Source organism: Miniopterus natalensis, chromosome X (assembly GCF_054644295.1).
Source record: "Miniopterus natalensis isolate mMinNat1 chromosome X, mMinNat1.hap1, whole genome shotgun sequence".
Taxonomy (NCBI): Eukaryota; Metazoa; Chordata; class Mammalia; order Chiroptera; family Miniopteridae; genus Miniopterus; species Miniopterus natalensis.
The window spans coordinates 28,104,759-28,176,847 of NC_142103.1; the positions used below are offsets into that span (position 1 = coordinate 28,104,759).

At 38.8% G+C, this 72,089-nt stretch overlaps 4 protein-coding genes and 1 pseudogene across 7 annotated transcripts in view; 1 reads left to right on the plus strand and 4 right to left on the minus strand.

Annotated features, from left to right (window-relative positions):
* TCEAL8 (transcription elongation factor A like 8) overlaps nucleotides 1-1,015 on the minus strand; it is a 2,172-nt gene extending 1,157 nt beyond the window's left edge. Inside the window, exons 1-2 of the mRNA XM_016195729.2 lie at nucleotides 916-1,015; nucleotides 417-485 (exon numbers count right to left, since the gene is read on the minus strand). The gene's annotated coding sequence lies outside the window, so the exon portion shown is untranslated. The remainder of the gene's footprint in view (nucleotides 1-416; nucleotides 486-915) is intronic.
* A 20,261-nt stretch (nucleotides 1,016-21,276) lies between these two features.
* On the minus strand, nucleotides 21,277-24,287 carry LOC107523992 (transcription elongation factor A protein-like 5). Its single transcript, XM_016195725.2, has 3 exons — nucleotides 24,169-24,287; nucleotides 22,794-22,861; nucleotides 21,277-22,144 (listed from the first exon to the last, which is right to left on the minus strand). Exon 3 carries the CDS (start codon nucleotides 22,115-22,117, stop codon nucleotides 21,533-21,535), a length of 585 nt encoding a protein of 194 aa, XP_016051211.2. The 5' UTR covers nucleotides 22,118-22,144; nucleotides 22,794-22,861; nucleotides 24,169-24,287; the 3' UTR covers nucleotides 21,277-21,532.
* Nucleotides 24,288-29,017: 4,730 nt separating this feature from the next.
* LOC107524012 (large ribosomal subunit protein uL1 pseudogene) lies at nucleotides 29,018-29,669 on the minus strand (annotated as a pseudogene).
* A 4,034-nt stretch (nucleotides 29,670-33,703) lies between these two features.
* Nucleotides 33,704-35,428, minus strand: LOC107523999 (protein BEX1-like). Of its 4 annotated transcripts, none has more exons than XM_087813526.1 (3): nucleotides 35,256-35,427; nucleotides 34,790-34,867; nucleotides 33,704-34,432 (listed from the first exon to the last, which is right to left on the minus strand). In XM_087813526.1, exon 3 carries the CDS (start codon nucleotides 34,425-34,427, stop codon nucleotides 34,041-34,043), a length of 387 nt encoding a protein of 128 aa, XP_087669652.1. In that variant the 5' UTR covers nucleotides 34,428-34,432; nucleotides 34,790-34,867; nucleotides 35,256-35,427; the 3' UTR covers nucleotides 33,704-34,040. The 4 variants fall into 4 exon arrangements, with proteins under 4 accessions (XP_087669652.1, XP_087669651.1, XP_087669654.1 ...); XM_087813525.1 differs by having other exon boundaries at nucleotides 34,790-35,109; XM_087813528.1 differs by lacking the exon at nucleotides 35,256-35,427 and adding an exon at nucleotides 34,992-35,239.
* An 11,932-nt stretch (nucleotides 35,429-47,360) lies between these two features.
* Nucleotides 47,361-48,087, plus strand: TCEAL7 (transcription elongation factor A like 7). Its single transcript, XM_016195733.2, has one exon. The coding sequence runs from the start codon at nucleotides 47,368-47,370 to the stop codon at nucleotides 47,668-47,670; it is 303 nt and encodes a 100-aa protein (XP_016051219.2). The 5' UTR covers nucleotides 47,361-47,367; the 3' UTR covers nucleotides 47,671-48,087.
* The last annotated feature ends 24,002 nt before the right edge of the window (nucleotides 48,088-72,089 follow it).

Genomic DNA, 72,089 nt, shown 5'->3' on the forward strand with positions numbered 1-72,089 from the left:
TTCCCTCCCCCTCTCACTCCAGCTCCATCTTCTTTCCTCCGGCTCCAGCCCACCATTTCCCAGCAGGCCCTGCTCCAGGCCCAGAAATGCAGGCTGCGCGGAAGCAATTAACCCTTCCCTCGCCACTGGTCTCCAACACTCGCGCCCTCTCGGGCTTTCCCAAACCATCCCAACCTCCATCCCCTCACCTGAGACCAGCTAGTCCAGTCTCAGGCCTCCCCTCCCCCTTCCATGCCTCTCCAACCTTACCCCCTCCCCCGTCTCATTTCCGCCGCAGGCTCTGCAAAGGCCTCCGGGCTTAATCCGGATGGGGAGAGGCTGCTGCGGCGACCGCGAGATGGGCTTTGGTGTCATCCACACTCCCACTCCCACCCCCCACCCCAAGGGGCATGAGGCAATTGTACCCTTACACTGACCTGCAGGGATCCAGGAGATTTTTCTCCTTCCCTCACTGGATTTGTGTCGCGCCCAAAAGACCAAAAGTCCTGCGGACCAACAGGAGTGCTTGGTGAGCAGGCCGGTACCCGAATCGCGGGTCCCCTTCACGATCCTAGGCCTTGTTCCTCTAAAGTTTCCCCACGTCCTCACCCTCTTTCTCCTTTTCAGGCAACCCCGCCCTCCCTGCCCGGTGCCCACCGGTTCCCTGCAAGCAGAGAATGGGAGATGCAAGTTATTTCCAAATTGTTTCTATGTCTCTCTCGCGCTCGACCCTCAATTGGCTACACTTCTCCCTCTCCACCCCCACTCCCCCCCCCCCACCACACACACACACACCAAACAGCCCAAAAATCCTGCACAAAAATGGGAGTTTGGCGGAACTGTAGTGTTGAGAAAGCAGTGCCGGCCTTGCTTGGCTTCTGTTCCCTGACTCCTAGACCGCAGGGTCCCCAAGGCAGCTTCCACCTTTATACTCACCTGAAAGGATCCGGAGCACTTTTCTTCTCCAGCAATAGGGAGCTGCTACAGGGAAGCAGGCCACCGACTATAAGGACTTCTGCACACGTCGACTCCTGGTCACGTGAGGGTCGCGCGTCATCAATGAGCTGGAGTCCTCAGTTACCCCTCCCTTTTAACACCGCAACCCGCCCCCTGCATTCCCTCCACTTGATGCTGTCAGTCTTTTTTCGTACTTGCCAATCAGAAACAATAAAACTGGTACTTCTCCCTGCAGTTTCTATTCGCCTTCCTTGGATTACCAGGGAGGATCAGCCTCTTGAGTTTAATCGACCATTTCTCCTTCATCTTTAGGGAATCATCTCTTTCACTCTCCTGCATCCAATTCGCCCACCCCCCCCCTTCCCCCAACACCCTACAGTCCACCATTTCCTCTGTGGTCTTATTTAGCATTAAAATGGGCGAAGGTGGTAGACCCTGCACGAGTAGAAAAGAATCTAGGAGTGAGGATGTGTGTTTTTTCTTTCACTAGTTTTCTTGAATAGGTGTGTGTCTTGGTTAATGTTTCAAACAATCAGTACTTTTAAAATATTTTAAAGAGATCCTATATAAGAAATAATTGACACATTATGGAGCACAAATTAGTTATATCAATTTTTAAGACTTTGGAAAATAGCTACAAATGAAACGACAGTTTTCGCATCATATTGATGTGTTAAAAAAAAAAAATTTTTTTAACTCTTACTGAAACAGCACCTTTAAAAACTCCCAAATTAATGTGTGCAAAGAGGCCCAGTTTTCTCTAGTTAGCAAGTTTATATAAGTAATTCAAGACTTTTTCTCTTTCTGGCTGAACTTGAATTATCAAGCGCTATGTCTGACTTTTCGTTGAGGAGTGCTGGATGGTTCCACTTGGTTTTCAAATGGAGGCTTCAGACAGACCTTCAAGTGCACCCAGTGCCTTGTTCATTAAATGAGTCCATAGAAAAGCCTGCTTTCTTCAGAGTAAGCTTCATTTTGGAACACAAAGAAATATGTTGGAAAATAGCTCTCATACATTCATGAAACACTCAGAGAGTATCCCACTATTTGGTGTCAGGCTTATTAGCAGGTAGAATTTTTATTCACTCATTGGCACTCTTGAGATATTAAAAAGAGAACTAGCAACATGTATAATTGTTATGATCAGAACGAGGAGAGAACATCATTGCTGTAAAAAAAAAAAAAAAAAAAAAAAAAAAAACTTGAGGAAACTGATATCCCCACCTCCCAGAATCCACTGGTACTTGGAAGTGTGTTGATGTCTGGAATGGCAATCTGGCCAGTGAGACCATCTCCAGAGTCTTGGGAAGGAGGCAAAGAGGGGTCTCTTGTCTAAGATTGTCACAGTGGGATATGGCAGCCAACAACAGAGTCCACCATGGGGAAGGAAGGGTTGGAAAAAATAAATGTTCTTGCTGGCTTAATGTTTTATAATTTATATTTAAGCATGAAAAAGTTATTCCACAGTTGAAGGATACACTTTCTATTATTTGAGGAAGAGTTTTTAATGTAAATATAGTTAGTGAATTATAAAGATGTAGTCATTAACCGCCCTTACAAAATGTTTCCATTATTTCAGATCTTATATTTAATATAGGACAACTCTGGTATTTTTTTTCATAATATCATATTGCAAAATTGACCCCTTTTTGGGTGTACAGCTCCATGAAGTTTAACAATATATAGTTTTGTGTAATTACCAGCAGTGGATACACAGTTCAATTACACCACCCCCCCCCCCCCAAATTCCCTCATGCTATCCCCTTTGTAGTTATATTTTACCCCTTCCCTGAATTCTGGCAACCACTGATCTATTCCAGATTCCTATAGTTTTACCTTTTACAGAATGACATATAAATAAAATCTACCATATGTCACATTTAGAGACAGGCTTCATTCATTCAGCATAATGCCCTCAAATTCATTTAAGCTGTTTCATGTATCAATAGTTTTCATTCTTTTCTTTTTGCTGAGTAGTATTCTGTCATAAGGATGTTCCAGTTTATATGCCCATTTACCCACAGAAGGATATTTGGGTTGTTCCTAGTTTTGAGTAATTATGAAAAGAACTGCTATAAATATTTGTGTACAGGTTTAGGTCCTTATTGCTTCACCCAGGTAACCCCTTCTCTGACCTATCTGCCTTCAGCGCCTCCTTCTCCCTTTCCAATTTACCTTGCATGTTATCATCAAATTTAACTTCACTCTTCACTATTTTCAACTTGTCATTCTTCTGCCCAAAGGCCCTGGCTGGCAACCCTACCATCCACAAAGTAAACCCTACTTTCCTCATCCTGAAATGCAGCATTGATCAGAACTGAGCCTTAGAACACAAGTCATCCACTTCTCTGCCCCATTCAAAAGGAACTCTCATTCACTCCGCCCCAAGTGTGCCTTCTTCAATCTCTTTGTCCTTGCATGACATTTTCTTCCTCCTGATTGCCCTCCTCTTCTTCTTAGAGCCTGGTCCTGCTCATTCTTGGGGGTTCAGCCTTCATCACCCAGCTTCTGAAGCCACCCCAGCTGGAAGTGATCTCTCTTCGTGGATGCTGCACACAGCGTCTGCCCCTCCCCCCGCCATGCCCTCAGCAAATGTTGCCTTGTGTACCTTTTCCCCATTCCTGTGTGTTTTTGTGTGGGGTGGCGGGAAGTGGAGAGAGGAAGGTTATCTAACTAGGCAGGTAGTCAGATGTGAATTGGGAATGGGGAGTAGAGGTCAGGCTCCAGCTTTCATGATGCTTGAGTGGCTCTTGTGATTTTAAATGATGCATCAGCCAGAAATCTCAGCGCTTCAGAAGGAGCTGTTGGCCAGTTGGCCCACAAAGGAAAATTCTTGACTGCACAAAAATAGGAACAGAAGTTTCATTGTCCATTCCTCTGCTTATTCTGCTTATATACCCCAACACTATTTTTATGGAACTATTATTGACAGAGGATATTGACCCTGTCTTCCTAAATGTTCACAAGAGAGATACAAATCTTCACCTTCAACTTTGTCCCTGAACAATTTCAGTGCATCAATACAACACTCAACTACCTTTGAAATTAAATTAATCACAGTAGCTTTTAAATATAAATAGATTTTTAAAAAATTTATCTTTATTGTTGAAAGAATTACAGATGTCCCCTTGTTTTACCCATTGACCCCTTCTACCCGGCACCCACCCCCACCCCAGGCCTTCACCACACTATTGTGGGTTATGGGTATATGCATATAAGTTCTTCGGTTAATCTCTTCCTCCCCCACCCCCACCTCCGCTTTCCCTCTGAGATTCGTCAGTCACTGGATCCATTTTGCTCATCAACTTATTTTGTTCTAAATAGATTTTTGAAGACAGTAGCACTATATTGAAGTAAAAACTATTTTTAAAAAGGAATGAAAAATATGCACATGTTAATTTTAACACTGAAGACATGCATTCTAGAACATAGACACCCTGAGCCTCTGACCAGGTGGTGTGAAGGGAGGAAAAAGGAGGCAGCATGTTAGCATTCAAAAGCTCTTACATAAAAATTTGATATCCAGAATATTGTTTTCTGTGTTCCCTTTAGAAGTCACTTCCACAGTTTTGTGCTCTGAGGAGCTATATTTAACAACTCCTCCTGCACATTTCTTTATTACTGTTTCAAATTCATCCATAGAAGAGCTTGAGATTGGTATTCCTCTCCCTCGCTTCTCTAGCATGCTCTGCATGGCTTGAAACATCCCTCCCAGCATGGCAATATCTGCTCCAGATCCAAAGATTTGGCCGCATAGTACGCACTCAAGTGGCCTCTATCAGATGATTTTACCCCTTCAGAGTGCAAACAGACTTAGCACATTCCGTTACTTTGCTAAACTGAGAGTAGTCTACCCATATTCTGATGTGAGTGGTGCACACAGAGTCTGGGCTAATTTTCACTTAGAATCCATCTGTTTCAGCCCAACCTAGCGTGGCTCAGCAGTTGAGCATCAACCTAAGATCCAGGAGATCATGATTGGATACCCATCAGGGCACATGCCCAGTTTGTGGGATGCAGGAGGCAGCTGATCAATGATGACTCTCTCCCTCTCCCTTCCTCTCTCTGAAATCAATAAAAATGTATTTTAAAAAAAAGAGTGCATCTGTTTCAAAAAGTAAACTCTTCTACCATCCCTCTTGTCATTCATTCCCTAACATTTGGAAATTTGGCATGGATGAGTTTCTTTTTTATTTATTATTATTATTGTAACTTATCTTTATTGTTGAAAGTATTACAGATATCCCCCCTTTCCCCCCCATTGATACCCTCCACCCTGAGTCCACCCCACTCCCAGTCCTTTCCCATACCATTGTTTGTGTCCATGGGTGGCATGGATAAGTTTCAAAAGTTCCACAAACTATTCAGAATAGCCACTGGCCACATCCAAGCAAATGAACTTAACTTGGAGCACAAATTCTATCATACTTACCTCTTTCAGAGAATTCTGCCCACTTCCTGAACTTATAGCTAAACGCTGCACACATTGTGGATTATTGTGGCAAAGATACCCAGTTATCCAGGGCAGAATGTTAAGAACTGCTGTGAACCTGAAATGCTGTGTCATAACCACTGTCTTTTCAAATGTCCTCATAGTGTCCATGTTGACCACTGTAATAAGAATCCCTGAGTTGGTCTGCTTAGACTTTTAATATGTGACAATATGTTCAAGATCCACATCAGCTAGATTCTCAAGATTGCTTTGTTTAAGCTTTGAGGTCTGCATCTATGTTTAGCATCTGCTGGGTTGGGGCGTGAGAGCACACTTCAACTATACTACAGTTTGGGCCAGGTAACTTTTTCCTGTGGCAGAAGCACAGCTGTTGGGAAAACTGCTGTTGCTGCTGGTTGGGTGGTTTTTTTAAAATTTATCTTTATTGATGAAAGTATTACAGATGTCCCCTCCCCCCCCCATTGACCCTTTCTACCAACCCCCCACCCCCCACCCCAGGCCTTCATTAAACTACTATCTGTGTTCATGGGCTATGCATATATGCATAAGAGTTCTTTGGTTAATCTCTCCCCACCCACCCACGCACCCCTGTCTTCCCTCTGAGATTGGTCAGTCTGTCCCATGCTTCTATCTCTCTGGATCTATTTTGTTCATTGGTTTATTTTGTTCCTTAGATTCCACATTTGAGTGAGATCATGTGATACTTGTCTTTCTCTGACTGACTTATTTTGCTTAGCATAATACTCTCCAAGTCCCTCCATGCTGTCTCAAAGGGTAAGAGATTCTTCTTTTTTACAGCTGCATAGTATTCCATGGTGTAAATTTACCACAGCTTTTTTTTTTTTTTCCAATCCTCACCCAAGGATATTTTTTCCCATTGCTTTTCAGAGAGAATGGAAGGGGGAGAGAGGGGGGGGGGGAACATTGATGTGAAAGAGACACATCAATTGGTTGCCTCCCACATGCACCCCCACCTGGGGCCAGGGATGGAGCCTGGGACCGAGGTACGTGCCCTTGGCTGGAATTAAACCCAGGTCAGCCCACAAACCGACGCTCTAACCACTGAGCCAAACCAGCTAGGGCTACCACAGCTTTTTTATCCACTTATCTACTGATGGGCACTTGGACTGTTTCCAGATGTTAGCTATTGTAAATTTCGCTGTGACCATGAGGATACATATATTTTTTCTGATTGGTGTTTTGGGTTTCTTAGGATATATTCCTAGAAGTGGGATCACTGGGTCAAATGGCAGTTCCATTTTGTAGCCTATGCTACACTGTCCTTTAGACCCTGGATTTACCCATCCTAGCACTTCCACCCTGTTGGCTCTCTACTTTGTATCCCTCACTTATCTGAAAGTGCCTTAAGGAGAAAATCCTAATCTAGTTCACCTTTGTAACCAAACTAATGTTGAAACATCAAGTTGGTGGAAATAATTTAAATTTCCATTAATATGAAAATGATTAAATGAATCATCCATGCTGTGGAAATTGTGCAGATACAAAAAAGAATGAAATAATGCACATCAAATTATATTCACATACATTATATATATATGTGTGTGTGTGTGTGTGTGTGTGTGTATATATATATATAATGTATATATGTATATATATATTTTTTTTTAATTGGACTGAGTTATATTTCCTGATGAGGGTGCCCCTATATTACAATGCAGTTACTAAAAGTTCACAGTTTTTTCATCTATCTTCTCTTATGTGATTTTTTACAAACTATAGTTGTAATAAATTAGGCACATTGAATTCTCTTGTTACATTCAGTGAAAATTCAAACAGGTCTTTTAATATTCACTATGTATCTGGCCTATGGAAGATATAGTTAAGTAAACATTTGTTAAGTTACCTGACTGAATGAAAAGGTACCAACGTACATTTGATCCCATGTTGGGTGTTGTTTTTTTTGTTTTTTGGGTTTTTTTTTAAAGGAATACTTATCTATGCATAGAAAAAAGGTTAAAAGGATTTAAAGCAACATGTTAACAGGAGTATTTCTGGGAGATAGAGTGGTGTGACTTTGAATTTTTTATTTTGTTTCTAACTTATTATTATGAAAATGTTTAAATAAACAAAGAATGACAGAATAGTACAATGAACACCTGTATATCCTATGCTTAGATTTGACAGTTGTTAATGTTTTGCTACATTTGCTTTTTCTCTCACCCTCCCCCTACACAGGAGCAGGCAGACACACCCATAGCCCCCCCCCCACACACACACTTTGTTTTGCATCACTATTTGCAAGTAAGTTGCAGACATTATAACACTTCATCCTTAAACATTAAAGCAGCATGTATCTCCTAAGAATAAGACCTTCTCCTATATAACCACAGCATTATTATTACATTGAAGAAAGTTAACAATGTCATGATAACATCAAATGTTCTGCTCCTATTTATGTTCCATCCCTATTTAACTTTCCCACTTGTCCTAAGAATATCTTACAGCTTTTTATTTAGAAAGCAAGAGCCAATCAAGGATTACACATGGTGTTTGACTCTTAAGGATCCTTAATCTCTCTCTCCAGAAAAACATAATATATTTATTAATAAATGCTTCATCATTACATCTTTTATTTTTTACTAAAGAAATATCTATAACAAAATTTTCCATCTAAACTATTTTCGAGTGTACAATTCAGTAGCACAATGTTGTGCAATCATCACCAGTATCAGTTTCCAAAACTTTTTCATCACCCCAAACAGAAACTATATACTCATTAAGAAATAATTCTCCAATCCTCCTTCTCCCCCAAACCCTTGGTAATCTTTAATCTCTTTGTGAAATAGTCTATTTTATATGTTTCATATAAGTGAAATTATATAATATTTGTCCTATTGTGTGTCTGGCTTCTTTCACTTAGCGTAATGTTCCATGTTCATCCGTGTTGTAGCATATCAGAACTTCACTCCTTTTTATGGCCAAATAATATTCCATTGTGTATATATACCACATTTGTTTATCCATTCTTCTGTTGATGGGCATGTGGGTTGTTTCAAGTTATGTTTTTGAGTGAACAAAGTGGCAGAACAGTATTTAGAGAATACCATTCTATCCACATAGACGCAATGCATATATATGCATGAAACTTGTTTATTAAGTAGTTCCAATTTTCTGGTATAAATGTAGAGTGCTTTTATATTTTCCAGTAATTTTTGTCAACTGTATTCTGTAAAATCTTCCCATTCTCACTGAATAATGAATTCTTTTAATGACTACTCAGTTTGTTTCCTCAATTATTCAGTCACTTCCATTCATTAAGAGAGTTTTATTTTGGTGTTCTTGAAGCTCAGTATGGTCTATTTTTAAATTTTTTGTTTTGAAATAATTTTAGTTCTAAAAAAGTGTTTTAAAAATAGTACAAAGAATTTCTTTATACCCTACATTCAGTTTTGTCTAATTATTATGGTGCATTTATAAAAGCAAAGAAGTGAACATTTGTGCAATACTATTAACTAAATTACAGATTTTATTCAGATTTCTCCAGGTTTTCCAATAATGTGTGTGTTTTTTTCTGTTCCGGGATTAAATCCAGGATACTATGTTGCATTTAGTTAACATGTCTCTTTAGTCTACTCTGTGGCAGTTTCTCTGTTTTTTCTCCCCCCTCCCCCGGCCTTGACACTTTTGAAGAGTGAGGTTGTTTTGTAGAAAGTTCCTTAATTTGGGTTTGTCTGATGTTTTCTCATAATTAGATTGGGGTTATTGATTTGGGAGAAGAATACCACAGAGGTGAAGTGCCCTTTTTCATCACAGTGTCAGAGTTACATGATATCAACATGACTGATCACTGGTGATGTCTGCCAGGTTTCTCTACTTGTAGAGTTAACTATTTTTTCCTTTTCATACCTTAGTTGTTAGAAGCCCATATTAAAGAAGAAGGGGATTAAGTTTAACCTCCTGGAAGGAAGAATATAAAAGAATTTGTGGGAATGTTTGAAAACAACTACAGTAGTTAATAAATATTTGGGGTCATATGATTTGAGACTATCCAAATGTCCTGTGGATTTTGCCTGCAGCAATTATTACTGTGATGTTCTGATAGTAATTTTTTAAATTCTTCATTTTCTTCTAAGTTTGATGTTTCAAATTATTTTGTAAGGAAGATTTCCCCTCCCACCATTTATTTATTGATACAATAATTTGTTTCTATCAGTATGACTCATGGATTTTTAAGTCTTTGGGGTTATAATCCAATATGGTCATTATTTTTATTATTTTTATTTTTTTCCCCAAATTGTTCCAGCCTTGGCCATTGGGAGATCTTTCAGGTTGGCATACCCTCATCTTTTTTCTGCTCCCACGCTTTCTGATAGTACAAGATGTCCCAGATTCACCTTCTATTTTTCTTTTGCCAGCCTCCAAATCAGCATTTCTCCAAGGAGCCTTGGTTACTTTTATTGGATAATCATATTTAAGAATTAAGATCTGAGTGCAGGATGTTCTGGTTGCTACTGGGGTGCCATTGTCTGTAGGAATTCTCAGCTGACAGAACAAGGAGATACATGTATGTATACTAAATTGTACACATACCTATCTATATTTATTTACTGTGCTTATCTGTGTATATGTATATGCATATGTATATGTATACATACACAAAAATTCATACTAATACATGTTACTCTAATCCATTACCACAGGTATCCATTTAGCTTTCTCTCTGATTTTTAACTTGTATCTCTGATAGTGAGAAACCTGGTTCTTCTTATGTGCAATCAATTTACTTATTTATTTAACCTTCGTATATAGTTAGTTTCAGAATTTCTATCATGTACCCCTGTGAGAAAGAAATTTCCCAACCAGAACACAGTATTTATGTACAGTCCTTTTTGTCTTGAGCTTTGTAACATCCAGTCAAAACACTGTTTTTCAAAGCAACTTAGTCAATCTAGCTAAAGATTTGTCCTTTTTTAATGTTTACAAAGAATGAACTTTTGGTTTAATTGATTTTTTTCTTCTCTATTTCATAAATTTTCACTCTAATCTTTATTGTGTCCTTATTTATGTTCACTTCATGTTTGTTTACTCTTCTTTTTCCATTGTCTTAAGGTCTTAAGGTTGAAGTTTAGGTTCTTTATTTGAGATCATTTTTTAAAAGATTTTTTTTTAAATCCTCACTTGATGACATGCTGAGAGAGAGAGAGAGAGAGAGAGAAAGAGAGAGAGAGAGAGAGAAACACTGATCAGCTTCCTTTTGTACATGCCCTAACTGGGGATTGAACCAGCAACAGGACGACACTCAACCAACTGAGCCACTCCGGCACTTTATATATAGGTTTTTTGTTTGTTTGTTTGTTTGTTTGTTTGTTTGTTTGTTTGTTTTTAGAGAGGGAGAGAGAGAGAGGGAAACATCGATGTGAGAGAGAAACATCAATTAGCAGGACCTGCAACCTGAATATGTGCCCTGACTGAGAATTGAACCTGCCACCTTCTGCTTTATGAAATGACACTCCAACCAACCAAGCCACACCAGCCAGGGCAAGATCTGCTTTTTTAATGTAAGCATTTTCAGCTACATATTTCCCTGCACTGTTCTAGCTGCACCCCATAAGTTTTGGTATGTTGTGTCTTTATTTTTATTCATCTCAATGTGTTTCTTGATTTTTCTTTAATTTTTTTCTTTGACCCATTGATTATTGAGAAGTGTGTTTTAAAATTTCTACATATTTGTATATATCTCATATTTATTTCTGACGTTGATTTCTAATCTCATTCTATTGTGGTCAGAAGACATACTTTCAATTATTTCTATCTTTTTACATTTATTGAGGTTTTTTATGGCCTATCATATAGACTATCCTGGCGAAATACTCATTATGTAGCTGAGAAGACTGTATTCTGCTATTACTGGGTGAAATGTTCTATAGATATCTGCTAGGTCTAGTTGATTTATACAATTTTTCAAGTCTTCAAATTTTCTTGGTGATCTTCTACCTCATTGTTTTATCCATTATTGAAAGTGAAATATTGAAATTTCCAGCTGTGATAGAGCTGTTTATTTTTCTCATCAATTTTGAGAATTTTTGCTACATGTATTTTTCAGCCTTGTTGATGGTTGCGTGTATATGTAATATTGTTTTATTTTCCTGATGGATTGACCGTTGTATCATTATATGTATTTTAGTAATGTTTTTAATTTTATTTTGTCTAATAATAGCATAACCACTCCAGCTTTCTAATGGTTATTGTTTTCATGCTGTATATATTTTTATCCTTTTGTTGTACCTTTGAATATAAAGTGTGTCCCTTGTAAACAGCATGTAGTTGAATCTTTTAAAAATTCAGTCTGACATCTCTTCCTTTTGTTCAAATTGTTTAATCCATTCACATTTAATGTTATTACTGAAATAATTGGATTTATTTTTGCCAACTTACTTTTTGTCATCTGTCTCATATATTTTTTATTCCTCTATTCCTCTTTCCTTCTTTTGTTTTAAGTTAATTGAACATATTTTAATGAACGATTTTACTTTCTTTAATGACCTTTTTGATTATATTTCAAAAGTTATTTTCTTTGTGGTTACTGTAGGACTTCGCATATACATATTAACTTATCAGAATCTATTTCAGATTTATACTTGCTTAATTCCAGTGATATCTACAGCCAAAACTCTTGTTTAGTTCTATTCCCGTCTTCCAGTTATTGTGGTATTCTTATTGTCTATATTACATCAAAAATGTTATAAACCCATTCATTATTAGTATTGTTGTTTTATATAAATGTCTTTTATGGAAGATGAAAGAAGAAGGATTGTAAATATATATTGATATAATTTATTATGTTAACCTTCTTATTTATCATTTCTGATTCTCTTAATTTCTTCTGGGAGATTTTAGTTATGTTCTAGATTTATTTCAGCTTTGTTCCACCCATCTCTTTTGTGCTTTTATTGGCAAATATATTTCTTTTCTCTATGTTACAAACCAAAAAATACATTTAAATGTGTTATTTTCAACAGTTGCTTTTAAAAATCACTTAAGAGAGAGATTCCAAGATGAAAGCAGAGTAAGTGGAAGATACACTAGCTTCTTCACAGGACCAGACTGGAATTACAACTAAAATATAGAACAATCAACCTGAATAACCAACTGAAGACCAGCTAAACAGAAGTCTTATAACCAAGGATTTACAAAAGAAGCCACATCAAGACTGGTAGGAAAGGTAGAGATTCAAAACGGGCTGGTCTCACACCCACAGGCAGCAACTGAAATTCTGGAGGGACATCTCAGCTGCAAAGCTCCCCTCTGAGGAGTGTGGGGGTCTCAACCCCATACCAAGCTTCCAAGCCTGAAGCATCAGGACTGGGAAGCCACAAAACATTTGGCTGTGAAAATCAGTGGGAATTCTGTCCTCCTGGGAGAGACAGGAGTATACTAGAGACAGAGGTGCACTCTTAAAAGGCCAACACACAAAATCTAATTCACAGTCACTCACCTTGGGCTCCGGCAGAGGAGGAGCAAAACAGACCAGACTCATGTGAGGAGAGACTGGGGTTTGTGGCTCTGGGGAGAGAACCGAAGGGACAGCTGCCAGCATCCCTGTGCTGAGTCCCTCTCCCACACTACAGATGTCATCTTCCTTGGGTGGAGCACTCCCTTTCTACACCATCAGCCTGGGGGAATGCAACAGCCCCACCCTTTGGATACTCTGATGAAGAGTCAGCTGTATGAGCCAGAGTGTAGAGGTTTGGGCAGACTCAGGGGGTGCCAGTGACTAGTTGTGTGGCTTTGGGGCAAGGGCAGTTCCCCTTACTTTCTCATGAACCCGACTGGCACCTTCCCCTGATGAGAGATCCGGAAGCCCCACCCTTTGGACACCTGATGCCCCAGCCCTGCCCAATGTGAGCTCCCCAGCAAGGTTGTGCAGAATCTGAGATAGACTGAATTGGGTAACTCTGGGGTGGTGACCACTCCTCCCATCTTCCCCAAAGCCTGATCAGAGCCTCCCCCACATGAAAGATCCACTAGCTTCACTCTCCCCACTCTTGGGCACCCTTCCCTGCTGAGCTTGGGCTCCCAGCAAAACCTGGAACAGACTGAGTTGTGTGGCTATAGAACAGGGCCATTTTTCCCTCGCACAACTGACCAAAGCAGAGCTTTCCCTTCACATGGCCAAATCTTGTTCTGCTTTGAACCTAATAAGCTCTGCTGGACTACCTCAAAAAACAAGAAAAATCTCAAATAAACAATCTAACTTTACACTTAAAGGAACTAGAAAAAGAACAACAAACAAAGCCCAAAGTGAGTAGAAGAAAGGAAATAATAAAGATCAGAGTAGAAAAAAAACAAAATAGAGTCTAAAGGAGCAATACAAAAGATAAATGAATCCAAGAGCTAGTTCTTTGAAAAGGTAAACGAGATTGACAAATCTTTAACCAGACTCATCAATAAAAAAAGAGAGAGAACCCAAATAAATAAAATCAGAAACGGAAGAGAAGTAACAACTGACCCCACAGAAATACAAAAGATTGTAATAAAATATTATTAACAGCTATATGACAACAAATTGAACAATCAGAAACATACAATCTTCCAAAAATGAATCAAGAAGAATCAGAAAATCTGAATAGAATGACTACAACTAATGAAATTGAAGCAGTATTCAAAAAACTCCCAACAGACAAAAGTGCTGGATCAGATGGCTTCACAGGTGAATATTACCAAACATTCAAAACAAGAACTAACACTTATCCTTCTCAAACTATTCCAAAAAATTCAAGAGGAAGGAAGACTCTCAAGATCATTTTACAAGGCCAGCATTATTCTAATTCTAATACCAGATAAAGATGCTATAAAGAAAGAAAATTATACACCAATATCTCTGCTGAACATAGATGGTAAAATCCTCAACAAAATATTAGCAAACTGGATCCAGCAATACATTGAAAAGATCATACACCAAGATCAAGTGGGATTTATTCCCGGAATGCAAGGTTGGTACCATATCTACAAATCAATAAATGTGATACACCACATAGAAAAAGGAAAGATAAAAATCACATTATCATATCCATAGATGCATAAAAAGCATTTGATAAAGTCCAGCACCCATTTATGATAAAACTCTCAGCAATGTGGGAATAGAGGGAACATACCTCAACATAATAAAGGTCATATATGACAAACCCACAGCCAACATCATACTTAAGAGGCAAAAACTAAAATGATTCCCCTTAAGACAGGAATAAGACAGAGATGTCTACTTTCACATTTTTATTTAACATAGTACTGGAAGTGCTAGCCACAGCAATTACACAAGAAGAAGAAATAGAGGGCATCCAAATTGGAAAGGAGGAAGTAAAATTGTCATTATTTGCACATGACATGATGCTGTATCTAGAGAACCCTAAAGATTCCACCAAAAAAGTGTTAGAACTGATAAATGAATTCAGTAAAGTAGTAGGATACAAAATAAATATCCAGAAATCAGTTACATTTACATACACCAATAATGAATTATCAGAAAAATAAACTAAGAAAACAATTGCATTTACAATTCACCAAAGAAAATTAACAACAAATAAATTTAACCAAAGATGTGAAAGACCTGAACTCGGAAAATTGTAAGACTCTGCCTTATAACCCAGCAATTCCACTTCTGGGAATATATCCGAAGAAACCTGAAACACTGATTTGAAAGAATATATGCACTCCTATGTTCATAATTACCTTTATGTGTGCTTTACTTTTTTCATGGATTTAAATAACTCCCTGGGGTCATTTGCTTTCAGAACTGGAGAACTTCCTTTAGTATTTCTTGTAAGGTGTATGTTAACAATAGATTCACTCATTTTTTGTTTATCTAGGAATGTGTTTTGCCTTCATTTTTGAAAGATAACTTTGTTGAATAGAGGATAACTGTTGGATCATTTACATTTTGAGCAGTTTTAATATATTGTTTGACTTCCTTCTGGCATCCATTGTTTTGATGACAGATTAGCTGCTAATCTTTTTGGGGTTCTCTTGTAAATTAGGAGTCATTTTTCTCTTGCTTCTTTCAACATTTTTCCTTGTCTTTGGATTTCAGCATTTTTACCGTGTTGTGTTTGTTTGTCGGTCCATTGAGCTTCCTGGATAAGTAGATGAATATTCATCAAATTTGGGAAGTTTTCAGAAATTATTTCTTTGAATTTTTTTCTGCTCCTTTTTCTCTTTTTCCTGTCCTTTTAGTATTCCTATTATGTATTTGCTGGTGTAATTAGCAGTGTCCCATATTTCACCAAGACTCTGGTCATTTTTCTTTATTCCTTTTTCTCTTTGTCCCTCAGATTGCATAACATCTATGAATCTTAATATTCACTAAATCTTTTTCCTGCTAGCTCGTCTACTGCTGAGCTACTCTAGTAAATTTTTCACTTCAACCTTTGTACTCAAAATTTCCACTTGTTTCTTTTCATAACTCTATTATTTTTTTCTATTTGATATGACACTGTCATCATAACTGCCTTTACTTCTTTAATCACAGTAATTTTTATTCTTTGAACATATTTATATTGGATACCTTGAAGTTTTTATTAAATTCAACATCTGGTCACTCTCATAGGTAGTATCTGTTGCCTGCTTTGCTCCCCATGTATGTGTCATACTTTCCTGTTTCTCTGTAAGTCTTGCATTTTTTTCAGACAATATATTTTAGTAACCTTGAGTACTGGTCCTCTCCTTCTGGGGCTTACTTTTGTTATTTGCTTATTTGTTTAGTGACTGCTTGGATTATTTTACTGATATCTATTTCCTCCCTGCTATGTGAATCTTCTTATGTTGCTCCTCAGAGGGCACAGCACTGGGTATGCCCACAGTCTCTCTGAGATGACAGTGGTTTTGGCAGTCCTCTCTTTACTTTCTCTTTCCCAGAACATAATTGGCTGTTAAGCAACACTAATAAGTTGATTGATTGCTCTATTGTTTTTGACAATGCATTGGGGCATAAGTTGCTCCACAGATTCATGGAATTAAATTTGGTTCCTTTTCAGAGATAGTTTTTTAGGAGGGAGAGTGAATAAACAAGGCAATCATAGAGAGGGACAGGCATTCTCTGATGTTCTGATCAGGTCTTCATTTTAGGCAAGCACTGTGAACCTGAGTTTTGGTGGTGTAACCTTTATATGTGTTCATGCCTCTCCTCCAGATATAGTGTCAGAGCCTAGCTCACATGCGGGCCCACTCCTCTCATAGAGATTTTTGTTTTCTGTTTCCTTTCTCTAGTTGCGTTGGGTTTTCACAATTCCCTTCAGGATATGGGCTTTGTTGTCCTTCTTCCTGCAGATTAAGTCTTTGCTTTCTAAGGGAAATTAGGTCTGGTTGGGATTTCAACAGTGACTGCCGTCTCCCTCTCTGAACTGAAACAATAGGGCAAGTTTTATCAGAGTTTCTTTGACCTTCCTTGAGAACACCTAGTGGAGTTTCTAGAGTAAAGCCCCTCAGGGACTTCAAATTCTCATGCTAGCCCTCACCCAGTCTTTAGAAATTCATTAGCAATTTTTAACTAAATTTTCTTACTGTCCTACATGGTGTTTGGTGGTTTTTATTCCAAATAAACAAATGTTTGGGTACTATTTTTCCCTCCGTGAGTCTCTCTCTAGATTCTGGGATAACTGTTTGCCCTGTGGCCTTTGTTCTCTGATGGTCTTAAGAAAATTTGTTTTGTAGTTTATCCAATTTTTTTCCTACTGTAAGTGTGAGTGGCATTCTTTTCAGCTCTCCATTTGCAGTTGAAACCAAAAATTGTCTTGTTCATTTTACAACTTAAATATAACATTTTATTTAAAATCCCTTTGGTTCCCATAAGCAGTAAATTCTTTTGCCCTAGTGATTTGCAGTGGACAGGAAGTTGGGTACTATTCTCAGAAACATTTCTCTCCTTACTCCAGAAAATTTCTTGTGTTTGGGAGTATAGTGAGGGAGAAGTAAAACAGATTTCTATTACTATATGGCTGTCTTTAACAACACTGTCTGTTGGCCCAACAGGTGATAGGTTCAATACTTTGATTGCCAGTCATAAAGCTTTGCATCTGCATTTTTTCCAGTCTTTTTTCCCTTTGGTATATGGAGAACTTTGTAGGGATAGAAATAAAACTCCATAGCATAACCATCTCAACATCCACATGCACTGTAAGCATAGCTCATGATTTGGTCGCCAAGGCAGTTAAGCTGTCAATTGGCATAAAATACCTTCTTGCCTGGCCGGCATGGCTCAGTGGCTGAGAATTGCGAGTTTGATTTTCCCCTCAGGGCACATGCCAGGGTTGAGGGCTCCATCCCCAGCAAAGGGTATGCAGGAGGCAACCAATCGATGTTGATGTTTCTCTCTCATCAGTGTTTCCATCTCTCTCTCTCTTTCTTCTTCTCTCTCTAAAATAAATAAAAACATATTTAAAAAATAAAATGCCTTGTTAAGGCGTTAATGGTGGAGGAAGCAATGTTTTACTCTTTAAGTCTGTCATCTGAAGAACTATTACCACTATTCTGACATCCTAAAGAATTGATTGGGTAAAAGGTGAACATAAAATTCAAATCCTTGGATTTAGGAAATCAAACTAGTTAAGGATGATCAGCTTAGAGCCAAATAAACTGAGGTTCCAACCTAGGCTTTTCCCCTTAGGTATGTCACCTTACATAAATCACATCCTCTTTGAGCATCAGTTCAGTCACCTATATAGAGGGTATAATAACACTTCTTTCAAAATTGCTTGTCAGAATTAAAAGAGATAGAAATATAAAAAAAACAGACTATAAACATCAGTGATTTATATCACTTCTAGACCAGGGTGTAGAAAAATGAGTAGGAGATCTCTATGTATTCTTTTTCTCTGCTGTGGCGGTATCATAATTAGTCTGAATCTCTGGGAAACTAGGGGGAGAAGAACCTCTTCAGTTCCAATTCTTATGAAGTTTGAGAAATAAACCTTTGTTGTGTTAAGCCACTGATGTTTTAGGGTTAGTAGCTATCCTAGCATATACTTAGCCTAACTTGACAAATGCACCCAAAGGTCTTCAGAGTTAAGCAACAGAATCACTGGAATGCTTGTTGAAATATGTATTATATGTGGTAAAACTATACTGAGGGCAGGAAATAGTGGAGATTATGATGGTAAGAGGGAGCTACTCAATTATCATATCAGAAAGTAAATACGTAATGACTGAAATTAACAAGTCAAGAAAGAGCAGTTGCAAGTCATACACCTGATAAAGGACTTGTATTGAGAATAAGCAAAGAACTCTTACAACTCATCAATAACAAAACAACCTACCCAATTTTAAAATGGGTAAAGGATTTGAATAGACAATTCTCCAATGAAGATGTCCAGATAGTCAATATGCACATAAGGAGATGCTCAACATCATTAGCCATTAGGGAAAAATAAATCAAAACCATAATGGGATTCCATTTCATACCCACTAAGATGGCTGTAGTAGAAATTACAGACAATGGCAAGTGTTGGTGAGGATGTGGAGAAATTAGAACCTTTGTACACTACTGATGGGATTGTCAAATGCCACAGTTGCTTTTGGAAAACAATTTGACAGTTCCTCAAATGTTAAACACAGAGTTACTACATGACCTAGCAATTTCACACACAGAATAAATCCTAAGATTTCTCATCACACAGTATCTGTATGAAGTGATGAATGTGAATTAAACTTATTGTGGTAATCATTTCACAGTATATGTAAGTCTACCCATTGTGCTGTGAGCTTTAAAATTATATAATGATGTATGTCAATTATATCTCAATAAAACTGGAAACAAAATTTTGTTCAAAAAAAGAAAATATTAGCTTTGCTTCTTCCAACAAATTACTAACTAGAGGGTCAAATACTACACATTTGTGTGTTTTTTAAACCAGACATAAAACAAATAAATTACATTTAGAATATATCTTCATTAGCATGCTCTGAGGTTATCTACATAATAAACAAAAGCAGAACCATCATTTCTGTACTTGTAAATTTTATATTTTGACTGAATAGTTTATTTTAAAGGGCAAAAAAAGTACATGAATGTTCAGTACTGATACATGCTACAACATGGATAAACCTTGAAAACATTATGCTATGTGAAAGAAGTCAGATACAAAAGGCCATATATTGTATGATTCCTTTTATATGAAATGTCTAGAATAAGCAAATCCACAGAAACAGAAAGTAGATCAGTGTTTGCCAGATGCTGGGGGGGGAGGGGGAAGATGGAATGCAGACACCAGTATGTGCTAATGGGCATGGGTTTTTTTGTGTGTGTTTTCAAGGTGATGAAAATACCCTGGAACTAGATAATTGTGATGGTTTCAGAACTCTGTTAATATAATAAAAACCACTGACTTGTATGCTTTGAGGGTGTACTATTCTGAGTGTGAATTTTGTGGTATGTGAATTACACTTTGATGAAGCTGTTTAAAAAAGAAATAGCAGCCTAGGCATATGATTCAGAAACACGGAGGCAAATATAAGAAATAATCCAAAACATTTACAGTAGTTGTCTCTGGAGAGTGGGAATGTGGAATGGCAAGGCAGACCACAGTTTTTAATAATAAATTCTTTTGCACTATTGGATTTTAAAATTTTGTACATGCATCCATTTGTTAAAAAGTAAAATGAGCTAAAAACAAAGGACACACACAGACATTGTGAGGACAGGTCAAAAGAGATTCTGATACATTGGATCTGAGGTGGGAGCCAAGATTCTGCATTTTCAAGCTAGGTGGTTTGGGTGCAGGTAATCTGCTAGTAGCTAGAAAACTTGGAGAAGCACAACCATACCCAGTGTTAAAATCATTTAGCAATGAATCTCGATATAATCTGCTGCGTTCCTTTTGGAGTGGCAAGTTTCAGTTGTTAAAGATGAAATTACATGCTTAAGGCTATGTATTCAATCAAGCCAAAGACTGGGCCAAGAATTGAGGCCTTCTGACTCCATAATTAATGTATTCACTTTTAAACTTCCATTATGTGTTGTGGTTACCAAAATGAGTAAGATAAATTCTTTGCTTTGAAAAGGGCAAGTCTAGTGGGGTAATTATAATGCCTGAAAATATATTAATAAAGGTTTTACAAAGTATTTTTTTCACATTTCATGTCAGGATTAATAAAACTATAACATGAGAAGAGGGAACCTTCTTCACAGTTAAGTAGGGAACATAGTGGAGATTCAACTCACCAGGGACTCCAGAGAAATCAAAAGGGCTTTGTTACCTTGAGGATTCCAGCCCACCAGGAGCAGTGGGGCCCTTAGGAGGGTGCAGTACCCATAAGAAGAGGAAGGGTGGCCATCAGACATGGTATGTCCCAGGAGAGAGTGGCATCCACCTCTCAGCTGTTTGGACTTATTCTCCAGCAAAGTTGAGAACTTCCTTACCCTCCTCCAAACATCTGACAGGGTTCTGGTCCTGCTAGTGCAGAGGAGAGGTAGGAGCCAGCCCAACACAGCTCACACACAGTATCTCATCTGATCTCCACAACCCTGGAAGGCAAGTTTTATTCCCACTTCAGGATGACAAGACAATGGATCAATAACTGCTTGGTCAATTCCTCCAGCTTCCAGTACCAGAGATAATGTGAGTTTTACACATAATTTCACATCCTGACAACAGGAATTTGAAGTGTCTTCACTACCTTCATAAACTCACTAAACAGTTATTTTGATTATTTGGTATACATTTTTCTACTTTAAAAAATCTTTATTATATTTATTTTATGACAAAGTAATGTATTTTTTAGGGGAAAATGTGCAGATGAGAGAAAGGATAACCTCCTCCATTGTCACAACACAGAGAAAACCATTATTTCTCTTTTCTGTTATTTCTCTATTCCATAAGTTTCCCTGCACATGGATGTATCATGTAACTTTTTTTTCAAAAAATGGGCTGATGCTGTTTATGCAGTTCTGAAAACTGTTTATTATTATTTGTACAATGTACCATGAACATATTTTCCATGCACATAGGTGAAAATCCCCTACTAAAACAGAGAGCACTATATAGTTGGATCAAAAGGGTGCTGGTAATAAGGGTGACACCTAATGCAAAGTATCAGCATAAAGTTAAAGCACATCGCCTGGCAAATGCCTGCCAGGGAAAGCAGAGTTGGCAATATTTCCATCAGAGAAATCGGATTTAAAGGCCAATGTCATTAAACATATGGACCATCTTCTAAGTCTTTCTGGCCCCTACCTCCGCCCCTCATTCCCCTGACACCCCGTTGGCCCCTTGGGAAGAATGGATCCTGTACATCTCTTTGCATCCAATGAAAACCACCTGTTTTCTGTTTTTTCCTTAGCTCTTCCTGAGCCCTTGACACATCTCCACATTCTCTCATCATCTCCTCACTGCCCAAATGCCTTTCCTGTAAGTCCTCCTGATAGTCCTTGGGGGAATCTTCTGTCCCCCTGTCCGTTTTTCGCTTTGCTTTCCGGGGCACATAATCTTCAGCCGGGCGCTTTTCGGCAGCCCGCAGCTGGCTCTCTGGCTTGGCCTGGGGCTCTGGCTTGTCCTCACCGCGTGTTTTTCCCTCACCTTCAGACTTGCTCTGCTTTTCTTGTTTCCCCTCATCATTTGGCTGTCCCTTGTCCTGGCACTTTTCCTCCTGCCCTGGCTTCCCCTTCACTTCTGAATTTTCTTCCTCATCTGACTTTCCTTCATCTTCTGTATCTACTTCATTTTCTTGCTTTCCCTCACTTTCCAGCTTTCCTTCATTTTCGTGGTAGAGTTTTTCCATGTTGAGATGTCCCCTCCTTTGCTTGTCCTAGGACGCAAACAGGAGACAAAGGAGACTGAGTGCAGATTCTGAGAGTACTTGCCTCCATGATACAGGGGTTTCCTCACACGATCTCAGCTTCCAGGTGCACTCCCATCCATACATTTTTTTCCTTTCCTTCCCACTCCACACGTTTGTGTGAGCCAACTTTGCAGAAACTTCCATGGGTGCTTCTCCCCAGCATTTAAGTGGAGTGTGCTAAGAAGTATGTAAGAACAGATGTGTCCCTGAACTTTGCTCTGGCCTTGGCTATGCCCATAACAATTTTAACTGGGTAGCCTCCAACTTGCACTGACCTGCAAGAATCCTGGCTGGTTTCTTTTTTTCTCTTGCCAGCAATTACAAGACTTACAGATCTACAGACACAACAGCAATGACCTGTTCTCAGATTTCAGGGCTACTCTAGTATCCTCAAGAGGCTTCATAGATACCACACCTCCATCTCTTACTTCCTTGTTTTTCCCCACTATCCTCATCAGCCATGTTTCCTTAGGGTCCTGACAGAGGCCATGTATTCTGAGACTGCAATAGGAAAACTTGGAGGAGAGGGGACAGGTAGTGGCCTCCTCAACTTCTGCTCAGGCTTAAATCACTCCCAGTCCCAGAGGTTCTGGGGTAGTTGCCCTCTCCCACTGACCTGCGCTGGTCCTGCAGGTCTTCCCTTTTCTTGTCTGGGTTGGTGCTTGCAACCACAGACCTGAAGACCTATAAAGAGAGAGAAGACATATGGTGAATGAGGGATTAAGAAGTGAATGACAAGCAACAGGGATAGTGACTCTTTTTGGACTCTAGTTGTCAAAACTTTCCCAACTCCTGTCATCCATTGCCCTTTTTCCTTGCACCTCTGATTCCCCTCTACAGTCGTCCTTAACAGCCTCCATTTTCCTACCACTGGGCAATGGCAGAGAAAAATTATTTCCAAAGTGTTTCTATGTTTCTGAATGCTCCTCCCAAAATTCTATCTCACTTTTTCTTGCACAAAAATGAGTGAGGTTGAGAACAGTGGTGTTCAGAAAGCAGATCCTGCTGTGCTCAGGTCTCTGCCTTCCAAATTCCCTACCCCAGGGTGCCCAGGTAGCACAAAGCCCATCACTTCTCTAAAAAAGGTGATGGTAGAGTCAGGGGGCAGAGTAGAAATATCCAGAGCATTCCTGCCACTCCCCCCCTCAACATACACAGAAAGACCACATTTTCCTATAATGCAAGAGACAAATTAGTTCTAAATTCAGTAAAATTTTTGATCTATGTTGCCTCCTCATAAGCCTCCCTAGTTCAGACGCTACTTCTCCGCAATAGGGAGCTGGTCTCTAGACTGAATCTTTATCACTCTCCTAGGCAGCACCTGGCGCCCCCCCCCCCCCCCCGCAGCCCCAAATTCCCTGCTCCAGAGAGGGCAGAAGATGGGGAAGAGATACAGAGAGTGCAGTCCTGACCCTTTTCGGGGGTCTGCCCCACCCCCTACCGGAGATCTCAAGCCGTGCCTTCCTCTAGCCGCCCAGCAGGGATCAGGCCACTTTCTCCCTGTCCACCCCCCCCACCCCCGCACTCTCTCCATCAGACGTATCCCGATAGCCTGCCTCCTAGGACATCCTAATTGGTACCCGTTCTCAACCCCTGGCTGGCCCCTCTCCATCTTCTCCCACCAAGCCCTCCATTTCTTGCACCAGAGGATGGGCATCGGTGGAAGGGTAGAGGGAATTCAGTCCAAGACCTTCCCTGGTGTTTGCCCTCTGCCACCCCCACCTCAGGGGTCAGCAGGCAGCAGTGAATTTGTAGCCGTCCCAGGGAGATGCTTCCTTCTCCTCACATTTCTTTCTGCCATCAGCCTGCACTTATCCAGAGAAATAAGAGATGGTACCCAGACCTCTCCCACAACACTCACTCAGTTTTCTGCGCCAAAATGAATGGGGGTGAGAGGGAGGTGGCATCTGTAAAGCAGACAGGATCCTCTAGCCTCGGTCCGTTACCACCCCTACCCCAAGGCTCCCCCCACCCACACACCTAGTACTGACCTGCAGGGCTATAAGGCAGTTGGCCCCTCTGTCCCTCAGTCTGAAATCTCTCTTCCTCCACAGAAATAGGGGACGAGTACCTGGAGGAGAGGGACTTCTGCACACGTCGGCCCCTGATCACGTGAGGGAAACGTCACCAGTGGGCTCGGGTCCCTTGTTCCCCTCCCACCGGGAGAAAGTGCGTCAGGAGCCAGCCCACTTCTCTCCTTCACTATCCCGGTTCCCCTCGCCCCCCTTCAGTCTTCTCTCCTCACCGCTTGAGACTCTGTCACACATTTTAGCTTTTGTTAATCCCAGAGGTCAACTGTGGCCCCTTCTCCCTGTGGTATGAGTTCTGTTTTATCAGGGAAGGGCTGCATCTTGTCCTAGTGCTACTGGACCTTGGTACATCTCTGAGGAATTTTTTCTTTCTCTTCACTGATCTTGGAGCACCTATGCCTTGAATCTACTTCTCCACTCAGCCATGGATGCTCAATCCTCCTGTCCCCTGGACCTTCACATAATAGGTACTGGGTGGATTATCAGATAAGGAAGAGGGTAGTTGAAATAGAGCTTTTATTTTCTTCTAAATTTTTTTTTTTTTTTTTTTTTTTTTTTAGTTTTATTTAATTTACTACCCTCAGCATGGGTTACTCTTTTTTTAAGTTTAAAAGATTTTTCTTTTTTAAGGCACTCAGATATTGAGGATCAACTTCTGCTATTACAAGATATTTCTGTAAAAGGAATGTGACAGAGTTTATACATCCTGGTATCTTTGCTCCTTGCTTAAATAAATTCTTAAAGTGCATGAAAGGAAAATGAGCTAATAAACATAATCTTATCCTTTACTCTCCAGTTTCTTTTTTAATGCTTCACAAAGTTTATAATCACTTTGAAATGCCTTGAAGAAGGTAATATCACAGTATCTCTGTCTTTCTAAAATTTTTGGTGTTTTGAGATTTTAATTTCTTCTAGTTATTTTTTTAGCAAAAAATTTTTTATTGTTGACTCTGTTACAGATGTCCTCCATTTCCCCCCTTCCTTTGCTCCCCTCCACCCAGCCCCCACCCCTCCTAAGCCTTCACCACATTATTGTCTAAGTCCATGTGTTATGCATATATGCATATATATTCTTTGGTTGCTCTCTTCCCATCCTCCCCACCTTCCTCCCTTCTGAGATCTGTCAGTCTGTTCCATTTATTCATGTCTCTAGTCCTATTTTTTTGTCAGTTTATTTTGTTCATTAGGTTCCACAAAGAAGTGAGACCATGTGATATTTGTCTTTGACTGGCTTATTTTGCTTAGCATAATAGTCTCCATGTCCATTGTATAGATTACTCTTATAAGGAAAAAATTAAATAAAGCTACTTTCACTTGGGAAAAAACATATTTAATATAGAGGGGGAAACCAACATGATTCCAAAATTCTGAGAAAAAGTTAAGTTCATAACATTAAATTTTACTATATAGAAAATTTGATTGGCTACATACAAAATGTTTTTAATTTTCAGAAATAGCTGGTTCTGTCATGTTTTACTAAAATTACATGTATTTGATGTTCCCAAACAGTTACTGAGTGCTAAGTAGATTTGCTGGAATCTAGTAGGTGACACAATATTAGTCTTGAAAATTTGTCTTATGGCTACTTTCATTCAGAGATTTAGCTGTGAACAAAGGCAGCTAAGGGTCTGAGGGATGCAGACATGGTTTGATCTTTCCTGCCCTGTCAAGAGGGAAGGGATATGGTGTTTCCGAACCCCTCCTTGCCTTCCAGAGCCTCTCATCCTTTAAGTTCAGGCACCTGACAGTTGCTCACTCCAAAAATATACATGGAGAGGTAACCAAGATGGTGCCCTAAGTCAGTGCTTTTGGTTCCTTCCCTCCCCCACAGAGGTAATTCAACCCAGCAGATATGAGAATGCTGTTCTGACAACTGGAAACCACAACAGTTCTCTTCCTGATCCCTGCAGCAGAGTGTTTCCATAATGCCTGAAGAAGTGATTGGGGGGGGGGGTTGGAGGTGTCCAGACCTGCTTTCTCTCTACCCTATTCACAGATCCAGGTGTAAGTAAGCTTCCTTGACCTTGCCTACCATTTGACTTAGGAGTTGCAGCCTGCTGGGTCTCTCAACTCCAGTATCTTCACCTCCAAGTCACCTAGAAGGAGCCTAGCCATATTGCAGAGTTGCTGCCTGCCAGTCCACATCCACCCCATCACCCTCTCAGCCAGGTTAGGCCAGTGTCTAAGGAACTCTGACATGGTGACCATACTGATTGATCTAAACCAGGTGTTTTCAGTTGTGGAAGTCTGTACACTGGGAACTTGAGAAACCCTGATACATGAGCAGACTGACATCATGAATAAGCAGAAGCTAGGAGGTAGAGAAAGGACAGAGAGGAGAAGGAGAAATGCTACTTGGAAATGAGACAGAAAGTGGAAGATACAAACGGCAGCTGGGCCATATTAAAGGGAGAGCACTTACTCCTTGGGTTCAGGCATTCTTAACTAGAGAAACATATGAATGCCCTGGAATTATGTTCAAAATGCTGTGTGTGTGTGTGTGTATGTGTGTGTAGAAGAAGGATAGAATATGTACATTTTTTACTGGGCATGTACATTTTCCTAGGTTAGAGCCTATTGCTTTCATTAGATGCTCAAAGGGGTATGTAATATAAAAAACAACAAAGTGAAGTCCAACTGGCCTATAGAATATACTTCAACATTTTTTCCAATTACAGTTTATATTCAATATTATTCTGTATTAATTTCAAATGTACAGCATAGTGGTTAGACAATCATGTACTTTACAGAGTGGTCTCCTGATATTTCAAGTACCCACCTGGCCCCAGACATAGTTATTATGATATTATTGACTGTATTCCCTGTGCTGTAATTTATATCTCTCTGACTATTCTGTAACTACAAATTTGTACTTCCTAACCCCTTCACCTTTTTCACCCAGGTCCACAACTTCCTTCTTCCCCTCCCAACCTCTGGGAATCACTAAATTCCATCTCTATAATTGTTATTTTTAAAATGTTACATAAGTGAATTTACCATTTGAGTTTTTTGACAGGATAATTTCCTTGAGATCCATCCAATTGTTACACACATCAGTAGTTCATTCTTTTTTTATCGCTGAGTAGTATTTCATGATATGGATGTACCACCACAAGTTGTTTAACTATTCACCTGTTGAAGAATATTTGAATTTCCCACCTTTTGATTATTACAAATAAAGTGGTTTTGAACATTTGTGTACATGTTTGATTATATTCTGAACACTTTGATTATTATGAGGTTTTATTTTTTAACATGCTATTCCCCTGTTGAGGTGCGTGTGTATGTTTAGCTTCACCCTGGGTCCTGTGGACCTCACCCTGGCAAAAATGCAAGGCTGGTTCACACTGCATCATGGCAGATGCCTGGAATGGAAATTAAGCTCCCCTGTTGGCCTTGCTGACACTTTCTTGATGAAAGTGAGGCATTAACTGTCACAGTCTCCTTTGCTTCCAAGTAGGGGTGTAAGATCAGCTCTCCACTGGGCTGTTCTCACCAAGGAGGGTGCTAAGAGAGGGCTGACTGACACCAACTTTTTGCCACAGGGTAGCTCAACTTCTTTTTTGGCCCTACTCACACCAAGGGAAGAGAAGGAGAATGCTAGGTGACAACTAGCTCCACTTTCCACCCCCTTGGATGACTTCTTGATGCCAGGTACAGGCTCAACTAGATCTTGCTGAACTGAGGAGATGAATCCTAGTGGTTACTAGCTTTGCCTTGCATAGCTTTGTTAAATCTCATTGCTGTTGGGTAGGAGTAGAGGCTCAGCTCACCCCTGGACCATTGTGACACTACTCTGAAGAGTTGGTCAGACCACTGCCTGCATCATCTGGGCAGAGATAGATTAGCTCCTTTTCAGTCCTACCAACACTATTTGAACAACTCTCCTGTTCTCCAGTCCAGATACTGTTGGTAGGACTAGAAGGGAGCTGATCTATTTATGCCCAGATGATGCAGTGGCCAGTGAAGTAGATTAGCTCCCTCTTGCCACCCCCCCCCCCCAGGCCAAATTACAGAACTGGGAAGGGGTCAGTTTTTCTTTGTCATTTTTCTGGAGTATTGTAGTTATTGACAAAAATGTTTTCTTTTTAATCTGTGTTGTTGTTTTTTTTTCTTTTCTTAATTTTAGCAAATGTTTCATTCTCCATTGGGATGATCATATAGTTCTTCTATTTTATGTTAATGTGGTGAGTTCCAATGATTTTCAAATGTTAACCCTACCTTGAATCCTTGGGATAAAACTTACTTGGTCATGGTGTATTGTATTTTTTATACTAAAGTTTTGTTAAAATCTTTTGCATATACATTCATGAAGGCGATTGGATTGTAGTTATTTTTTGTTACACAATTGTCTGGTTAGTTATCTGGGTAAATCTAGCTTTGTAGGATTATTTGGGAAGTATTTCCTGCTCTTCGATTTTCTGGAAGATTTTATGTTATGTTACCCTTAAATGTTTGGTAAAATTACCAATAAAACCATCTTGACTTAGAATTTTTTTTGGAGAAAGAATTTTAAATAAAATTTCCATTTATTTAAACTATAGGCTTTCTTCTATTTTAATATGTATGTTTAGTGCTATAAATTTCTCCTTGAGTACTTATTTTGCCACATTCCACAAATTGTCATACGCTGAGTTTTTATTTTCACTCAGTTCAAAGTACCTTATAATTTCCCTTTTGACTTCTTCTTTGGGTTATTTATTCATGTGTTATTTGAAGTTAATTCCAGAGGTCTTTCTGTTATTAGTTTCTTTTTTTCCCTTTTTTTCTTTTTTTGTGACTGTAGCAGTATGGTTTATTAATCTGTGCCTTAGTATAGGCGCTGGGGCTTGCTTATGGTGCTCTTGATGTACACAGCCCGGACATTCTGCCGATTGTTTTTGAGCAATGACACCAGGAAATTGACAGCTAAGTGGATGTTGTACACAAGCTCATCGTCTGTCATCTTCACTTGGCCAACAGCCACTGCCAGACACAGCACCTCTTCATCTGGAACTTGATTGTGGATTTCACTTCATGGACTTTGGCCACCATGTTCTCATTGTGGGTCAACAAGGAAGGGAACTTCCCAGCCTTATTCAGGCCTGGGCCCAGGATGCGTGGAATCTGCTTGATCAGAGACTCTGACGCCAAAAAGGCATCATACTTCTTGGCCAGCTTCTTGACCAGTTTCTTATTCTTGTTGAGTTTCTTCAGCTCCTCGATTTCCATGTGGGGGATGTCCACAGCCTTGGCCTCATCGCAGTGCTGCTGGTCCCCCAGAACACATACGGAGAACTTGGGGCGGGGAGTGGACTTAAGCCCTATGGTGCCCGAGAAACGTTTGTCCTTCTGAGGGTCATAGTTCTTCAAGCTGATCTGCAACTCCACGGTCTCCAAAAACTCGTGGCGCTTGCGCTGGTTCCCGTGCAGGACTTCCCGCACCACCCATACAGGGCGTCGCGGGAGACTTTATTGCTCATAGTTCCTCGCCCCGCAAAAACCGGAAAAAACTGTTATTAGTTTTTTATTTAATTCCACTGTGCTCAGACAACATATGTTTCATTATTTGAATCTTGTAAACAGTATTGAGACTTATTTTATGACCCTGAATATAGACTACCTTGATAAATGTTCCATATGCATGTGAAACAAGTGTTCGTTCTACTGTAGTTGGTGGCAAGTTCTACAATTGTCAACTAGGTAAATTGGTTCATAGTGTTGTTCAAGTTTTATATATATATACCTGCTGATTTTCTCTCTACTTGTTCTATTTTTTTTAGAAAAGATGTTGAAATCTCTGACTGCAATTGTGGACTCGTCTGTTTTTCCTTGCAGTTCTATCAGTTTTTGCTCCATCTATTTTGAAGCACTGTAGTAAATGAATGTTTAGGATTGTTATGTCCTCTTGACCAACTCACCACTTAAAAAATTATGCAATGACTTTCTTTTTTTCTTTTTCTTTTTTTTTAATCCTCACTTGAGGATATTTTTTCCATTGCTTTTCAGAGAGCATGGAAGGGAGAGAGAGAGAAAAAAAATCCGTGTGAGAGAGACACATTGATTAGCTGCCTCAGACTCACGCACCAACCAAGAGTCTGAGATTAAGCCTGCAACTGAGGTATGTGCCCTTGGTCAAAACTGAACCCAGGACACTTCAGTCTGTGGGCCTACTCTCACTTTAACGACTGAGCCAAACCAGCTAGGGCTGCAATGACTTTCTATGACCATAATATCCCTGATACTATTCTTTGCTGATAGTCACTCAAGCTTTGTTTTGATTAGGTGTTAAGATTGTCCGTCTTTTTCCATTCTTGTACTTGTAATTGTTTGCATCTTTAAATTTAAAACAGGTTCTTATAGGCAGCATATATTTGTGTCTTCCTTTTCTATACAATCTGATAATCTCTGCTTTATAACCAAGATGTTTAAACCATTGACATTAATGTGATTATCAATATTAATATGTTTGACTTTAATTCAGTCATCTTATTTGTTTCCATTTGGCCCATCTGTTCTTTGTTCTCTTTTTCCTCTAACATTTTTTTGACTGAAAATATTCTCTTATGTTGGCTTATTAGCTACAACATTTTTCATGATTGTTTTGAGGTTTATAATATACATTTTTAACATTTCATAATCTACCTTCAAGTGATATTAATGTATAGAATAAGAACTTTAAAATTGTGTGCTTTTATTTCCCTCTCTTGGTCTTTGTGCTATTACTGACATACATTTTACTTCCACATATATTATAAATCCTACAATACACAGCAATCTGGAGGCAATCACAAGTCTCACATTATTTGTTCCCCTCCCAGAGAACTTTGTCTTCCACTATCTATATTCAGTAACTGAAAACTGTTTTTTCATATATTTTGTCCAGGTTTCAGTTGTTTAAATTAGTGAGGTAAATCCAGTCCCTGTTGCTCCATTTTCATTTGAAGCATAAATGTGGCTTGATGTTTTAAATGATGGCTAATCATGAAGGCTTTATTTCACTTCTAACCAGATCATTGCCTCTGCTATGTGGCTTTCCTGAAAGAGTCCAGTGTCTGTGTATAGTCCCTGCTCTGCCTCTGACTAAAAAGTTCAAACTGCACTGCTTTCTTTGGTCACAAGATGGCCCTTAAGCCTATTTTCTGAATTTCTTTCAATGATCTTGAATTTTCTCAGGAAAAAAAAACACCTAAAACAGAAAAACAACCACTAATCAGTAATTCTTTTAATTCAAAAGTTGAGATGTTATCTGCATTATTAATTCAACTTTGTTAGAATTACATAGGATTTAAATATGTATACCTGTTTATCATTTGCTGAATACCATTAAATCCATACGTGTTCAGTTTCATTCATCAAATAGCTACTAGATGTACAGGGTGTGCTAAAACCCCAATGGCCCAATCCATATCTACATATCAAACCTCTCTTTTGAATATCTTTTGTCTTTAAGACCAGGGTTCACTGCCTTCTCTTCACTAGATTTTTAGGCATTATTGGAAGAATTTGTCCCTTTTGACAATGGCCACTCTGAGTGAGAAAAGGCGGCTCACCACCTAACATATAGAAATGCTATAAATAGGAAAATGCAGCCAGACTCTTAGATATGGCTGTTCCTTCTAGGGAACTTCATGCCCTGTTCCTTTACTGCCTTTTGCTCACTTTCTGATGGTTGGTCACTGCCTGAGCATTTTATGTGGAGCCTAACAGCTCACATACTACTAAGAACCAAGGGAAGCTGGTTAGCAGAGGGCTTTCTCTCCAGAAACTACAATCTTAAACCCACCCTTCTCTGAGGCTCTAAGGGTAACTTGGATTTGTCTATACACAGAAGAAACGTAAATTTTTTCTGAGCATATGTATGTCTAACCTTCTATCACGTTATGCCATGGGTTCACATGTGAGCTTCCAGTTTCTCTATATGAAGGAGCTGCTGAATATCCTTAGGCCAGTGAAGACAGAATTCTTCTGTTTGACATTGAAACTGGTGCAAATATTGGCAATCAAGGGTAAAGAGTCTGGTGGGGCATAAGCTTCTCTGTTCATCAGTTTTCCTTCCAACTTTGGCTTTTCTCTTTATGAACTTCTGTATTACATGGATGTGCCTGTGTCTCAAGCACTTGAAAGAGGGAGGGCTCTGGAATTACTTAAGCATATGATTCATGATGTCTAGGGTTTGCCATGTTACATGTTTTCACCTGTCTTATTCACTTTTCCCTTTGGTTTCATAAGTGCTATTGTGATGTTATAGTCTAGAGCAGGGTTTCACAAACTTTCTATTAGGTCCAGATAATAAATATGCAGGCTTTGCAGACAGACCATACTGTTTCTTTGACAACTATTCAACTCTGCCACTGTAGTGCAAAGCCAGCCATAGACAATATGTAAATTAACAAGTTTGGATGTATTCTAATAAAACCTTATTTATGGATACCAAATTTTGAATTTCATAGTTTTGTCACAAAATAGGTTTTTTTCCAACCATTAAAAAAGGTAAAATTTACTCTTAGCTCATTGGCCAAAAAAATAAATAGGCCAGATTTGGCTCTTGGACTGTGGCTTCCCAACTTGTTTTATAATCCTTATTTCTAAGTTTATTTCCACAAAAGATTACCTTCATACATAAAATGTTTTTCACCTACTTAACACACTCCAAGGAAACTTTATTCCCCAAGTTCTACTGGAACACTTAAACACAATAGTCTTCCTTTGGACTTCTCATGAGATCTCCACATTTGGGTGTCCACTGAATTCACTCACATCTCCTGACATCCAACTCAGTATAAGGTAATTCTTTATATTTGTAGGTTTCAGGGGGCTGGTGTGAGGAAGAACTGTCTCAGATTGAAAGTGAGCTCTGTTGCCTCACACATTTTGTAAAGTTTAATGAACTAGGGAGGTTTTTTTAGGAGAGAACTACACCTAAGGAAAGAGAACCAGACATAAAATGTCTTCCCATGATGCTAAACATGGAGAGGGGATTTCTGCACACTTTTATAGAATAGCGTGAGGATTCAATTGATTGGGAGTTCCAGAGAAATCAATGGGACTTTCTCACCTTGAGGATTCCTGAACATCAATACCCAGTAGAGAGATTGGGAATGAAGCAAAGCAGGAGAGAAATGTAAGTGCTTACTTCTTAGCTCAGGGGACTTGAGCATAGGACACCTGGCTTTAAGAAATTCCCCAAATATCTGAAGGGAATATCTAAAGGGTTGGGTCATGCATATCTCGGTGGGAGCAAGAACTTGCAGAAAACTCACAAACTTATTGCATTAACAAGTACTCATAGCAGCCCTGGGAAATGATTACCTTCATCTTGATAAATATAATGATCTTTAAAGAGATATATCTTGTTATTAAAGAGATCCAGAGGTAAGCTAAAACAGATTCTGACATGACTGTATAGTAAGTGTTCAGATTGCTTTTATCATGTGGTCAAGCTCTTCCATTAGGTAATATGTTCAGTTTTTTTAAAATGAGAAAATATAGATAAGAAAATATAAATTACTCATAATTCTACCACAGAGATGAACACTTTAATTTTTTACTTCATGTATTCTTTGTGTATTCATGCATAAAATATTTAAGATCTAAAGTTAAAAAAATAGAAAATTATTTTTTAAACTGCTTTATTAACTTCACAATATGTAATGAGCATCTTTCCATGCAATAGGTAAAACTCTTCTGCTGACAGAAACTTACAAATTGGGTCAAAACACAACATTCAATTAGAAGCTGGTAATAGGAGACCCACAGGAAACAAGTAACACCAAAAGGTTTACAAGAAAGTACATCACGAACAAGTTTAGGAAGGTGTGTCTCCCTACTAACTTAAGAGAAAACATCAGGATTCAAGGCATAAGGCAAAACTCATCATGATGGTCATGGTGAGGGGGGTCAGTGCTGACTGCCCGCAGACTATGACTTAACTGCTTTCCCCTCAGCTTTTCCATCAGCTGTCTCATCTCCTCCCCAACCCTTTCCCTGTTCTCTTGTCTCATCCTTGCCTGTGGCTCTCCAAGCCTCTGACCCCCGTCCCATCTATACTGCAGGACGGGCTGCCGAACACGGAACCGTCTACGATTTCCTCTTGGCACACAGTATTCACCAGCTTCCAAAGGGAGGGCCAAGGGCTCTCCTTTATTAACATCTTGTTCCTTTTCATTCTTTTTTTCATTTTCCTGTTGGGCATTTTTCATGTTGAGAGTTTTTACTGCTTGTTCTTCTTTGGACGCCATTGCTCCTAGGAGACAAGAGATAAAAGGAACTATTTTTTTGGTGGACGGATCAGCACCGAGGACAGAGGCCCTACTACGCACCTTTCATGAAACAGCCCAGGATTTCAAAGGCTTTTTAAAACTGCATTTTTCCCACCTGAGAGGCTCCCTATGCCCTCTAGGGGGCCTCCAGTCCCAGCTCTCCCCCCTCCCTCTAACTCCCCTCCCCTCCCTCGCCCCAAACCCACCATTTTCCCTACGATCCAAGCCCAGGCCTCTGCAGGCACCAAAATGGAGGACGGGATGGAGGTAGGGGAAAGGATTTGGGGTCTCAGGGTTTTCCATTCTTTCCCTGCCCATGGACCACTGGGCCCCGCACCCACCTGGGCCTATCCTTGCTGTCTGCTCCTCCTCCCGATTCTCGCCGCGAGCGCGCTGCTGCCACACTTGGACCCGAAGACCTGCAGAGCAGCGGGGTGCGGGAGAGGGTGGCGCTGCAGCCGAGCGCTCGGTGCCCACCCGTCCCGATCACCCACGCTCCCAGCCCCTGCCTCCTGCACCAGCCGACCCCACCCCCGCACTGACCACCATTTTCGACACCAAGAAAGATGGGGGGGCGGGGCGGGGGAACGAGAAGCAGGTGTTTCAGAAGGATCGTCGCCTTGAGCGGTCCAGCCCTCTCCCGGGAAAAGCTCAGCAATTTCTGCAGACACACGCGGGGCCGCGTCGGAGAGAGGGAGATGCGGTCTCTGCACGGCTTCGCCCCGGGGCAGCCAGACCTCCCAGGGGGCTCCCCAGGCCAAGGCCACTCTCCACACCAACCCCAGGGAGCAGCTCCGGGTCCCTTACCTGCTCCGCCTCAGCCTCCTGGGGCTGCCCTGGCCCGCGCGCCCTCAGGGCCACTGGGAGCAGCTACCGAGAAGGGTGCGAGCCACCGCGGGGTCTGGAGCTCCAGCGAGGCGCGCGGGAGCCTATGTAGGCCGGTCACGTGAAGCCTTCGTCAGAGTGCGGCCACTGCCCTGTCCCGCCTCCTCCTGCTCAGCTTGGTCAAGCAGAGCCCTGGGCCTTGCACACCGGCCCCCGCCCCCGCCCGGGCCCGGGCCCCGGCCCCGGCCCCCGCCCCATCCCCGGTCCCGGCGTCCCTTTCAAATGCGTCAGCAGGGGCCCAGTCGCTGTCTCTCCTTTGTGTATTTCTGGGCCTTTCTCTGCTGCAGGGGAAGGGAAGTATCTTTTCAGGGGACTGTTCATTCTCGCTGCCTCTCCTAGGACTTGCCTTTTCTTTCCTATGCTCCCAGGACACACCTCTTTCCACCTGCTGTCCTTTCTGCTACCAATGCTTTCCATTTTCCCTCCACTAAAATGTGTCAGCAAAAGAGCCCAAGATAGTGGATTTTAAAAAATTCCTAGTATCTCTGTTCTGCTCTTTTTATATTAAGCAAAAAATCAATATACTTTTATAAAAAGGAAAAAGTAAAGTTGTTTTATTTGAAAAACAGTATTAAAGTTAGGAAAAAAACCAACCACCTGTCTCTTCTGCTAAGTCATTTTATAAATATAGACTCTACAGGCAGCTACTCTTTCAGAACTTGGAAAAGGACAGGGCAGCTGATGGCTCCTCTTGTGAGGCGCCCCTAGATACATGAGGCCCTTCCATCAGGTGAGCCAATGGAAGTGCAGAGAGCCTTGTTGGATTTTTCAGAACTAAAACAACAAAAACTTCTTTACAAATTTCTGGTTCAAAAAGCAATAAGTATGTCTTTATCTACAAATCTCATAATCATGTATTTAGAAAATCCTTAGCAAGTCTACAATACACTTATTATAGAACTAAGGACTTAATTTAGCAGGGTTGCAGTTATAGATACACAAAAATTCAACTGTATTCCTGTGTGCTAGTAATGAATAAATGGAAATGGAAACTGTGTGTGCTTATAAAATTTATGGTAGCTTCCAAAAATGTGAAATACTTGGAAACAAATTTAAGAAAACCTATTCACTGAAAACAACAAAACTCTGCTGAAAGAAACTAAAGATCAAAATAAATGTAAAAAAAAAAAGGTCTTGGATCAGGAGACTGAGTACTGTTAAGATATCAGTTATCCTAGCCAATTTGGCTCAGTGGTTAGAGTGTGGTCCCTGGAAGGGTCCTGGTTCCATTTGGGGTCAAGGGCACCTGGGTTGAAGGCTCTATCCCTCACCCTGGTCCAGGGCATGTGCAGGAGTGTCTCTTTCACATAGACGTTTCTCTCTTTCTCTCCCTCCCCCCTTCTACTCTCTCCGAAAAGCAATGGAAAAAATATCCTCGGGTGAGGATTGAAAAAAAAAAAGAACAGAGAGATCAATTCTTTACAAATTGATCAAAATAAAAATTGCAGCAAGCATCTTTGTATAACTTGACCCACTTACCCCCAAATTTATATGGAAATGCAAAAGACCTAGAGTAGACAAAATAGTTTTGGGGAAAAAAAAAACCAAATCTGGAGTACTGTATTATCTGACTTCCAGACTTAAGATGTAGTAATAATGGTAGTGTAATAATAGAGTACATAGACATTGGACTTAAAATTAAAAAGTTCTGCTCTTTGAAAGACATGGTTAAGGAAATGAAGTGGGAAGCTGGGAGAAAATATTTACAACACAGGTAACTGACAAAAAGTCTGTATCCAGAAGACGTATTAGGAACTCCTAAACTTCAAAATAAGAAGGCAAACAATGCAATAAAAATTATCAAAAGATTTGCATAAACATTTCACAAAAATACAGATACATGTACAAATTGTCAGTGAGCTCAAGGAAAGATGTTTAATCTCATTAATCACCAGGGAAATGAGAAAAAATACAATGAAATATCACTGTATGCTGATCATACTGCTAAAATTAAAAAGTCTGACAATCCCAAGTACATTTGAGGATGTGGAACAACTGAGTTGCTCATTCATTGCTGGTGAGAAATTCAACCAGTTTGAAAGACTTTTTGACAGTTTCTTGAAAAGTTAAACTTATACTTACCATATGTCTCAGAAATTTTACTCTTAGAAATTTTCCCAAACAGAATTCAAAATGTTTCCTCAAAAAGATTTGTACAGGAATGTTCATAGCAATTTCATTCGTGGTAGCTCTCGAATGGATACAATCTAAATTTTCATTAACAAGTGAATGAATAAACACATTTTGATATAATCAAACATTATGCAATAAAAGGGAACAGCCTGGCTGGTGTGGCTGAGCGTCGATCTATAAACCGGTAGATCACGGTTTGATTTCCGGTCAGGGCACACCCCCTAGTACGGGCGTGCAGGGAGCACCCTATCAATGACTCTCTCTCATCATCGATGTTTCTATTTCTCTCTCCTTCTCTCTGAAATCAATAAAAACATTTTAAAAATAAATAAATAAAAGGGCCCGGCTGGGCTTGGCTCAGTGGTTAAGCATCGACCTAAGATCCAGGCGATCGGGGTTCGATTCCCGGTCAGGGCACAGGCCCGGGTTGCGGGCTCAGTCCCTAGTCGGGGGCGTGCGGGAGGCAGCCGATCAATGATTCTCTTTCATCATTGATGTTTCTATCTCCCTCTCCCTCTCCCTTCTTCTCCCCGAAATCAATAAAGATATATTTAATAAATAAATAAATAAATAGGCACAAACTACTGGTACAAGCAGTAACATAGAAGAATCTCAAAAAATGTTATACTTAGGGAAAGATATCAGACACTGAAGTGTTCATTCTGCATGATTCCACTTATATAAAGTTCTAAAAGAGGCAAAACTAATTTATCTTGATATAAATTTAATCAAATCAGTGTTTGCTTGGCTTGAAAGTTGGGCTTTTTCTGACTATAAAAGAGACATATAACAGAACTTTCTCAGTTGAAGGAAATGTTCTGTATCTTGATGGGGTAGTAAGTCCACTGGTGAATACACTGGTTGAAATAATTGAACTGTATAGTTAAAATGTGTGTAAAGTAAAGTTTACTTAAAGATCAAATATCTAGGAATAAGTCTAAATGCTTGTAAGACCTCTACACTAAAAATTTTGAAAAATATTAAAGAAGACCTAAATAAATGTAGAAATATACCGTGCTCATGGACTGAAAGAAGGAGAGGGTGGAGGGAGAAACATCTACCCTAACAGTTCAGATGTACGGTCATAAAGGCGTAAACCAGGATAACAAATTCAGCTGTCAAAGTGAAGAAAGATGGAGGCTTATTGGCTGTGGAAAGGGTAAGAGTCAGACAAGGCTCTGAAATTTCAAGAGAGTAACTAGATGAATTAATAAGGCACATATTAGCACAGGAGATCACTCAAAGATGACTATAAAATATCAAATGAAGACTTAGAAGTCAAGTTGGCCCCCATAGACCTGTAGTCACCAAATGATATCATCTGGATAAGGGCAAACTGTTGGTGTCAATATTTTAATCTCCTGGATATAGTTGCCAATTTGCAGGAATTAGAAGAAAGAGGATCAGGTTGGACATAAGGAGGCAGCTAGCCAAAATCCAGACTGTGGTTAAACAGCCCAAACTCTTCCACAGTTAATTTGTAAGAAGAAGAAAGAGATGGAGGAAAAAAACCTGTACATTAATAGAGACTTTAAACAAATAGAAAAAAATTAAAGAGCAAGACTATACTATAGTGTCCCATTTGCACACTTGGAAGATACAACCATAAAGTATAGAAAGGAAATTATTGTTACAAATGTTAGGATATTAGTTACTTTCAGGGAGAAAGGGGTGGCTTCAATTAAGATGAGGCACATAAAAAGGCTTCTGGGGTGGCTGAAATAGATCTATTTATTGATCTGAGTTATGGTTACAGGAGTGTTCTCCTTATACTATTTCATTAACCTATACATTTTTAATGTTTCTGGGTTATATTTTGCAATAAAAATGCTTTAAAACTTACAAGTTTTCTCTTTTTTATATGAATATGATCTAAGACACTTTTTCAAGAATCATAGCATGATAGCAAGGGTAACGATGGTGAGTGAAATTTCAGGGTCTCCTAATGACTTCATGATAAACAAGATCAGGGTTAAGAATCCTATCAAATGGATTAGCTCAGTGATTTCCCAGTTTCTATAACTAGTCCTGCATTTTTTTGTCTTGCCATTCCGTGAAATTATTCAAAATTTCATTGTGGTTTTCACTCAATCAACATGGAATACCCATCTAGGATAAAACTGCTACAGAGCTCTGACATTTAAGGGGTTCCTGTATAGCCTTTTACAGTCTAAAATGGTTTCCTTGTTTTGCAGAAGAATTAGGCTCACTTTGTGCTGTTGTTTTTGTTTTGATTGCTTTTTAAACACAACTTTTAGAGATATAATTTACATACAATAAATCGCACACATATGAAGAGTACATTTCAAATGACTGGTGAATATTGACAAGTGTATACTCCAGCGTAATGAATACTGCATTTAAGATATGGAACATTTCCATTACTCCAGAAAGTCATGCCCCTTTGCAGTCAGTACCCCAACAAACTTCATTCTGGGAAATTATAATCTGATTTCTATCACTATAAATAGGTTTTACCTATTCAATAATGTTGTATAAACGGAAGCATGTAAGTATTCTTCTGCGCCTGGTTTCATCCATGTTATTGCCTGCATCAATAGTTTGTTCCTTATTATTGTTCAACTGTATATGTTTAGTTATCTATTGCTGCATAACAAATTACCCCAATACTTAATGGCTTAAAACAACAAACATGTATTATTTCACAGTCTCCATGGGTCAAGAAATTAGACAAAGCTTAGCTGGGTTGCTCTCCCACAAAGTCTTCCACAAACTTCTAATGAAGGTGTTGACCAGGGCTGCATTCTCATTTTAAGGCTCAACCAAGGGACAGTCCACTTTCTAATTCACAAGGTTGTTGGCAGGATTTAGTTCCTAAAGGACTTTTGGACTAAGGGCCTCATTTCCTCTCTGGCTGTTCATATGTCGATGGATTGTTTCCAATAATAGGCTTTTATAAACTGCTTTGAAAATGTATGTACAAATATTTTTGTGGAAGCATATTTTTATCTATGGAGAGTAAATAAAGAATAGAATGGCTAGTCTTATGGTTAAGTATATGTTTGTAATTAAATAGTTTTCCAGAATGGTTGCACTTTAGAAATTAATATAGATGAACATAAAAAAAATTCTCATCCTGGCAGGTTTGCTCAGTGGTTAAAGCATCAGCCTGCGGACCATAAGGTTGGGGGTTTGATTCCCAGTCAAGGGCACATTCCTCGGTTGCAGGTTTGATCTGGGCTCCTGTCAGGTGCATGCAGGAGGATGTGTCTCTCTCACATAGAAATTTCTTTCTCTAAAAGTTAATGGAAAAGATATGCTCAGGTGAGGATTTTTTTAAAAAATTTCTCACCAGCAAAATATGAGTTCCAGTTGCTCCATGTCCTCTACATTATTAGTTTTTGTAATTTGAATCATTTAATTAGGTTTTATTTTGAAATTCCCTGATGACTAACAATGCTGAACATCTTTTCAAGTGCTTATTGGCAGTTTGCATATCTACCTTTAAAAAATTTGTATCCAAATATTTTGCATAATTTTAATTGGGTTGTTTGTCTTCTTATTTTGAGTTTTAGGAGTTTTGTTTTTTTTTTTAAAATATATGTTCTTGATGCAAGCTAGTCATCAACTATAAGTACTGTGAATATTTTAACCCAGTTGTCAGCTTGCCATTTTATCTTCTTAATAATGTCCTTCAAAAATCAGTTCTTCATTTTGTTGAAGTCCTATTGTACAATTGTTTTCTTTTGTGATCTGTACTCTTTTTTTTGTCTAACCTAAGAAATTTTTGCCTACCTCAATATTATTGCAAAGATTTTCTGCTGTTTTATTTTAGAAGTTTCAGGTTTTGTATTCATGTTTATGATCTATTTCAAATTATTTTTTGTGTATGATGTAAGATAAAAATCAAGGATCCTCAGTGAGATATCTTGGAACTTTTGTTGGAAATCTATTGACCATATATGTTTGGGTCTATTTCTGGACTATGAAATCCAATTGTGCAATTGTTTTCTTTTATGATCTGTGCTCTTTTCTTTTATGCTGTGTGCTCTAACAACATTGTTAAACTCAATTAGTTCTAGTAGCATTTTGTAGATTCTTTAGAATTTTCATTGTAAAAAGTCATGTTGTCACCCTGGCTGGCGTGGCTCAGTTGGTTGGAGCATTATCTGGTGTACCGAAGGGTCACAGGTTCAATTCCCAGTCAAGGCACATACCCAGGTTGTGGGTTTGAACCCCAGTGAGGGCGTGTCAGGGAGACAATGGAGATAGGTGTTTCTCACACTGATGTTTCTCTCTTTGTTTCTCTTTCCCTCTCTCTCCCTCCCTCTTGCTAAAATCAATAAATACGTATCCTCAGGTGAGAATTTTTTCTAAAAAGCCATGTCGTCTGCAATTAAAGTGCATCTTAAGTAAGAGTAACGAAAGTGAATATCCTGCCCTTATTTCTAATCTTCTCTGTAGGATTATTATAAATTCTCTTTATCACTGGAAAAGTTTGCTGAGATTTTTATTTTAAATCATGAATGAGTGTTGACTTTTGCCAGATATTTTATACATCTACTAAAATTATAATGTTTTTTCTCCTTTATTCTGATAATAAGTGAAGTGCATTACTTGATTTTTGAAAATTAAACCAACTTTGTTATTTTTTTTTTTTGTTTTTTAAAAAAATCAGTTTTCTGTTTCATTGCTTTCTGCCTTTATTGTTATTATTTCTTTCCTTCTATTTACTTTGGGTACAATATCCTTTTTTTCTCTAACTTTTGTGGATGGAAATTTAGATAATTGATTTTAAATCTCTCTTCTTTTCTAATGTTAGTGTTTAAAACTACAGATTTTCCTCTAAGCACTGTCTTAACAACATTCTCAAATTTGATATGTTATCATTGAGTTTGAAATATTCCTAATTTGCCTCATAATTTCCTTTTTGACCCATGGATTATTTACAAGTGTTACTTAAAATATTGGTATTTTTTTCTAAATACTGTATGTTTCTGATTTATAATTAATTAATTTTTGTAGTAGAAAACATACTCTATAAGTGCTATTCATGCAAGCCCAGATAACATAGAAAGTGCTCTCTGGTTAAAGGAGAAATAAAGCCTTAATATTAAAATATTAAGCCAACAACAGCATTTCTTTTTTCTAATTATTCCTTACCCAAGGTAGACTGTACTATTGACTGAGACATTATTCTGGATATTTTTGTGAGGGTATTGTTGGATGTGATTAACATTTAAAATTGGTGGACTTTGAGTAAAACAGATTGCTCTCCATAATGTGGGTGGGCCTCATCCAATCAGTTGGAAGTATGAATAGAGCAATGTTCTGACCTCTCCCAAGCCAAAGAGATGGCCTGCAGACTTGAGCTGCAACATTGGCTCTTTTGGGTCTTCAACCTGCCAGTCCACCTTGCAGAGTCTGAATTTGCCAGCTTCCATAATTGCAAAAGCTAATTCCTCAAAATAAATCTATCTATAGTCTCCTATTGGTTCTGTTTTGCTGCAGGCATCTATTTGTGATTACCCTAGAATAAAAGGCTCATCTGCCAACTTTTTCTCATTCTCAAAATGGTTCTGATGGTCAGCTTTAAATATTTGTTTTAAATATCTATATATAATTAAATTTAAAATATTGCATCTCAAGTTGTGTCAGGAACCCCCACACATTCAGGTACTCTTGGGTTCTCATTCAACATGTATTTTCATGACCATCAAGGAGCTGTTAAGAAGCCTAGATATGGGCCCCACAGGAAATGGCTGACAATTAAGGCAAATGGGCAGGGAGGAAAGAACACAGGGAGATAAACTCTTCTATAATCATGAACAAGCATCAGATTCTTCATGTGTAAAGTGTAGGAAACAATCTTTGCCTCATAGGCTGGCAAGAGGTCACATGAGATAGCCCACTGGAGTACACTACCTTTGGGCAGTATGCTTGGCATATAACAGGAAATCACCAAAGGTGAGGTTCTCAGAAATCTCTAGAGGGCAAATACCATGCATGTCTTTGTAGCTGATATTTGTGTTCTCCCCACCTACCCATCCACCTCCAAACTGACGCATATCAGTAGACATACAAAAAAGCACTGTGACTGCCTTTCATTGTGCTCTGAAGGTATAAGAACCCATCAATCATTCTCTAATTCCGTTATCCAGGGATAAACATAGTGGATAGTATGGTATATATATTTTTTATATTTTGTATTCTTTTTATTCTTAACAATGTATCTTGGCAACATTTCACTTCAGTATATATTAGATCTATGTGAGCTTTTAAAGTGGCTACATGCTATTGTATTGCATGAATAACTAGGTTTTATTGGAGATTGGTGAACATTTTGGTTATTTTCAAGTTGTTGCTTCTTCTTTTCTAGAATATGGTTGCTTTTCACCAACAAAGCTCATGCAAAGATCAAGTGTTCAATATATTTTTGCTGAAGGATAAAAAATTTTGGTGAGCAATCTTACACCATTGTTTTTTTGCATGTTCCTTATTAATTACTTAGTTAAATCCTGAGATGTGCTAGATTTGCCTGCAGAATCATTGTACCATTTCATATCTCCAGTAACAGCATAGGGAACATCCTACTCATCTACACTCACATAAAACCAGAATTTTTAGTCATACATTCTAATTGTTGAATACCTTTCCTTGCTATATTGGTCCTTATTGATATTCACAAAGGATTCAGGAGCTCCCCACCTCACCAACAAATCTTTGTCCTCTATCACAACTAACCATTCCTTAATAACTGTGACAACAGTGCTTCATTCTTTTTAAGACCTCTTCCTTTTTTAAAAGTATTTTCTGGAACCATTTACATCAAACTGGTTAGCAACAACTTTGCATTCATAGTGAGTGACAGTCTTCCTAAAAACAAGTTTTAAGAATGCATCCCTCTTTCTGTTGCATCTGTTTCAAGCTAACAAATCAACAGCAACAAATACACTTAGATTAGTATCAAAATCTTTAGCAACAAAATGTTTAGTGTGATAAATGACTAAAAGTGGCTAGTTTCTGTGAGTGCTCTTAATTTCCCATTGTAGCTGAATAAGGTCTAAGGAAACATAAATAAAATGGAGATGAAAAACTACTTGATTCTGAATAATAGTGTTGAGGAAAGGTAGGATTTTTTGAATACACCATTGAAGGAACTAAAAGGGCATGGTACAAACTGGAAAAGAGGACATGATACTGAGATTGAACTAGTAAATTTTTATGACTGACTTTTGAGATCTGAAAAAAATCTAAGGGCAAAGTACTGTGGAATTATGGCTTCAGTAGCACACCTAATAAAAGTGTTTCACTTACCTAGCAGTGCTACAAAAAGGTAGCCTGTCCAGCTGCTCTGTACAGTTCAAACTTCCAAAAAATGTGTCTGCCTGGAGGGTCTATATTTATCATATGATTCAGCAGTAGAAACAGGTGGCTGGGCCTTTTTATCTTCCCATTTTGAGTCTTTTTTCCAACTGTACATATTAGATTGTGTTTCTGATTATTGCTATTATATTTATGATTATTAAAAGAATACAATAAGTTTATGGAAAAGGATAGGAATTAATCAAAACAAAGGTGTGGAGCAAAATCTCAATCATTGACTTTTTATTTTTTAATATATCTTTATTGATTTCAGGGAGAGGGAAGGAGAGGGAGAGAGAGAGATAGAAACATCAATGATGAGAAAGTCATTGATCGAGCCCACAACCCGGGCCTGTGCCCTGACCGGGAATCGAACCCTGATCACCTGGATTCTAGGTCGATGCTCAGCCGCTGAGCCATGCCTGGCCAGGCTCAATCATTGACTTTTTAAATTTACCCTACCTGCTCTAGTTTTGTTATATCAACGTAAGAAACGTTCAAACATGTAGAAAATTTTTACGAGTTTATTTGAGCCAAATTGACAATTGCCGGGAAGCAAAATCTCAACAGATTGAGAAAATGCTCCAGAAAATGGCAGTTTTACACCTTATTTTATACATTACAATCAAAAGAGAAGATGCAAGTGGGTTACATGAAATCCACTGGTGGTAGATTAGGGGGCAGGAGAAAGCAAAGTGGGGGAGACCTCTGGGATTGCATAAAAGTAAAATGATAGACCCTTGTTTTACATAGGTGGGTACAGCATAGTTAATAGTCAACAATTAACATGATACCAATGAGGGGATTTGTGGTCTCTGCTCCGGTGCTTTAAGGAGTCCATGAAAAAGAAAATTACTTTATTATTGCAAAGGCAAGTTTATCGGGTATGTTATCCTAGATGCAAAAAGACAACAGACAGGCTTAATTAAGGTGAAGATTGACCCTTACTAGGGAAAAATACTGCTTTAGGACATGAGTACTCACCACGAACTGCTTTTAGTTTAAAAGTTTTAATTTCAGACCATCGTAAGTGGTTACTTTAGGTCTCTGAGTTTGTAAAGCCACCATGCAGGACTCCCCTGAACTTGTCAGGTTAGCATGTGGCCCCTTTTCATCCACAGTTTCAAGACTTGAACTGCAAAGGAAATGATGGCTATTAGTGACTGGTGGGGGGTGGGGTGCAGGGAAGAGTATTACTTTTCTGTTTTTGTGGCTTAGAAGAGGATGACTAATCCTTTCTGTCAACACAGCCACTAAAAAAGTAACAAAGGTTAATATGACTATGGGAAGATGCACCCTTCTCTGGTAATCAGAGAAAGGCGAATTTTATCCACAGGAAGAAGAGGCTACTTTTGACTTCTGGCATGAACAATGACAAAAATGAGTGACAGGGCCTGGTGTGGTGGTGGGGGTGCGGTGGTGGTGGTGGGAGAGGTTCATTAGCTGTTCCACTTCTGCAGCACAGCTGGTGGGAGGGGAAGATGGGGACCAGTTGGAGGATGACGTAATCCTCACGTGACCACGAGCCGCTGTGAAGTTCCCCTATTCTCCGGCTTCTTTCTGCTCTGGGTACCAGCTCCTTACGTCCCTGCAGGCGTTGGTCCTTGTGGCCAAGAGGAGGATATAAATTCCTTAAATCCCAGCAGGTTGGTGTGAGGGACCCGATGGACTCCCAGGGGTGGTGATGGCTGAATCTAATGGTTTTCCCCAAATTCCTGCAGACTCATTGGAGATAACTGCATATTTTGAAAGGAGGGAGGGGTGGAGGCTGAAGTAGGTGGAAGTCTCCTGAAAGACACCCAGAGATTCAAGGACAGTTTAGAAATAATCAGCTTCTCTCCGATTGGCAAGCTTTCCCTTTATCTTCATCTTTCTCTCTCCAATTCCATTGAAGGAAATTTAGAGATAAATATAAAAGAATTCATCTCATTCAATGCCAGCCTGAGAGGTTGGGGAAGGAGGGAACTGTGGGCATTGCAAGGACTAGGCCTAAGGGTTAGGGTGGGGGGTGGGGGTAGAGACAGAGATCCAGGAAGCACAGGAACTGATGGGGAACCAAGAGGTAGGAAATATTGGGCAACGATGGTTATGAGGATCCCGGATTCAAGATAATAACGTTCATCTTATCTTTGGGGCTGGTGAATCCCCTAGGTTGGCCCCTTCCCCCTTGCTTTCTGTCTGCAGGTCCTTGTATCTGGGTTCACAGACATCTTGAGGCAAGGAAAAGAGGAGGAAATTATCCCGAATTATTACAGGTCAGTTTGAGGGAAATACTTAGCCAGGGGTCTCTGAGGGTGGAAGTTGGCAAGAGCCAGAGCTGTTAAAATTTGCAGGCTCACAGCTAACTCTCCTCTGCTCCCCTTCTCCCACCCATCACCCATCAGCGAGGCTATTAGCCTTGTCTGCTGGATAAATAGTGGGTTGCTAAGGAGGGGGAGGTAGATAGGGGTGAAATCTCAGACTTCTGAGGGCTGGGGGGGGGGGGGATTAGGCCAGCATCTTGCTTCAAAGAGAAACTGACAAGCAATCTTACTCTACATTTTTTCTCTGGACTTAAGCAGGAAACAACTACATCATGCAAAAACCCTGCAAAGAAAATCAAGGGAAACTCAAGTGCAGCATGCCAAAGAGAGAAGAAAAACGCCCCTATGGAGAATTTGAACGCCAGCAAACTGAAGGGAATTTTAGGCAAAGGCTGCTTCAGTCTCTCGAGGAATTTAAAGAGGACATAGATTATAGGCATTTTAATAATGAAGAAATGGCAAGAGAGGGAGATGAGATGGAACGCTGCTTGAAGGAAATAAGGGGTCTGAGAAAGAAGTTTAGGGCTCTGCATTCTAACCATAGGCATTCCCGGGACCGTCCTTATCACATTTGATGCATTTCTCCCCTGAATTCAACTATTTTCTGTTATTAATATCGCCACCACTGGGTTCTTTTGGTCTGCATTTTCTTACTAAATATTTATTATCATTTTACTCCAATTCAATGTTCCTTTAATTTACATATGACTTATTACCAACATCTCATCTTTTGACCCAATCTCATTCAATAGAATGTTTCATTCATTTGCATGAGGAGATGCTCATTGAATATTGTAAAGTAAAAACAATACTTTGCAAAACATTATACAATACATATATAATGAACATTTATATATGATATAATGCAAAAAAAGTCTGAATTATTATACACCAAAACATTAACAGTGACTCTCTGTGTGATCTGTACCTATTTATTTTTTTACCTATCTGGATCTTCTCATTTTCCAAAAAAAACAAAACAAAACAAAGTACATATATGTGTGTGTATGTGTCTTTTACTTGTGTCACAAAAAGCTAAAATGAACAGACACAATAAAAGAACTTGTCAATCACCTTCGAAGGGCAGTGAAACACTTAATACACTCTTAGAACTTTAAATCACCTCTTGATCTCTTAGCTAGAGGAATAAAATTGGCAATTATTACAGACATACTTGCTTAAGACTTGGTCTTTCATGGAGAAAACATTGGCCTCACAGGGTAGCTATGGGGAAGAAAGAAGGGGACTCAGCTGTGCTTGGTGGGCCAATGTTCCCACCTCTGCATTCAGGATCCCAACCCACTACAGAACAGTCATTTGAGGGAGGGCCCTGGCATGACTCAACCTGTGTTTAGGAATAAGTCCAATAGGCAAGGAGGTGGGGGCTTCCATTTCAGTCCTCTGCTGGTGAGCTCCACCCTGTTCCCTCCCTTGGGTCCTGCCATGTCTGTTGGGTCCTTTGCTCTCTTGCTGGCCCCACTGCTGATGGGGCTCTGGAGTTGGGTGCCAAGTCCCCACTGAGTTAACTGGAGTCTCCAGGGAGTTGAACTCCCCATTCTGTTTTCTGAAGCCTCTGTCTCTACTTTACAGTGACACTTAACACAGGTGGGGGTTGTTCCAGGAATGCTTGGGTCACAATGTTTTGCAGAGTTCATAGCAAAACAGCCCCTTCTGTTTTCAATCCCCGAATCCCTCTTCTCCATAGGAGTCAGACATGATGAGTTCAGTTTGAGAGCTGAACTGGGATAGAAGCTTGAGTAAAAGATGCTGTAGTCAGAGTTTCTGCTCTAAATCTAAGGTTTTGTCTCCTTTTTCTTGCAACATGATCCCTCCCTGAAGGCTCCAGGCAGGCCTGCCTTACTGGTTCAGAAGTCTCCAGGGCATATGTAAATTGTACAAAGTGATGCAGGAAATAGATCTAAATGAACAATCTCTATCCCTTCCCCTGCTGAAACATGTAAAAATTCTTTGTGAGATTAATATATAACATTTATAAATATATTGTACTGTAGGAGTTCCAACCCCGGGAGAGCCACACTGTTCTTTGCTAGACTGAAAAAAACACAGCAGGCGACCAGAGAGGAAAGACAGCTTTTATTACTTACATCTGGAAATGACCTGGCCGCGGCCTGTAGGGTGAGTTTCTGTACCCAGCCTGGGTGAAGCAAGGGATTATCTAGGAGCTAGCAGAGGAGAGGGGGAGGGAGCCCTGCTGGGACCAGCCTGCTTGCCAAGGCCAAACAGAGGGTCTGGTGAAGCTTGTTAGCCAGCAAAGACGTGGGAAACCCTGGGATCTGGGCTTCTCTGCTCCTTGTGGCCACTGGCCAGGCAGACACCTTTCTACTGACTGGGGAGGGGAACTGGGCTATATCCTCATTTAACACTACATATACATACATATATAAAAATATATACTTTTAGTGTATACACATATTTGTATTATATATTTAGTGTATATATGTGATATGTTTGTGTGTATATATATTTTAGTCTTACAAAGTATATGTATTTATATACATATGTATATAAACACAGTATTTTTCTTCTGACTGCATAAAATTGGCAACAATGTATTTCTAGAGAAATAGGAAAGGGATCATTCTCCAAATTCAGTCTATAAAATTATTGCAACATTGTATAACAGACCTCTTAAAAAGTCAGCTCCTTACATTATAATCATCTGGAGTGCTTATTAAAAATGCAGCACTGGCTAGTTTTGCTCTGTGGTTAGAGCATTGGCCGTGGGTTCGATTCCAGATCAGGGTCACGGGCACCTACCTCAGTTGTGGTTTGATCTCCAGCCCTGGTTGGGGAGCGTGCGAGAGGCAACCGATAGATGTGTCTCTACATCGATATCTTTAACATCTCTAACATCGATATCTTTCTCTTTCTCTCTTTCTTTCTTTCTTTCTTTCTTTCTTTCTTTCTTTCTTTCTTTCTTTCTTTCTTTCTTTCTTTCTTTCTTTCTTTCTTTCTTTCTTTCTTTCTTTCTTTCTTTCTTTCTTTCTTTCTTTCTTTCTTTCTTTCTTTCTTTCTTTCTTTCTTTCTTTCCTCTTTCTTTCTTTCTTTCCCTCCCTTCCTTCCCTCCTTCCTTCCTTCCTCCTTCCTTCCTCTCTCTCTCTCCCTGCCTCTCTCCTTCCCTCCTCCCTCTCTTCCACTTTTTCTCTAAGAAAAAAAAAAGCAATGGAAAAAATATCCTTGGGTGAGGATTACAAAAAAAAGCAAAATTCTGGCACATATCTCCCCATACATACACACTCTTACAAACACACTGAGTCAGAATCTCTGTGTCTTTGGCTTTGGAATCTTCATTTTGGGGTTCCCATGATATCATGGTCTCCATTACTACTACTTCATAAGACCTAGCCATAGACCCTGTTTCAGCTGAGCAGTGCAAAAGGAATCTCCTTATAATAAAAAAGCCTAATGGTTTAGAATTCATAATTAAGAATCTAACAGCCAAAATGGTGGTTATCGTAGCCTTAAAATGTCCCCCCTTTTCCCCCCACTGACACCCTCCTTCCCACTCCCACCCCCTCCTCAGGCCTTCACTGCACTATTGTTTGGAAAAAAAGAAATTCAGGGTATCCACTAAATAAATCTATGTGAATAATAAACATTATTCAGCCTTAGTATGAGGTGAAAAATAAATAAAATAAAAACAAGTTGTTATCCACCTATCAAACAGACAAATATTTACTTACAATATGCAATTTTATTGAGAATCTAGGCTTTCTTATACTCAAAGAAAGAGTAAATTGCTACATCCATTTTTAATTTTTTTTTTCTTCTATCAACAAATAAGCATCAAAAGCTGTATATTTTAGAATGGAAACAAAAAAGAAAAAAACACACACCTGTATATTTTACATACTACATGACTCAACAATTTACTGCTTGAAATTTGTCCTAAGGAAATAATCATAGTGGTGAGCAAATGTTCAGCAATAAGCATTTTTATTTAAGGAATTAATATATTGTAAGGATTTTTAACTTAAGAATCAAGTAAATGAACTATCCAATCAGAAGAAAATGAACATAGAGGCCTACTCACTACATACACAAAAATATATCCCAGGTGGATTAAATATGAAAATGTGAAAAACAAAAATAAAATATTACAATGAAAATTAAGTAAGAAAAAAAATGTATAGTCTTGTGATGCGATTACCTTCTTAAGCATGAAAGAAAATCCAGAAGTTATAAAGAAAAACATATCAAAGGTCCAAAGACAAGAAATAACCTAGGAGAAAATATTTGCAATACCATGACAGATAGTGGAAAAACATCTCTAATACCCCAATAGCTTTTACAAATGAAAAACAAAAAGATAAACAAAGCAATAAAAAATGCTATATAACATAGCACGTCTACTGTTTTGTATTACCATAAAGATATATGTATATATGTGCACAGAAAAGCATAGATGGATGTCTACTGTGGCATTGTTTGTAAAAGCCAAAATATTGAAAATAGCCTAAGTCATCAAAAGGGAAAATTTAAATAAACCGTGGTCTATCTATATCAAGAAAACTACACAGTACTTAAAAAGAATGAATTTCTTATATTGTTGCATCTCCAGGAATATTGTTAAATAAAGATATATATTTTTATGTGGCTATTTTTTTTGTTTTGTTAATCCTCACCCGAGGATATCTTTTCCATTGATTTTTAGAGAGAATAGAAGGAAAGGGGAGAGAAAGAGAGAGAGAAACATAGAGGGGAATTGGTTGCCTACCGCACTCACCCAGAAGATTGAATCTGCAACCCAGATACGTGCCCTTGACCAGGAATCGAACCCATGATCCTTCGGTTCATGGGCCAATGTTTTAACCACTGAGCACATGGGCCAAGGCTACTTATTAGTTTATTTTAATATACTGCTTTAACCACACCTCCAATTTCAATCTCCTCCCCATAATTAAACACTTATCAGTTTGATGAGTATCCATCTAGAAATTGATATTTCTGTTTTGCATTTTAACTAAATATTATAATATTACATTATGACTTTCAAGTGCCCTTAATTAGGCTCTTTGATTATAAAGGAGACTCCTGCACAACTCAGCTGGATCATGGTCTATGGTGATTGTGCATATTAACATAGGTTTATAATTATTGTTTTATGCATTTCTCTTTTAAGTCATATAGAAAAAAAGCGGACTTATAAACCAAATATGCAAAACTTTTATATTTACTCATGTAGCTATCTTTACCATTGTTGTTTATTTCTTCATGTGATTTTTGAGTTACTTATCTATGTCTTTATTTCAGCTTAGAAGTCTTATAGGATTTTCCAGAGGTCTGTAAATACAAATGGGAATGAATATACTTTTTATAGTTTGAATGTACCTTACATTACTCAAACCATTCCCCTGTTAATTAACATTCAAATTATTTCTATGTTTTGCCCACTGAAGGCAATGCTGCCTGAAATTAACATGCTTGTACATATATTAAATTACTGGTGCTTTTATTTCTATGGAATAGATTCTGGAAAGTAAGATTGATTAATTTAAAAGTATGTGTTCTCTTACACCTCCCAGCCTCCCTTGCACATATGTTGGAGCCATCAAATGTAATATAAGACACTTCTAAGGCTTATAAACAACACTGGGTGATCTCTCCGCTCTCCTTTCAGTAACCTTGGAAACCATGTGTGCCATCTGGAACACATGACTGTGAAGTGAAAGCAGGCTAAAAACCCAAATAATCAATGGAGCAGAGTCATGCAAGAAAGTGAATAACTCTTATTGAACTATGACATGAAGGAATAATATATTGTTTTAAAGCCACTGAGCTAGCCCAGTTAATCTTAATATACTGCTTTAACTACGCCTCCAATTTCAATTCCCTCCCCACAATTAAGCACTTATCAGTTTGTTGTATATCCATCTAGAAATTTATATATTTCTGTTTTGCATTTTAACTAAATATTATATTATATCTACTGTCATATTACTTTTACTTAACAATATTACTAAAGATGCTTCAATATAAGAATCTCATTCTTTTTAATGACTGTAGTTTTTTTTATACAAGTAGGCCACAGTTTATTTGACCTTTCCCTTGTGATAATTTAGGCTATTTTCAATATTTTGGCTCTTATATACATGCTTTCCTGTGCACATGTGTACATATATCTCTATGGTAATACAAAACAGTGGAAGTGTTTGATCATATGGTAGGTAGATATTTTTACGGGTTTGTTTATTTACCACATTATAAACCATAAGCATATCCATCACCTCCGAAGTCCTGATGCATATTGATGCAAAAATCCTCAACAAAATACTAGCAAACTAAGCCAGCAGCATATTAAAGAAAAATTTTCATCATTATTAATAGAAAATTGTCCACAAAAATCCAAGGGGTAATTTAACATATGAAAATCAATTAATGTAATATACATTACATTAATATAAGAAAAGAAAAATACATCATTATCTCAATTGATGCAGAAAAAGAATTTGAAAAACTCCAACATTCTTTCATGTTTAAAAAAAACACTAAAAAAAACCAAACCCACACAACTAGGAATATAAGAGGATAATAAAGGGTATTTATGAAAAACTCAATGCTAGATGATACTCAATAGTGAAAGATTGAAAACTTTCCATGTAAGATCAGGAATAAGACAAGGACACCTGCTTCCACCAATATTGTACTGACTTTTCTAGCCAGAGAAATTAAGCAAGAAAAAGTAATTAATGAAATCGAGGATTCCTCGTAAAGATGGGGGCATAGGTAAATGCAGTACTTAAATCTTCCAACAACCACATCAAAATTACAACTAAACTACAGAACAACCATTATTCAGAACTGCCTGAAATCTAGCCAAACAGAAGTCCAACAACTAATATAAAAAAGAAGCCACACCAAGACTGGTCGGAGGGACAGAGACTCTAAATGGGCTGGTCCCACACCCAAGGGAGGTGGTTAAAAATTGGGAGGGATAGCCCTGGTTCAGTTGGCTGGGCATTGTTCTGTGCAAGAAGAGGCTGCTGGTTCGATTCCCAGTCAGAGCGCATGCCCTGGTTGCTGGCTCGATCCCTATAGGGGGCATGCAAGAGGTAGCTGATTGATGTTTGGCTCTCACATCAATGCTTCTCTCTCTCTCTCCCTCTCCTTCTCCAGCTCCATTCCTCTCTCTCTAAAAATCAATTTAAAAATCTTTTGTAAAAAATTGGGAAGGATATCTCAGCTGCAGCATTTCCCTCCTTAGGAGCAAGAAGTCCCAGCCCCACACCAGGCCCCCCAGTCAGAGGGATGCCAGCAAGGGAAGTCTCCATAACTTCTGGCTATAAAAGCTAGCAGGGATTGTAGCTGAGTGTGACAGAGAGCTGCTGGATTCCCAGGAGGTTCTTTTATTTTACTTTAAATTTATCTTTATTGCTGAAAGTATTACAGATGTCCCCCTTTTCAACAGTGGGTTGATCCTGTCCACCCCACATCCATCTCACACCTAGGCCTTCCCCATACTAATGTCTGTGTCTGTAGGTTATGCATTTATGCATAAAAGTACTTTGATTAATCACTCCCAACCCACTACCCACCCCCTCTTTCCCTCTGAGATTCCTCAGTTTGTTCCATGCTTCTGCATCACTGGATCTATTTTGTTCATCAATTTATTTTGTTCATTATATTCCACATATGAATGAGGTCATATGATACATGTCTTTCTCTGAATGGCTTATTTTGCTTAGCATAATACTCTCCAGGTCCATCCATGCTGTTCCAAAGGGAAAGAGATCCTTTTTTATAGCTGCATAACATTCTATGGTGTAAATGTTCCACAGCTTTTTTATCCACTCATCTCCTGATGGGCACTTGAACTGTTTCCAGATCTTAGCTATTGTAAATTACACTCTTACAAACATAGGGGTGCATATATTCTTTCTGATTGGTGTTAAGGGTTTCTTAGGATATATTCCTAGAAGTGGGATCACTGGGTCAAATGACAGCTCCATATTTAATTTTTTGAGGTTCCCTACACCATTTATTGAAGAGACAGTCTTTCCTCCACTGTATGTTCTTGCCCTCTTAGTCAAATATTAATTGAGCTTAATGGCTTGTGTCGATTGTTGGGAAAACTGGACAGATACATGCAAAAAGATGAAACTAGACCACCAACTTTCACCATACACAAAAATAAACTCAAAATGGATAAAAGACTTAAATGTAAGTTGTGAAACCATAAAAATCCTGGAAGAAAACATAGTAAAGTCACAGACATCCCACGTAGTGCAATTTTCACTGATACTTATCCTAAGGCAAGAGAAACAAAAGAAAAAATAAACAAATGTGACTACATCAAACTAAAAAGCTTCTGCACAGCAAAAGAAAACAGCCTCAAAATACAAAGGAACCCCACAGTCTGGGAAAACATATTTCCCAAGGATGTATCTAATAAGGGGCTAATTTCCAAAGTGTACAAAGAACTCATACTACTCAGCAAGAGGAAGACAAACAACCCTATTAAAAAATGGTCAAAGGACCTGAATTGACACTTCTCCAAAGAGGACATACAGATGGCCAAGAGATTTATGAATAAATGCTCAAAGTCGCTAATCATTAGAGAGATGCAAATTAAAACCACAATGAGAGCCTGGCTGGGTGTGACTCAGCAGTTGAGCATCGACCTAGGATCCAGGTGATTGGAGTTCGATTCCCAGTCAGGGCACATGCCTGGTTGTGGACTTGATCAATGACCTTCTCATCATTGATGTTTCTATCTCTCTCTCTCCCTCTCCTTTCCTCTCTCTGAAATCAATAAAGATATTTTTTTTTAAAAACAAAACAAAAACCACAATGAGGTATCACTTCACACCTGTCAGAATGGCTACCATCAACAAATCAACGAACTACAAGTGCTGGTGAGGGTGTGGAGAAAGGGGAACCCTAGTACACTGCTGGTGGGAATGCAGACTGGTGTAGCCACTATGGAAAACAGTATGTATGTTGCTCAAAAAATTAAAAATAGAGCTGCCTTTTGACCCAGTGATCCCACTTCTAGAAATATATCCTAAGAATCCTGAAACACTAATCAGAAAGAATATATGCACCCCTGTGTTCATAGTAGTATTATTTACAATAGCTAAGATCTGGAAACAGCCCAATTTCCCATCAGTAGATGAGTGGATAAAAAGCTGTGGAACATTTACACCATGGAACACTATGCAGCTCTAAAGAAGAAGGATCTCGTACCCTTTGGGGCAGTATGGATGGACCTGGAGAATATTATGCTAGGTGAAATAAGCCAAGCAGAGAAAGGCAAACATCACATGATTTCACTTATATGTGTAATCCAAAGAACTTAATAAACTGATGAACAGAATAAATTCAATGACATGGAAACATAGATCAGACTGACAAATGTCAGAGGGATGGAGGAGGGCAGGTGGGTGGAGGGAGAGAGTAACCAAAGAATTTATATGCATATATGCACAACCCAAGGACATGGACAATGGTGGGGAGAGGGACTGGGGAGGGAGATGGGAGGAGGTGGAGTGGGGCATTAGGGAGAAAAAGGGACATCTAATATTTTAAACAAAACACAAATAATAATAATAATAATAATTAATAATAATAAAGATTGTCTCTTTTAGCATTTTAATTATAATGTGTCTGTGCATGAGCCTCTTTGGATTCTTATTGCTTGGGACTCTGTGCCTCCTAAATTTGTGTGACTTTTTCCTTCACAAGATTAGAAAAGTTTTCTGCCATTATTTCTTCAAACAAATTCTGTATCCTTTGCTTATTCTCTTCCCCTTCTGTTATTCCTAATAATGCAAATATTGTTATGTTTCATGTTGTCCCACAGCTCCCTTAAACTGTCCTCTAGTTTTTATTTATTTATTTTTTTGGATCTCTGATTGAGTGATTTTTTCTACCCTGTCTTCTAATTTGCTGATCCGATCCTCAGCTTCCTCTAATCTCCTGTTTATTCCTCCCAATGCATTCTTTATTTCTGCTATGTTGTTCTTAATTTCCTTCATAGTTTCCATATCTTTTCTCATGTTGTTGAGCATCCTTACACTCAGTATTCTGAATTTTATATCTCATAGATTGCTTATCTCCATTTCATTTAGCTCTTGTTCTGGAGACTTCTCTTGTTCTTTCATTTGAGGCTTGTTTTTTTGTCTCCCCATTTTGGCTACCTATTTGGGTTTGTTTCTATGTATTAGGTAGATCTGCTAGGACTCTCAGTCTTTTTGGAGGGTCTCTGGTGTAGGCCAATGTCAGATGCTGTTAGTGACTGGCCTTGAGTACCCTGTTTGAAGCTATCAACAACCCACTGCTTGTGGTTGCCTCTGCTGTGCTGGCTTGTTGTTTCCTCTGCTCGGGCTAGGTGCATTTGGACAGGACCAAGATGTACACCAAAGTCTGCTTTTCCAAGACCCGGGTCCAGAAGCAGATCAGCCAAAGAGTCAAAGCCCTCAAAGGTCCACCTCTGCCTGCAGGCTAATTGATCTTAGTCTCTTAATGAGCTTCAGGGACACAGGGAGGAGTGAGAGGTTTTCCAGTTGGTGGGGCAATTGCTCCCCCCCCAAGGCAAAAGCTGCCTGGCTGATAAAGGTCTGCCTGACAAAGATGTCCTCTGCAGTATGGGTGGAATGACTCAGCACAGGAATCCAGACAGCAGCCCTCTGAGCTCCATCTCCAGAGCCCTAACCCAGGATTCTTCTCTCACAGCTCTAGTCCACTCTGTCCTCACCTCTGCCAGAGCCCAAGGCGAGTGGCTGCACACGAAATTTTGTGGGTTGGCCATTTTGTGGATTGCCTGCATTTCCAACTGTCTCTCTCTGGCAGACAGAACCCCTGATGCTTTTTGCAGCCAGCTTGGGGTTTAGGCCCCAGAAATCTCAGTGGGAACCCAGTACAGCTGAGATATCCCTCCGGACCTTCAGCTGCTGCCGGCGGGAACACAGCCAGCCCTCTCGTGTCTCCACACTTCCTACCAGCTTCTATGTGGTCTTTGCTTTACATTCTTGGCTATGAGGGTGCTCTTCAGCTAGTCTTCAGTTGATTATTCAGGATGGTTTTTCTATATTGTAATTCCAGTTTGTTCCTGGGAAAGTGTCAATGTAACTTCCACTGAATGCGCTGTCATTTTGGAATCCTCCGAAATGCCATTTGAGTGTCTTAATTTCTCCCTCATTTTAAAAGGACACTTTTTACCAGATATAGAATTCGTGGTTTACAGTTTGGGGTGTTGTTGTTTTGTGTGGGGTTTTTTTTAGCATTTAAAATATATCATTGCACTGATCTCTGTTCTCCATGATTTCTGCTGAGAAATTGGATGATAATCTTATTGAGTATCCTTTATATATGAGAAGTCACTGTTATTGCTGCTTCTGAAATTTTTTCTCTGTCTTTGTCTTTCAGCAGTTTAATTATAATATGTATTAATGTGGTTCTGTTTTTTCTATTCTACTCGGAGTTTGTTGAGCTTCTTTGATGTGTAGATTCATGTTTTCATCAAATTTGTTAAGTTTTTGGCCATTATTTCTATTTCATCTTGAGTCAGTTTCAGTAGTTCATGTCTTTTATATAAATGTGTTCATTTAATCTAAGCTATCAAGTTTGTTGGTATACAATTGTTCATAATATTCCTTTATAGCCCATTTCTATTTCAGTGAAGTTTATTGTACTGCCCCCTCTTTTATTCTTGATTTTAGTACTTTGTATTTTCTCCTTCTTTTCAATCTAGTTAAGGTCTGTCAATGTTATTCTTCAAAGAAGCAATTTCTGATAATGTTAATTTTCTTTATATTTTTCTCCTCTGTATTTCATTAATTTGTTCTGTAATAATATCTTGTCTTCTGGTTGCTTTCAGTTTAGTTTGCTCTTCTTTTTCTACTTTTTAAAAGTGAATGTGGGAAGTTTTCAGCCATTATTTTTTCTTTAAATAATTTTCTACTCTTTTCTCTTTCCTCTTCTTCAGATACTTGCATCACACAAATATTGATTTGTTTAAAGGTGTGTTACATGTCTCAGAGCCTCTGATCATTTTTCTTCGTTCTGTTTTCTCCTTGTTATTTAGATTGCATAATCTCTATTTGTCATTCTTCAACTTCATTCATATTTTCTTCTTCCAGTTGAAATCCCCTATTGAGTACCTCTAATGAATTTTTCATTTTCATTATTATACTATTCAACTCCAGTTTCCATTTTGTTTTTTAAGTTATCTTAGTCTTTATTGATATTCTGTGTTTGATGAAACATTGTCTTCATATCTTCCAGCATTTCTTTAAGCATGGCTTCTTTTAGTTCTTTGAAGATATTTATAACGGTTACTCTGAAGGCTTTGGATGTTCAATCTGACATCTTGTCCCTCTCAGAAGCAGTTTGTGTTGCCTTCTCTTTCCTGTGTATGGGTCTCATATTCTTGTTTCTTTGCATTTATAAGTACTCTTTTCTTGACCAAAGTTTAATCAGTCTCCTTTGAGCCCTCTTCTTGACTAGGCCCTGTCCTTGGACTGTCAAGAACAGTTTTAGCAGAGAATCTTGTTGATCTCAGTTTTAGCAAGAATCTTCCCACCTTTGCAATTCATTGAAGTTCCTCTTCTAATCAAGTTTCTTTTAGTAATTTTTAATCCAATGACTCCCTTTCCCTGCTTATTGATTACAAATCCCCTGCTGTCTCTGCTGTATTTGGAGTTGAATTCAGTCTCAAGGAATAAAGTTTTCCTTTCATATTTAATTATGTCTAGTATAATTTTTCTTTGACAGCATATTTTGTCATTTTTGTTGAAATCTGTACAGTTTAAGTAATATATTTTAGCTTCCTTAGATACTGATTCACCTTCCCTCACCCACTCATTGTTTTCATTGTTGCTTGCTTATTTGTTTTGTGACTTGGCCAGGCTATGTTAGTGAAGCTTATTTCCCCCACTATGTGAACCTTTTGATGTCACTCCTCAGAGGGTGAAAATTTAAGCATATGCACAGGCATCCTGGGATTACAGTGGATTTTACCAACACTCTTTTTTTTACTTTCTCTTTCTTTGATCACTGTGTTAAACTTTCTGCTTCATTTGGTATTATGCTTGGCCTATTAGGCTCCACTAATTATAGTCTGATTGCTCTGTTGTTTTCAACAAAGCCCTGGGGCATAAAACACTCAAAAGTCTGATCAAATTAAATTCAGTCAGGGACAGTTTTTGAGGCCAATATTTGAAGTTTATTCTGATCCCTAACAGACTCTTTTTTACTAACTCTCTCCCTTGTGTACAAGGTGGCTTATGGTTTAACTTGTTGCTCTTAATTAAAAGAACCTATTTGTTTCTTACTATACCCTTAAACTGGATCTTCCTCAAACTGTGTTTCAAATTAAGTCAGCTCTTTTAGGGAGCACATTGGAGTTCTCTATACTTACAGACTGCTTCTCTCCCTCAGCAAAGGCTCTGAGCTGCTACTCTGGGGCACGACAGTAGCCTCTGTTTTGTTTTGTTTGTTTGGCTTTCTTCTCTTAGTGTACAACCTCTACTCTAAGAGCACGTTGGGGTGAGGTCAATCAGGACCCCTGTATTCCTGGTCTGCCATTGGTGGGTAGAACTTCTGTCCAGTAGGTAGTGGCTGGTTAAAGAGGGAATCCATGACCTCTTGGCCACACTCACCAAAAATTTAGCCTCTTCAACTCTGTTTTGGAAGGGATAAGAAATGCTGGTGGCCTGCCCTCAAAGTATAAGCTTTGATTGAGAGCTGAGGGGAAAAGAAATCCTGTCTTCTTTGCCATAACTGTCCAGAGTTTCTGTTGGCAAGAGAAAAATTCTGAGATGTCCTAATTTAAATTACAGCAGGAGGGAGAGTGGGAGAAAAAGACAACTAAAGTAATCAGTTAACAGCTGTAGGCTGAAACTAAAAAAAGATAATAACATTCCTGAATATTTGTTGAAACTTTGAACCAAATTCCAGGTGGCTATCTAAAGAAAAAAATAGCCAACCACCAGACATCACCACATCCTGCTTATGCATGAACTTTCCAGACTGTTGCCTACAACCCATCAAGTATAGTAGTAATACTTTTTCCTTGTGAACTATGCACCTATCCTAGAATTGCCCGTTTCACTTATTCCCACTCCTCTCATTTATAGCCAATGTAAATTCTTTCAAAACAACTTACATCTTTCTTCCCCAAACTTATTTTATACAAGAACCCTGTCAGCTCCAGGATGGCGGATGCGTTCATCTTTTCCATCTGGCACTGTTGCTGGTGGTTTAAACATGTCCCAGGACCTGATCCTTTTTCTGGCTAGCATATGGCTTAATAAACCCTTTTTTCAGAAAAGCTTTCAGATATGTAGGTTTTTATTTAACACTCTTAACCAGAGCTGGGTGGAGAGGAAGGAGTGAGCACGTCCTGGTTCAAATACCAGAAACCCTTGCTGTTTTTACCATTATTCTAGAATAAATGTTTCTTCATTTTCTGTTTTACCTTAGGACAATTTCTAGAGACACTAAATGTTTGGGTTTTTTTTAATAGGTTTTTTTTGTCGGATCCTTTTGTTTGGGTCTTCATAGCTCCTCCTGCGGTTATTCCAAAGGTGTATACGATGTCACATTTTTTATTGTAATTCAATTCTTGTAATAGATGTGGGGCTGTTTAGATTTTCTATTTCTTCTTTTTTCCCCTTTTGAAGTTGTGTTTTTTAAATAAATTCATGCATTTAATCTAAATTTTTAAATTTATTGGTATGAAGTTATTCACATTACCCCTTTATTATCTTCTTAAAAATCTTAAGAAATGTACTGTTGTTCTCTTTTATCCCTGATATTCATTTTGTGTCTTCTTTCTTGATCGCTTTTGTTAGAGGGTTTGATTTTATTAGTATTTATGTAGAATCACATTTTGTTTGTTTCTTTCTTCTGAATGTTTCAATTCTTTTAATTTCTATTCATAATTTTTTTCTTTTTTTTTTCTGTCCCCCGAGTTTCCACTTATTCCCACTTGACCCCCTCCACCACCAAGGACTGTTGGCAGTGGACAGGGACTGGGGCTGCCTTGGGATTAAGGCAGGAGCCCAGCCCAGGGACAGCCCTCCAGCACCCACTCTTCCTGGCCTCCCTCCCACACAGTTCCTACTTTCTCTCCCACATCCCAGTCCCCAAGGCCAAGAAGGTCTCCCTGGCCCGCAAACTTGATAGCGGAAGTTCATAGTTGTTTCTTGCCTTAAGAAACATGTGGATTTATATTGGTTCTTTCTCAAAAATTTATTTACAAGCAAACTTATTTATATTTTCAGTCTTTCTTCTTTTCTAATATATGCATTTAGGCACACGAAATTTCTTACTAAACACAGATAGCTACATCCCATGTGTTTTCATGTGTTGTGTTTTCCTTATCACTCATTAAAGATAATAATAAATTTGTCATTTCTGTTTTTACCTATGAATTATTGAGAAATGTATTGCTTAATTTCCAAACGCCTTGAGATTTTCTTGTTGATATCTACATTATTAATTTTTAGCTTTATCCATCAGTCATCAGAGAACATATTCTGAATTACTTCAGCACTTTGAAATTTGCTGATACTTGCTTAATGGCCTTAGCGGAAGGTCAGTTTTAGCAAATGTCCCATTTGCCCTTGAAATAATTTGAATTCTGCATTTGTAGGTTGTATTGCTCTATAGGTAAATTAGATCAAATTTGTTAGTTTTGTTGCTTAAATCTTCAATATTTCAACCGATTTTTCCTGATTCTCCTATCAATTACTTATATGTCCCACAATGACTTTAGATTTATCTATTTCTCCTTTTATTTCTGATATTTTTTGTATTTTATATTTTGAAGCAATGTCACTAGGAGCATACAGATTTAGAATTTTAGTATCTGCCTATTAGATTGACTATTTATCATTATAAAATATATCTCTATCTCTAGTAACATTTCCTGACTTAATGCTCACCTTGTTGGCTATTTTCATAGCTACACCAGCTTTACTTTGGTTACGACATACATGTGTGTATTTTTCCACGCTTTGAATTTCAGTCTCTCTGTGTCACTACATTTAAGGTGTGTCTTCTTAAGCAGCATATGATTTATTCTTACTTATCCAGCCTCATTTAAAATATTCAGTCCATTTACATTCACTCTAATCATTGACATACTTGTGTTTGTGCCTCTCATCTTACTATTTGTTTTCTATTTGACCCTCTTGTTCTATGCTCCTGTTGAATTCATTAGACCACAAGGTCTTCACAGAGGAAACTTGTGTATCCCCTAAACTTGTGTTCAAATTTACGTGCACATATGTGTGTGTGAGAGGGAGAGAGAGGAATGTATCCATTTCTTCGAGGTGTATGCATGTGCTGATGAGATAGCCTATAGTTCTCATTAGTTTCAGAAGGAAGTTTATGATGTAAAAAACATGAGAGTCACACAGCTAATAAGAGGCAGAATATGGGTTTGGTGCTAATTCCTGGACTCTTAGCAAGTGAGCTATCTTGGGGCTATCTGGGGTAAAATTTTAATATCCTTACTGATACATTTATGATATTATTAGTTACCAAAAACCAAATTATTCTTTCCCACTATGATTATGGATTCTTCTACATGTCCTTTTATTCTAATTTTACTTTTTGCTTTATTTCTTTAGCTGTATATAAATAAAGGATTATGATACTATCCTGGTGGATTGATCTTTTTAAAAATTAAATTTTCTCTTTATTTATATAAATGTCCATTGCCTTGAATTCTACCTTGTTTGATATTTTAAAGTACTACAAGTTTCCTTATAGGTACAATTTGCATAATAACTTTTAACATTGTGTCAGCTTCATTCTTTCTCTTTTTATATTCATTGTGAATCTTATATAGCTATCTTATCATTTTACTTTTACTTGGAATCATAAGGGACAGAGTGGAGATTTAGATGCACCTAGAACTGACAAGTTCCAACCCTTGGACTCTTACAGCCTGAGTTATATTGCTCCCCTAAATATTGCATGTCCTCTCTCTTCTCAGTCTCCATGTTCTCTTTGGCTGATCTCATCCACTTCTGCAGCTGTCACTAGAGTCTTAGTTTTGAGAAAACTCAATTCCACATTTAGATCCCAAACTGCCCTCTGGCCCTACAAATGCTTACCCACTTCTCTAATGGAATTCTCTTCATAAATGTTCCAAGGGTATCTCAATCTAAACAGTTTCAAAATTTGTTCCACTGCTTATCAAGATTAACCCTGTTTCTTTGCCACAGGCTTTCTGCTACGTGACGTTCAAGCTGCTGTGCTGGCTCTGATCACAAGGTAGCCCTTTACTTTACCTTTTTTTTAAAAATCCTCACCTGAGGGTATTTTTTCCATTGCTTTTCAGAGAATGGTGGGGGGGCGGAGAGAAGAAAGAAACATCTATGTGAGAGAGACACATCGATTGGTTGTCTCCAGCATGCTCCCTGACTGGGACTGGGGACTGAGCCTGCAATCAAGGTTCATGCCCTTGGCTGGAATCGAACCCAGAACCCTTCAGTCCACAGGCCAACGCTCCAACCACTGAGCTAAACCAGCTAGGGTTTTACTTTTTAAGTTTCTCCAATAGACATTCAAGTTTTGTTAAAGGAGAAACATAAATCCATCATGATATTTTAAAACAAATTAGGAGGTATTATTTACTACACAATACCTATTCATTTTTGAAATGCGTATGGATAAAAAAAACCTGAAGAAATCAATGTGGTGAATTTCTGTCCCATAAAATATGCATTCACACAACTAATGTCTATTTCTTTCCCATTGCTAAGAGGGGTCTTAATTTTTTATCAGATAGCTTTTCTCTGTGTCCTTACTTCTGCTTCTTCATAGTTTCTGCTTTCTCTTAATTTCATCTTTCTCACAATTTGGACTTATTATGTTGACTTCTCAAGCCTTCAGTGTTGGGGACTCCATTTTCCCCCCTTGGTTTTTTTTCTTTTTGGTTCTCAATATCAATTGCCTTATTATATCCATTATGCCCAGTTTTATTCAGTGTGAGGGAAAATATGATTATTTGTAAAAGAAACAATAAGATTGAGATTTGCCACTACTAAAATATCTGGAAAGATAATTTAATTTTAAAATTATATTTAAGAAAATAGGTAGCTGTATCTAGCTGTTCCATTCAACATTTTAATAGATTTATTATTTGAGAGGCTGAAATCACTGATTCTGGAGCCCAGTAGTTTTGGCTATCTACAGGTTTTAAAGTTTACTAGCCGTACAACCCCAGGTAATTTGCTTAGCCTGTATGTGCCTCAATTTCCTCCTATGTAAAGTGGGGACATTGGTAGAATAGCTCTCACAGGTTTCTTTTGAAGAATGGATTGATTAGTACCTGTAAATAGCTTAGGCCACTGTCTGGAACATGGTGCACACTAAAGTATGTTAAGAATATTGTTATTATTACCATTGTTTTCTTCATATTCCAAATTAATGGAATGAGATATGCAGAATTGGTTTAATGGCAATAAGATAAGAACTGTACAAAAAAAACATGACATTGAAGCAAATAATGACAGAAAAATCACCTTTAATCACACATCCATTCCCACATATCATCAGTAGTGAATTCCTTTCTTTCTCTACTTACATATGCCCATTTCCATACATATTTATACACCTTACTTTCTTGATTATTAGATTATAGCATCAGCAATATAGACCATTGATTTGGAAACACTGTTTTGAGAAAAAATAAAACCATTACATAAAATCTATATTTCTATTTCATGATGTATCCCAACATGAGAAGTATTGAATTGTTCGGTGTGGCTCAGTTGGTTGGAGCATCCTCCCATACACCGAAAGCTTGTGGGTTCGATTCCCAGTCAGGACACATACCCAGGTTGTGGGTTCAATCCTTGGTCAGAGAGATTACAGGAAGGCAACCGATCAATATTTCTCTCTCATTTTGATGTCTCTCTCTCTCTCTTTCTCTTTCCCTTCCCTCTCTCTAAAAAAATCAATAACCATGTCCTCAGGTGAGGATTAAAATAATAATAATAATTTTAAAAAATAAAATAAATAGAGTCCTAAATAGAAAAAGACAATTTAGATAATGTGATATATGCATTGCTAGGATCACTGAAATTTTGTTGTATTTCCTTGCAGTGTATTTCTAGGCATATTTGTACTTATTATAGCTTGAATGTCTGTGCCCCCTCTCACCCAAATTCATATATTGAAACCTAATGCCCACTGTAATAATTGGAGGTTGGGTCTTTGGGAAGTGATTAGGTCTTGAGGGTGGATCACTCATGAAAGGGATTAGTGTGACTGTAAAAGAGACCCCAGCAAACTCCCTTGTCCTTTCCACCACATGAAGATACAGCAAGGAGAGATAGATGTGTACGAAACAAGAAGCAAGCCATCTCCAGATGCAAAATCTGCTAGCACCTTGATCTTGGGCTTCCCAACTTCCAGAACTGTGAAGAATAAATTTCCTTTATTTAACCCACGCAATCTATGGTATTTTTGTTACTGAAGCATGAATGGAATAAGACAGTACTCAATATAATTGTGTTTCCACTGCACTACCAGTGTTTCTCCAGTGTTAGTATGCATTAGAATCTATCAGGGAAACATGATAATATATATTTTGGGGCCTGGTTGGAAGTGTTTTTGATTCGTGGAATCTAGGGAAAGATACCAAAGTCTGTGTTAGCAAGAGAGACAAGAAATCCTGAATCAGGCAGTTTGTGTATCATGCTCTAAACATGCTCTAAACATCACACTGAATTGTATCTGTCTTTTAATTTGGCATGCCATTTGGCCCCTACTAGGCTCCTTATTAAATGCAAGTCTTTGCCTCTAGATAAATACAATGACTTATCTTCTGTTCTTTAGTCAATAGAATAACTAGATCAAGGACTTGAAGACCTCACAGAGTCATAATGGCCATATTGAACATGTATTCACCATTTACAATGTATCAAAGATTGTAATAGGCACTAAGAGTTGGTAAACTGTACTTGCTATGAGAATGGCACAGTTTTGCAGAACAATACTTACTAACACTCTTATGGAATTGTTTATCTTACAAAATGTCTTAAACTCCCTCATGAAGGGATGCGATCAGGTTTGGGGGTGTTACTCAGATTTTTGTTTTTATTTTGTTAATCCTCACCAGAGGATATTTTTTCCATTGATTTTTTTTTAGAGAGAGCGGAAGGGAGGGAGAGAGACAAAGAGAGAGAAACATTGATGTGAAAGAGACACATTGATTGGTTGCTTCCCACACACTTCCAGACTGGGGCCAGGGATCGAGCCTGCAACCAAGGTACATGCTTTTGACAAGAATAGAACCTGGGACTCTTCAGTCCATGGATGGACAATCTAACCACTGAGCCAAAACTGCTAGGGTAAGAGTGTTACTCAGTTTTAATCTAAGAAGGTGAATATCTCTGTAATTTATAAACTTTATGTATGTCTCTTGCCCTAGTGGGTGGGTCTGCTCAGAATTTTTTCTATGACAGACTGTGAAATGTCCTGAAAGAAAAATCACCTCTGGCAAAAGCATGGCAGGCATGAAAAGCCAATGTCATCACCAACTGGAGAGTATTCCTGTAAATTTCTTTTTCTTTTTTAACTTTTTTTTAAAAACTTTTAAAAAATATATCTTTATTGATTTCAGAGAGAGGAAAGGAGAGAGAAGATAGAAACATCAATGATGAGAGAGTCATTGATTGAGCCTACAACCTGGGCATGTGCCCTGACTGGGAATCGAACCCCGATCGCCTGGATCCTAGGTCGACGCTCAACAGCTGAGCCATGCCCGGCAGGGCATATTCCTGTAAATTTCCACTATTAAAATATATAGAAAAACAACTTAGTCTTTATTATAAATAAGATTATAAGTGGTTGGCTGACTTCAACTGTTCAAATCATAATTTTATTTTAATCATCATTTACTTTATTAATGAAGTCTCATATTCATTTGTTGACCCAGCACTGTTCACTCAAATGGAATCATGTCTGAGTCTTTGGAGAATGGAGGACCTATAAGTAAAATAAGAGAGATCTCTTTATACTAAGACTTTGGTTAAGATATCAGTTCCAGAGGGGCATTTGTGTGGTGCTCACCTTCATAAGTGTAACAATGATCTCATAGAAAACAGTGGAACTTTGTCACCTTGAGGATTCTAACACATCATCTACAGTCAAAAGAAGGAAAAAGATGAAAAAGTGACAGTAACGTCTAGAAGACATGGCAGTATCCAGAGGAGGGTGGCATGCACTTTTAAGCAGCCTGAGCTTATTCCTGAGCACAGGTTAGACATCTCTCAGCCCTCTCTGAGACATTCAGTACCTCATCTGATCCACTCACCAGCAAACAGTTTTCCTTTTTCACAGAAGACAAGGATGACCCTTTAAAGTAATGTTATGATAATAAATACTAGGGTTATATTGCTAAATAATGAATTATTTAAAATCTTAAAATACATTTTTTGTTCTTTTAACAAGTTTATGTTAAATGACACTTTTAAAAGCTGATGGACACATTGCTTTATTATATGTAGGGATACATGTACTACATACAAATTCAGAGAAAATACAGTTATCAAAGAGAAAAAAATTTAAATCATTCACAATTATGCCATATAAACACCTGGATTTTAGTATATATATTTAAGACTCTTTGTTTATATATGTGATACATAAATATACATGATTTAAAATGAAACAATGATAAATTTACACATTGCTTTGTAACTTTTTAAATTTAAAACGCATAGTAAACATCTTTCTATTAAAACAGAAACATATTTGCTGAGAAAGAAAGACTTGTTGACTAGGCCAGAATGCAATATTCAAATAGAAGCCAGCAATACTAAAAGCTTTGAAACAACTGAGTCAGCAAAATTATATCAAGAAAAGGCAAAGAAACAGAAAGTAAGGATGAAGAGTCAGTGAAAACCTCAGTTTTCAAGGCATAAGGAAAAACTCATCATGGTGGTGATGATGAGGGTGGCCCCCATTGAAGCTTGTGGATCCCTGGCAAGTGTGGCTAAGTGGTTACAGCGTTAGCTCTGCTCCGAAGGGGCATGGGTTCCATTCCCAGTCAAGGGCAGTACCTGAGGTTGCAAGTTAGATCCTTGGTTGGGTAGGGGGAGCATGTGGGTAGGCAACCAATGATATCTCTCTCACATTGATGTTTCTCTCTGTCCCCTCCCTCTCTCTCTTCCACTTTCTCTAAAAATCAATGGAAAAAATATCCTCAGATGAGGATAAACAAATAAATAAAATAAAGCCATGTGGAGTATACCTTAACTTCATTGCCCTGAGTTTAACTCTTTCATCTCTTCCATGAACCATTCCATATCATCTGAATCTCCATCTGTCATTTTAATGTTATTGATAAGCTAATAGGCATACCTCCTCTAAAATTCTGGAAAAGTGAAGCCCAACTCCCTCTAATACTGCCTTCAGGTTCCTGACTTCATGGAGGGGTGAGCTTCCTCTCCTTTCTGCACTGGGACCTGTTCCACTCCTTTTTTCCTTGAGTACATTTTCCATATTGAGGTTTCCTTTCCCTTCCCCACACTCCCCCGCACACACTCCCCGTTTATTCTATTTTGGACTCCATTACTCCCAGGAGAGAAAAGGCAAGCGAAAGGACTGAATGCTTGGTGGAAAGATCACCACCATCACCACTAAGGACAGAGGTGTTACTATGCACCTTTCAAGATTCAGAACCAATATCTTTTTAAAAATTATTATTAAATCTACTGGGGTGCATTGGTTAATAGGATCATATAGGTTTCAGTTGTGGATTTCTATGCTACAAGATCTGTATATTGCACTGTGTGCCTACTACCCAAAGTCAAATCATCTTCTGTCACCATCAATGGTTTTTTTAATTCTATTTTTTCCACCTGAGAGGAATCATGTGCCCTTTAGGCGAGCCTCCAGTGGGAGCTTCTCCCTTCCGCTCGCTCGCTCTTCTCTAGTGAAGCTCTCCATTTTTTCTTGTAGATCCTATCTGAAGCTTATGCAGGCACCAAAAAAGAGGGGAGCCTCAGACAGGGCTCTGTTCCTGCCCCCTAACCTGCGCCTAACTTTGCTGGTTCCTGCTCCTCCTCCGCATTCTTGCCAGCAAGGGCCGCAGCCCTGACCCGCTGACCCTCATGACCGTTGGGGCGGATGAAGAGGAGGCTGTTGCAGCCTAGAACCCAGTGCGGACCCGCTGCCGCCTGGCCCTTACCTGAACCCGCTCCGCATCTCCGCAACCTGTATCCCAACTTTGTCCGTCTTTATCCGTCCTCTTTCTCCGAAGCCATTCTAACTCCTTGTCTTTTAAATACCCACAATCATGGAATAGGGGGAATATTTAAAATAGAACTTTTGTTCTCCGTCTCTCTCTGTCTTTATCTTGTGATTCTTTTTCACACCCCTACTTTCAAAATGTTTTGCAGCAAAATGTGTATGGGACAAGGGTAGCGGGGCTTGTATAAGTGGAAAGCCTTCCGGCATATACCCATATTCATATACCCAAGACCACTCAAAATGGAGGTAAGGCAGGGGTGTCAAGAACACAACTCTGATCCACTTGAGGGTTCTGTCCTCAGCAGATAGCTATCCCGATGCCCAGGTTACCCCAGGCTGCTCCAGTAGGAACCCAAACCTACAGCTTTCGGGGGACAGTTGCTTTTCCCTCATTTCTCGACCAGAAGGTTTTCCTCCTCTGCAGCAGGAAGCATTACTCAGAGGATACAAAATACAGGAAGAAAGGGACTTGGGCCCAGGAAGACTCCTGTGACGTGTTGGCGATGTCACAGGAGATTTCAGGCTGCCAATCCTCCCTCCCACTCAAGCAAGGCAGAGGGAACCCTAACCGCCCCCCTCCCTTCACCCAGAATCTGGAATGTCTCTTTTTCCACCTTGGCATTTCAGGAAGCCAAGTGTAGTATTTGGCGTTCTCTAATCATCAGGGAGACGCAGCATTTTCTTTTGGGGTTACAGTCCACTTACAATTCTTGTGAAATTAGCCCTTTCCCTAGTTCTAACCACACTCAGCCTACTTCTCCCCACCTCCTCTCCCTGTAATCTTTGCTTTTCCCCTGAGGCCCTACCTGCATTTAAATGGACAGAAAGTTAGGTATCAGGAAAGGAAGCCGAGAGTGGAAAGTGAAACATTAACTTTCATCTATGTACTTTACTGTTCCAATTTTTAAACTTAAAATGCGTTTTTTTGTTGTTTTTTTTACATTATAGAAATACAATAATTACCTTTCAGGGACAAGAGGAGAATGAGTATTTATTCCAATATTTTTTATTATTTGGCTAAATTGACATATCAAATAGAAAATATTTCCAATCGCATACAAAGGAAAGAGCAAATTTTTAAAACATGCTAATTATTCACAATCTTTTCCCTTCTTGGGGAAAAAAGTAATTCATAATGAAAAAATAAGATTTCCTACTAAATAGAAAATTCTTCATAACTTAGTTATGTTTCTCTTTATCAATTAAAGAATATTTTAAGTGATATTTCCTAAGTAGCTTTACAAAATACAGACTAATTCATTTGAAAATTTTAAACCTAAGTTTTCCAAAAACAAGTCAACACTTTATTTGTTCAGTAAACTAATCCTCATACAGCCTAATAAGTTTCTTATTTTTGTCCTGTTTTAGAAAAATGATCTGTCTTTTCCACTCCTGGGAGTTTTTAATCTATAAATAATTGGTTTAGTTATGTATGTTCTGAAGAATGCAGCCTACGAATGAACAAGGCCTCTCACCTCTGGCCTCCTTGTCTCTAGAGAACCTGGGAGGAGCCTAGTATGGCTGCAGGGTTGCTGCCTATCATTCCATTCTGGCCCTGGTGGCCCCTCAGCCAATCTTAGACCAGCGTTCAAGGAACTTTTACCCATTAACCATTTTATTTCACCTAGACGTGGTGTTCTCATCTGGGGAAGTCTGGGGACTGCCTGAAATTGTATGCAAGCTTGTGCATGTTTGGGACTGGCAGGTACATGCATTTTTGTGAGAAGATAGTTTGTACCTTAGGAACCCGAGA

What these genes read in the sequence shown, in the direction of transcription:
- LOC107523999 (XM_087813527.1), bottom strand. Translation starts at nt 34,427, where the DNA reads ATGGCGTCCAAAGAAGAACAAGCAGTAAAAACTCTCAACATGAAAAAT.
- TCEAL7 (XM_016195733.2), top strand. Translation starts at nt 47,368, where the DNA reads ATGCAAAAACCCTGCAAAGAAAATCAAGGGAAACTCAAGTGCAGCATG.
- LOC107523992 (XM_016195725.2), bottom strand. Translation starts at nt 22,117, where the DNA reads ATGGAAAAACTCTACCACGAAAATGAAGGAAAGCTGGAAAGTGAGGGA.